Raw genomic sequence first — 72,089 nt, 5'->3', positions numbered from 1 at the left:
TACATTCTGGAGTGACTGTCTGGGAAGGAAATAGAAATCAGGAGATCAGCAATACTGCCACAATACAGGATCAGACTTGTTTAAGACACTTTTGGCTCTTTTTTATGCTTAAAAAAAATCTGCCTGTGCTACCTCTACTAAGCAATTGCAATTTTGTAAGTGCTAGCGTAGACAGGATTCAGATGTTTTTGGAAAGCCGCCTTTGAGCAAGTTTTCCTGACATGATCAGGGCCGGCTCCAGGCACCAGCTAAGAAAGCAGATGCTTGGGGCAGCCAATACAAAGGGGCAGCACTCTGTCCGCTATTGGGGTGTCACGTCCGGGTCTTCGGGTATGTCTACACTACAAAAGTAGTTTGAATTTACTTAAAGCGAATTTGTGGAACCGATATTACAAAGTCGAACGTGTGTATCCACACTAAGGACAGTAATTCGACTTTGTGAGTCCACACTAACGGGGCAAGCATCGACATTGGAAGCGGTGCACTGTGGGTAGCTATCCCACAGTTCCCGCAGTCCCCGCTGCCCATTGGAATTCTGGGTCGAGCCCCCAATGCCTGCTGGGGCAAAAAATGTGTCGAGGGTGGTTTTGGGTAACTGTCGTCATTCAACCCTCACTCCCGTCCTCTCTCTGTGAAAGCGCCGGCGGGCAATCAGTTCGAGCACTTTTCTGGTGATTGACAGCGCGGACACCACAGCACCGCGAGCATGGAGCCCACTGCGATCATCGCTGCAGTTATGGCCGTTGTTAACACCTCGCGCCTTATCATCCACCTTTTTCAGAGGCAGATGCTGAGAAATTGGGTGAGGAGGCTACGGCAGTGCGGTGAGAACATTAAGTCTGAGAGGGGCACAGACCTCTCACAAAGCACAGGACCCTGCGCCGTGGACATCATGGTGGCAATGGGTCATGTTGATGCTGTGGAACGGCGATTCTGGGCCCGGGAAACAAGCACGGACTGGTGGGACCGCATAGTGCTGCCGGTCTGGGATGAATCACAGTGGCTGCGAAACTTTCGGATGCATAAGGGAACTTTCCTGGAACTTTGTGAGTTGCTGTCCCCTGCCCTGACGCGCAAGGACACCCAGATGCGAGCAGCCCTGACTGTCCAGAAGCGAATGGCCATAGCCCTCTGGAAGCTTGCAACCCCAGACAGCTACCGGTCAGTTGCGAATCAATTTGGAGTGGGCAAATCTACCGTGGGGGTTGCTGTGATGCAAGTAGACAACGCAATCGTTGAGCTACTGCTCTCAAAGGTAGTGACCCTGGGAAACGTGCAGGTGATTATAGATGGCTTCGCTGCACTGGGATTCCCAAACTGTGGTGGGGCTACAGATGGAACTCACATCCCTATCCTGGGACCGGACCACCAGGCCAGCCACTACATTAACTGAAAGGGCTACTTTTCAATGGTGCTGCAAGCACTGGTGGACCATAGGGGACGTTTTACCAACATCAACGTCGGATGGCCGGGCAAGGTTCATGACGCTCGCGTCTTCAGGAACTCTGGTCTGTTTAGACGGCTGCAGGAAGGTATTTACTTCCCAAACCACAAAATAACTGTTGGGGATGTGGAGATGCCTATAGTGATCCTCAGGGACCCAGCCTACCCGCTAATTCCCTGGCTCATGAAGCTCTATACAGGTGCCCTGGACAGTGAAAAAGAACTCTTCAACTACCAGCTGAGCAAGTGCAGAATGGTGGTGGAGTGTGCTTTTGGACGTCTGAAGGGGAGATGGAGAAGCTTACTGACTCGCTCTGATCTCAGCGAAACCAATATCCCCATTGTTATTGCAGCTTGCTGTGTGCTCCACAATCTCTGTGACAGCAAGGGGGAGACGTTTATGGCGGGGTCGGAGGTTGAGGCAAATCGCCTGGCTGCTGATTACGCCCAACCAGAAACCCAGGCGATTAGAAGAGCCCAGCGGGACGCATTGTGCATCCGGGAAGCTTTGAAAGCTAGGTTCCACAGTGAGCAGGGTAATCTGTGACTATTACGTTTTTTTAAACAGAAGCTGAACCTGCCCCCGTTTCTTTACCCAGTTAATGTTGACTATCCTCTCCAGTTACCAACCCCCTTCCCGCCCTTCCAACACACCTTTAAAAATAAAATAAATGAAACTTTGTTCATTAACACCGTTTTCTTTATTAAGGATTTCGCGGTAAAGGGTTGAAACTGGGACGCAGACTGTGGTGGGGAGCGGGTGTAGTGATGGAAAGGACGCTTCTAAACTCGAGGAATGACAGGCTCCTGCTCCTAGAGCGGTCCGCAGTGGTGGACTGGTTGTTTCAACGTAGCCTGCCACCCCTCCTTTTCGGGACTCTGTGTGTGGGGGCTATGTGACTTTTTGGCGGGGGAGGGCGGTTACAGATCCCCTGCTGCGTGGCTCTGTCATCCAGGCTAAGGACCGCTGCATAAGATCTGTAACCGCCCTCCCCTGCCACAAACTCACATTGCCCCTCCACACAGAACATGAAAACCTCCTCCCAGACTGACCAGTGTGCCTAGTGACTGCAATGTGTGTGTGACCTTCTGCTGAACCTGCCCCCGTGTCTGTACCCTGGTAAAGGTGACTGTCCTCTCCAATTACCAACCCCCTTCCCCCCCTTCAAACACACTGTCCTCTAAAAGAACATGATGGAAACAGTAATTAACAGAAATGTATTTTTTATTAAGAACTACACAGTTAGTGGATGAAACTGGGACAGGGGCTTGGGTGAGGTGCATTTGGAGGGAAGGAAAGGATGTATCAAATCTTTGGGAATGAGAGCCTTCTGCAATTTGAGCAGTCTGCAGGGGTGGAGTGACTGTTTTCACGGCCCCTGCCGCCCCTCCTTCTTGGGACTTTGGGTGAGGGGGGGACGGGACTTTGTGGCGGGGGAGGGTGGTTAGAGAATGCAGCGGGGCTCTGTCCTCCTGCCTCCGGTCCTGCAGAACATCTACAAGGTGCCAGAGCATGTCCGTTTGCTCCCTCATTAGTCCAAGCAGCGTTTGAGTCACCTGCTGGTCTTCCTGCCGCCACCTGTCCTCCCGTTCACGGTGTGATCGCTGGTATTGCGACATGTTCTCCCTCCATTGGGTCTGCTGTGCCGCCTCGGCTCGGGAACAGACCATAAGTTCTGAGAACATGTCGTCCCGTGTCCTTTTCTTTCGCCGCCTGATCTGCGCCAGCCTCTGGGAGGGGGATGCCGGGGTATGTCGGGAGACACTCGCAGCTGTGGGATGGGAAAAAGGGAGTGAATTCCTCAAAAAGATACATTTTTGCAAACAATGAATATAGTCTTTCTCTGTGAACAAGACCATGCACAGTACCTATCACATGTGCACTCAGTACAAGGTCGAATTTTCTGTCTTCACATTGAGTGTCTGGGGTCTTGCTGTACAGATCACACAAGCGGGGCCGGACAACAGAATTCGGCTAGCAGGCGGCCATGGTAAGCCGTAGACGTTTGGCTGCTTAAAGCTTAATTTACAGCAGTGCCCTCTCACGTTCCAAGCAATGCTCCTAGCATTGGCCAGTTCCTGCTGCCGGCGATCCGGCCAGCATGAACTCTGCCCCTGCCCCACGCCCGTCGCAGCTGTCCCCAGGAAAGATCCCTGCACGCTGCCAGCGAACCGCTCAGCATGAACGGTTCGCCTCCCCGCCCCCAACCCTGCGTGGCGGTAAACCGCCGGTTACAGTTATTTAAAGGAACAGGCAATCAGTCCCCATACTAAAATTCCCCTATTTCAAAGCAGGCCACCATGAGTGATATCACTCTGATGAGGATTACGGAGACAGAGAAAGACCGCATGCTGCGTGAAAGCCAGCAAACACCAGGGCCGTATGCTGCCATGCTTTGCCAGGCAATGATACCAGAGTACCTGCTGCTAGCCTGGCGCGGAAAAGTTTCCTACCATGGAGGAGGCAATAAGGCCGCTCTCCCCAGGAACCTGATGCAAAGGCTTTCACATTACCTCCAGGAGAGCTTCGTGGAGATGTCCCAGGAGGATTTCTACTCTATCCCCAGACATGTTAACAGACTTTTCCAGTAGCTGCGCTGGCAAGGACTAAAAAGTTAAGCGCCTAGGGCAAACTAATCATTAAAAACCCATTGCTAACATACCATGCCTATTCTATTCAAAATAAATGTTTAAAACACTTACCTACTGAACCTTCCCCTGATTCACGGTCCGGGTTACCTCCTTGGGAGGGTTGGTAGGGGATCTCCATGAGGGTGATGAAGAGATCCTGGCTGTCGGGGAAATCAGCATTGAAAGCGCTGTCGACTGCCTCGTCCTCCTCATATCCTTCCTCATTTTCCCCGTCCGCGAACAGCTCCAAGGAAGTGGCCGTCGACAATACCCCTTCGTCAGAGTCCATGGACAGTGGTGGGGTACTGGTGGCAGCCGCACCTAGAATGGAATGCAGTGCCTCGTAGAAACGGCATGTCTGGGGCTGGGATCCAGAGCGTCCATTTGACTCTTCTGGTACGCTTGTCTCAGCTTCTGATTTTCACGTGGCACTGCGTTGCATCCCGGCTGTATCCTCTCTCCGTCATGGCTTTTGAGATCTTCTCGTAGATATTCACATTCCGTCTTTTTGATCGCAGCTCCGAAAGCACGGACTCATCGCCCCACACAGCGATCAGATCCAAGACTTCCCGATCAGTCCATGCAAGGGCCCTCTTTCTATTCTGCGATTGCATGGTCACCTCTGCTGGAGAGCTCTGCATCGTTGCCAGTGCTGCTGAGCTCGCCACGATGTCCAAACAGGAAATGAGATTCAAACTGGCCAGACAAGAAAAGGAATTCAAATTTTCCCAGGGCTTTTCCTGTGTGGCTGGTCAGAGCATCCGAACTCAGACTGCTGTCCAAAGCGTCAACAGAGTGGTGCACTGTGGGATAGCTCCCGGAGCTATTAGCGTCGAATTCCGTCCACACTAACCCTAATTCAACATGGCCATGTCGAATTTAGCGCTACTCCCCTTGTCGGGGAGGAGTAAAGAAATCGATTTAAAGAGACTTCTATGTTGAAATAAATAGCTTTGTTGTGTGGACGGGTGCAGGGTTAATTTGAATTAACGCTGCTAAATGCGACATAATCTCCTAGTGTAGACCTTTGGCAGCGGGACCCTCAGTGAAGGACCTGCCGCCGAACAATGGAGCTGACGTGCCACCTATCGGCTTCTTTTTTGGGGGGAGGGTGCGCTTGGGGTGGCAGAAATCCTGGAGCCGGCCCTGGACATGATGCTGATAATGAGAGCAAGTTTACAATCTAAAGGCCTGCTCTTGCAATCATCTGCACACAGGAGTAACTTTATACATGTTACTAGTGCCAGTGAAGCCCTATGCTGCTGTCATAACTATAGAGGGAAGGGTAACAGCCCTCCTGTGTACAGTACTATAAAATCCCTTCTGGCCAGAGACTCCAAAATCCTTTTACCTGTAAAGGGTTAAGAAGCTCAGGTAACCTGGCTGACACCTGACCCAAAGGACCAATAAGGGGACAAGATACTTTCAAATCTTGGTTGGGGGAAGGCTTTTGTTTGTGCTCTTTGTTTGGGGGTTGTTCGCTCTTGGGACTGAGAGGGACCAGACATCAATCCAGGCTCTCCAAATCTTTCTGAACAAGTCTCTCATATTTCAAACTTGTAAGTAAACAGCCAGGCGAGGCGTGTTAGTTTTTATCTTTGTTTTTTCAACTTGTAAATGTACCTTTTTGCTAGAGTGTTTATCTCTGTTTACTGTAACCTAAGGCTAGAGGGGATACCTCTGAGCTCTTTAAGTTTGATTACCCTGTAAAGTTAGTTTCCATCCTGATTTTACAGAGATGATTTTTACCTTTCTCTGTAATTAAAAGCCTTCTTTTTAAGAACCTGATCGATTTTTCCTTGTTTTTAGATCCAAGGTGGTTGGATCTTGATCCACCAGGAGTTGGTGGGAGAAAGGAAGGGGGATGGTTAATTTCTCCTTGTTTTAAGATCCAAAGGGTTTGGATCTGTATTCACCAGGGAATTGGTGAAGAGTCTCTCAAGGCTACCCAGGGAAGGGAATTAGCACTTTGGGAGTGGTGGCAGTGGACCAGATCTAAGCTGGTAGTTAAGCTTAGAAGTTTCATGCAGGCCCCCACATTTGTACCCTAAAGTTCAGAGTGGGGAAGCAGCCTTGACATGGTGGCAGAGAGGTGGGATCATTTTAAACCAAAAGCCAGTAAGATTTTTTTTTTCTCCTTTCTAGCTGCTTGGAAAGCAGAGTTGAAGGTAGATGCATATCTTATCTCTCCTTGCCTGAAGGCAGAGTTGTTAAGTTTTTTTAACAAGGGTCTTTGTTAAGAGAAGGATTCAAGCAGTGAGCAAACAGCTGGCAAAAGGAATTTACAAGCTGAATGGTTTTTTTTTTTCTTTCTACCTCTCGGGAATAGCTAGTTAGAAAGTCTCTGTTACCTGAGCAGCCTGAGCTGAGTGCATCCCAGTTTCAGTGAACTGCAGAGGGGGTGTGACCCAGCACAAGAAAACAGGAAAATGAGTACCAGGGATGTAGCTAACAAACTAGAACTGGCCAGACTAGAAGCAGAAGAAAATGAAAGGAAACATCAGAAACTGCTCCAATTAAAAAAAAAAGAGATGGAGCTGAAAGAAAAAGAGATGGAGGAGAGAGAAAGCCAAAGAGGAGGCCCACAAGAGAGCTATGGAGCTAAAGGAAAAAGAGATGGAGGAGAGAGAAAGCGAGAGGAAGCATGAACTGGAATTAGCACAGGCTAGGCTGGATATACCAGCCAATCCTAGCAACACCTCTCCAGGTACCTATTCCCATCCCAGAAAATTCCCCACCTACAAGGCAGGCGATGATACTGAGGCCTTCTTAGAAAATTTTGAAAGGGCCTGCCTTGGGTACAGCATCACTACAGACCAGTACATGGTAGAGCTGAGGCCGCAGCTCAGTGGACCCTTAGCAGAGGTGGCGGCTGAAATGCCTAAGGAACACATGAACAATTATGAACTTTTTAAAAACAAGGCCAGAATCAGAATGGGGCTAACACCTGAGCATGCCCATCGGCGGTTCAGAGCCTTAAGGCAGAAACCCGATGTGTCATTTATCCGACATGCCTACCACATTGGGAAAAATTGGGATGTCTGGATATCAGGAGCAAATGTTAAATCTACGGAAGAGTTGCCCTTCCTAATGCAAATGGAGCAGTTTTTAGCGGGTGTTCCTGAGGAAATAGAAAGGTACATCCTAGATGGGAAGCCCAAAACTGTAACCGAGGCAGGGGAGATTGGAGCCAAATGGGTGGAGGTGGCAGAAAAGAAAAAAACTAGTAGCAGTTGGAGCGAATATCAGAAGGGGCAACCCGAAACAAAACCTTACCACCGGGGACAACCCAAGGCCCCACCTACCTCCCAAGGGAAACCCCAGACACCTTCTCACCCCACCACACCAGTGTCCACCAACCAACATCGCCCCGGTGATACCTTAGCAGGGCGATGTTTTAAATGTAATGAACTGGGACATATAAAGGCCCCCTGCCCCAAGAACCCCAACCGATTACAGTTCATTACACCACAATCACACCAAAGATCCCCAGGCCCAGAGGCCTCTCTCATACCCTCGGAGCGAAGGGAAACCTTGAGAGTGGGCGGAAAGAAGGTTATCGCGTGGAGGGACACTGGGGCACAAGTGTCGACTATCCACCAATCCCTAGTGGACCCCAAACTCATCAACCCGGAGGCTCCCTTGACAATTCAACCCTTCATGTCACAGTCTGTAACCTTGCTTACTGCCAAGTTGCATGTCCAGTACAAGGGCTGGTCAGGACCGTGGACTTTTGCAGTCTATGATGATTATCCCATCCCCATGCTGCTGGGGGAAGACTTGGCCAACCATGTGAAGTTAGCCAAGACGGTGGGAATAGTCACCCGCAGCCAGGCTAAGCAAGCTTCCACCCCCATACCTGTTCCTGAGCCGTCCCCCAGGCCCCCATCTGTGTTACCAGAGACCCAGCCAAAGGTGGTGGAACCGGATCCCCTGCCAACGACTGCAACAGCTGTAGTGGATCCAATCCCAGAGACCCAGCCAAAGCCAGTCCCAGAACTGGAACTGGCAACGCAACCACCACCAGAACCATTGCCAGCACTGAGTCCAGCGCTTGCAAACCCGTCTACAACTCCAACGCCAGAGGGCACTAGCGAGCCTGAACTGGCAGAAGCAGCAGATAACCCTACCCAAGAGGCTCAGCCAGAGCCTGAGATACCACATAGTGCACCAGCGGACAGCGGTTCACAGTCAACGGAAACAGCCCCAGCACCTGCATCGCTTCCAGAGGGACCAAGCCCATGTCCACAGTCCAAGGAGGAACTGATGTCTCCAGCATCAAGGGAACAGTTCCAGGCCGAGCAGGAAGCAGATGACAGCCTTCAGAAAGCTTGGGCGGTGGCACGGAGCACCCCACCGCCTCTCAGCTCTTCTAACCGATCCCGGTTTGTGGTAGAACAAGGACTTTTATACAAGGAGACTCTTTCTGGTGGGCACCAGGAAGACTGGCATCCTCAAAGACAGTTGGTAGTTCCCACTAAGTATCGGGTAAAGCTCTTGAGCTTAGCCCATGATCATCCCAGTGGCCATTCTGGGGTGAACAGAACCAAAGACCGGTTGGGGAAGTCCTTCCACTGGGAGGGAATGGGCAAAGACGTTGCTAATTATGTCTGGTCTTGTGAGGTGTGCCAACGAGTGGGAAAACCCCAAGACCAGGTCAAAGCTCCTCTCCAGCCACTACCCATAATTGAGGTCCCATTTCAGCGAGTAGCTGTGGATATTCTGGGTTCATTCCCAAAGAAGACACCCAGAGGAAAGCAGTACATACTGACTTCCATGGATTTTGCTACCCGATGGCCGGAAGCAGTACCCTTAAGCAACACCAGGGCTAAAAGTGTGTGCCAGGCATTAGCAGACATTTTTGCCAGGGTAGGTTGGCCCTCCAACATCCTTACAGATTCGGGAACTAATTTCCTGGCAGGGACCATGAAAAACCTGTGGGAAGCTCATGAGGTGAATCACTTGGTTGCCACCCCTTACCACCATCAAACCAATGGCCTGGTGGAGAGGTTTAATGGAACTTTGGGTGCCATGATACGTAAATTCGTAAATGAACACTCCAATGATTGGGACCTAGTGTTGCAGCAGTTGCTTTTCGCCTACAGGGCTGTACCACATCCCAGTTTAGGGTTTTCACCATTTGAACTTGTGTATGACTGTGAGTTTAAGGGGCCATTACAGTTGGTGAAGCAGCAATGGGAGGGGTTTACACCTTCTCCAGGAACTAACATTCTAGACTTTGTAAGCAACCTACAAAGCACCCTCCGACACTCTTTAGCCCTTGCTAAAGAAAACCTAAAGGATGCTCAGGAAGAGCAAAAGGCCTGGTATGATAAACATTCCCGAGAACGGTCCTTCAAAGTAGGAGACCAAGTCATGGTCTTAAAGGCGCTCCAGGCCCATAAAATGGAAGCGTCGTGGGAAGGATCATTCACGGTCCAGGAGCCCCTATCTCATAGCATCCCCCACCTCCAACATAAAGCCTAAGGTATACCATGTTAATTCTCTTAAGCCCTTTTATTCCAGAGAATTAAAGGCTTCCCAGTTTACAGCCCAGGAAACAGATGACGCGGAGTGGCCTGAAGGTGTCTTCTACGAAGGAAAAAGTAATGGTGGCGTGGAAGAGGTGAACCTCTCCGCGACCCTTGGATGTCTACAGCGGCAGCAGATCAAGGAGCTGTGCACTAGCTTTGCACCAATGTTCTCAGCCACCCCAGGACGGACCGAACGGGCATACCACTCATTGATACAGGTAATGCTCACCCAATTAGAACCCCACCCTACCGGGAGTCACCTCATGCCGAAACTGCTATAAGAAGGGAGATCCAGGACATGCTACAGATGGGTATAATACGCCCCTCTAAGAGTGCATGGGCATCTCCAGTGGTTCTAGTTCCCAAACCAGATGGGGAAATATGCTTTTGCGTGGACTACCGTAAGCTAAATGCTGTAACTCGTCCTGACAACTATCCAATGCCACGCACAGATGAGCTATTGGAGAAATTGGGACATGCCCAATTCATCTCTACCTTAGACTTAACCAAGGGGTACTGGCAAGTACCACTAGATGAACCCGCCAAGGAAAGGTCAGCCTTTGTCACCCAGGCAAGGGTGTATGAATTTAATGTACTCCCTTTCGGGCTGCGAAATGCACCCGCCACCTTCCAAAGACTTGTAGATAGTCTCCTAGCAGGATTGGGAGAATCTGCAGTTGCCTACCTCGATGATGTGGCCATTTTTTCTGATTCATGGGCAGAACACCTGGAGCACCTGGGAAAAGTCTTCGAGCGCATCAGGCAGGCAGGACTAACTGTTAAGGCTAAAAAGTGTCAAATAGGCCAAATCAGAGTGACTTACCTGGGGCACCAGGTGGGTCAAGGAACTATAAATCCCCTACAGGCCAAAGTGGATGCTATCCAAAAGTGGCCGGTTCCAAAGTCAAAGAAACAGGTCCAATCCTTCTTAGGCTTGGCCGGATATTATAGGCAATTTGTACCACACTACAGCCAAATCGCCGCCCCGCTGACAGACCTAACCAGAAAGAAACAGCCAAATGCAGTTCAGTGAACTGATGAGTGTCAAAAGGCCTTTAACCAGCTTAAGGCGACACTCATGTCTGACCCTGTGCTAAGGGCCCCAGACTTTGACAAACCATTCCTAGTAACCACAGATGCATCCGAGCGGGGCGTGGGAGCAGTTTTAATGCAGGAAGGACCGGATCAAGAATTCCATCCTATTGTGTTTCTCAGCAAGAAACTGTCTGAGTGGGAAAGCCACTGGTCAATCAGTGAAAAGGAATGCTACGCCATTGTGTACGCACTGGAAAAACTACACCCATACGTTTGGGGATGGCGTTTCCAACTACAAACAGACCATGCTGTGCTACAGTGGCTTCATACCGCCAAGGTGAATAACAAAAAAACTTCTTCGGTGGAGTTTAGCTCTCCAAGATTTCGATTTTGAAATACAACACATTTCAGGAGCTTCTAACAAAGTGGCTGATGCACTCTCCCGGGAAAGTTTCCCAGAATCAACTGGTTAAACATTGTTCTTGGAATATGGAACATATTGTTAGTTTTTATATAATCAGTAGTATGTCTAAAGGTGCATGTGTCTTATTAACTCTGTTTTCTCCTAGAGCTCCAGGAAGAAATCACAGCCAGTGTGGAACCAGCTGTCCAACACTATCTGTGATTTGGGGGGCGTTTCATAACTATAAAGGGAAGGGTAACAGCCCTCCTGTGTACAGTACTATAAAATCCCTCTTGGCCAGAGACTCCAAAATCCTTTTACCTGTAAAGGGTTAAGAAGCTCAGGTAACCTGGCTGACACCTGACCCAAAGGACCAATAAGGGGACAAGATACTTTCAAATCTTGGTTGGGGGAAGGCTTTTGTTTGTGCTCTTTGTTTTTGGAGGTTGTTCGCTCTTGGGACTGAGAGGGATCAGACATCAATCCAGGCTCTCCAAATCTTTCTGAACAAGTCTCTCATATTTCAAACTTGTAAGTAAACAGCCAAGCAAGGCGTGTTAGTTTTTATCTTTGTTTTCTCAACTTGTAAATGTACCTTTTTGCTAGAGTGTTTATCTCTGTTTGCTGTAACTTTGAACCTAAGGCTAGAGGGGATTCCTCTGAGCTCTTTAAGTTTGATTACCCTGTAAAGTTAGTTTCCATCCTGATTTTACAGAGATGATTTTTACCTTTCTCTGTAATTAAAAGCCTTCTTTTTAAGAACCTGATTGATTTTTCCTTGTTTTTAGATCCAAGGTGGTTGGATCTTGATCCACCAGGAGTTGGTGGAAGAAAGGAGGGGGATGGTTAATTTCTCCTTGTTTTAAGATCCAAGAGGTTTGGATCTGTATTCACCAGGGAATTGGTGAAGAGTCTCTCAAGGCTACCCAGGGAAGGGAATTAGCACTTTGGGAGTGGTGGCAGTGGACCAGATCTAAGCTGGTAGTTAAGCTTAGAAGTTTCATGCAGGCCCCCACATTTGTACCCTAAAGTTCAGAGTGGGGAAGCAGCCTTGACAGCTGCAGTAATGCTTTGCTTCTGAATTCTGCAGCATTGCCCTGAAGACTACTCATGTAAAGTTTCATTCATGAGCAAGTGTATGCAGGCTCAGGGATTAATTTAAAACCGGGCATGGCATGAGCATAGCAAATAGAAAAGAATGGGGGAGAAAGAAAGCAATAGTAACAATAACATGCATAGCATCCTGTTCAGTAGCTAGATCTTTAGAGGATCTCCTGTCATTGCACAGAGCAGAGAATATGCTCTACTATAACATGATAATTTGTGATAAGCAAACCTGTATTTTATGAATACACCATTGGTTTTTATAATATGCTTTACAACTTTACAGAACCTTACTAGCTTCCAAAGTACAAAACGAATACCAATTATTTATTCTTAAACGTAGAGAGCCAAATTTTGATTACCTTGTTGGCCCCCAATTGGCACTGGTAGGAGCGCTCCTATGTTCCAAATCACTCTGAAACCACATGTGCTCTTCATTTGAGGCCAGATCCTCAGCTGACACAAATTGGCATAGTTCCACTGAAATCAATGGCGTTGCACCAATTTACACCTGCTGAAGACGTGGGTCTTTATTTGTAATTAAAATAGGGAGAATACACCTATTTTGGGTACAAAACAATAGTTCTTGCATGAATTTGTCTTACACTGAATTTCCATTACTTCTGTTCTCTTCAGCATAACGAGCTGAGGCCTTTCAAGGCAATATTTCCTATGAAAAAATCTGCAGCCTTGTCAATTATATTTGATTGTTTTCCCTCTTTCGTCAACTGCCACAATTACTCATTATAGTTATGCACATATCAGCATTTTTCTTAAGAACATTTTCTCCACAGTTGAATAACTACAAAATAACCCAGCTCTCTACCACATGCACCCATCTCCGCTCCCTCTCCATTAAGAGAGCAAACATACATTTTTCAAAACAGGACATGAGACGTTCATCAGCTATCTCCTAGCAGCCGCACTTGATGAAATACCAAATCATACAGTCCTCAGTTCAGTATCTGTTTGCTTTGCCAAAGGTAGTTTATTTTAACATTAGAGAACAAAAGAAAACTCTTATTAAATAAATTCAATCTGGAACTGAAACAGAAAAGGTAAGAGGCAGCTGTATTTCAAAATAGAAAAGCAAAAGTTCAGATCATTTTTATTGCTAATGACACAGTCTGACATCACTGTAAGTGGGGAAAAGATTTTGGGTTCAGAAAACAAAAATATAGGAAACAGCTGCCATGACCCACATGGAAAAACTAATTTCCCCTCTGTAATAGTATCTGATTATCATAACGTCCTTCAGATTTGAGGAAAGAGAAAACAACATACTGCATATGATCAAAACATGCTAGTCACTTTGGAGAATAAAAATATGAGAGCTACTGAAGAACAGATGCCCATAATGTTCCAGTAGATTGTACAATGAAGAAAGCTTTCAGCATTATTTATAACCAGTCGCTTTCAATCTATATCTTCCCTTCTGTCCCAACCCTGACCTCCCACACAAGGGGTCACCACAGATCAGACTGAGTTATAGAAAAATGAAAAAATCATTGGAGAATTATATTCATAAATAAAATAATTTCTGTGGCTAGAGTTTAGGATAGGGAGATTGAAATTACAGTTTGTTTATGCAAGTCACTGAAATGGAGAGGTGGTTTTCCTCTTAATTTGGAAACATAGGACTTGATTGAAAGCCTACCAAAGTCAAAGAGAGTTTATTGACTTCAATGAGCACTGGATCAGGCCCATGCCAACAACATAGGATAGCTGCCAAAGGTCACTGTCCTGGATCACTTACTTTCAGGTTTGAAATGCATCCTATGTTTGTGCGGCTGTATATGAAGGGCACAGTTTCCAGACATCTTCTGGAAGTAAAATCGAAATGCACTGGCTAGCATAGTAGCATACATGAGAACAGTTTATGCATCATTTCACAAAACAGAGGGTACAATGAGGCAATGTTCTCATTGTGTACTTTGTGATTACCCTTTGGGGGAAATCAAAGCTAAAACCAGCAAACTAAATCTAGTTACTGTGGATATAGACAAGGACAAGAAAATGCAATAAATGCTGGCCTTTCCCTCAAGGTGCTACTGTTGAAAGTTGATGGTCAAACAGCCACAGCATGCTATGTTATCTGCCTTCAGGAAACCCCATGTGAATGCCCCTATCGCCAGTTGTCTTATAATCTCTGGTTTCAACCTCAAATTACAGTTTGCATGAAAAATATGTAATATCCAATATAGTTGATGTGGAGAGTCTACCATCTACATCTGACTACTGTGGCATCATAAGAATTGGTCAGTTTAAAGTGGCTAATGTCTACAACATCCATAATTAATTATGGCCTGCTTCAGCTCTACCATCACTCCAGCATCCTGCCATCTCTATTCTGGAGATGTCAATAGCCACCTCACCGCATGGGGCTACAGAGAATCTGATCAAAGTGGGATAGACCTTGCAAACTGGGTTGCCCTCAATGAACTCCACCTTCTTCATGACCATAAGCAACCAGCAACTTTTCACTCTGCCTACTGGAACCCAGGATCCTCCCCTGACCTCTGGTGGATCATATCTGCTGGAAATCACCCTCTACCAACCACCTGCAGGGTCCTGGAAAATCACACACACACACACACAACCAAATTTGCCCCATCCTCATCCAAATAGGGGTTACCATACCTAACCTGACCACTACCACCAGGCTACATTGGAACTACAGAAAGGCAAATGGGGACAATTACACTAAGATCATTGACCAATATATAGTCTGTGTCCCTCATAACATCTCAATAGATGAAGCACATTCAGAGTTTACCAAAACATATCTCCTTAGCTTTCTGCCATAGCTTTACCAAAGACAGATCAAATCACTCTTTAGCAGCTAGCTATTGCCTAATATCACTCCTGAGTTGTAGCTACAAACTCCTGGAGTGAATGATCCTATAGAGAATTAAGCCCATGACAGAACAACTTTTGATCAGCGATCAGGCCAGTTTCCAACCAAATCGAAGTATGTGTGATCAAGTGTTAGCATTTATTACATATACTGAGAATGGATTTCAAAAGAAGAAGAAAATTGGAGCTGTCTTTTTTAGACTTATTGCAGCCTATAATACCTCTGGCACATTGGTCTGCTGTACAAGATGTCAAGAGTTTTTCCGAGATAGGTTGTCATGGCAACTGGGCTGATGCTCAGAGGTAAACTTTTCAGGTGGCTCTGAGCCACAAAACCAGCAACTGGAAATTCCAGAAGAATGGACTCCCACAAGGTTCAGTGCTGGCACCAACTTTATTTAATGTATTCACAATCTACCAAACATCATCTCCAAGCAGTTTCGGCTCCTGCCGCATCTGCTGGAACTAACCTCATCCTTTGTTGGGGCCATCAGAGACCCCTCCTCCCTCTGCTGGATTTTCAGATCCCACCCTGGGTTTGCAGAGCTGCAAAAGTCAGAAAAAACAGCTCAAAATGGCAAGCCTTTCAAGTGAAGATACAAGGTATCTGGCCGTGGAGAAATCAGGCCTCAGCAGCTTAGCTGAATGGAGTTTTGCTGGAATTTGAGAGTACCTTGTAGAGATTTTGTGTTGTTGTAAGCAGAAAGCTGGAGATGGAGATGCTGGTTTGCAGTATCCTAGTCCAATTTCTTATTGATCGTCTTCATCCCTTTTTCAAGGATGCATCCATGGCAAGCGAGAATCCTTCCTTCTGCCAAATTCTTTTAAGAGAGTTAAATACTGTAACAAGGGGGAGATGTCAGTCAAGACAGAGAATAATCCATTCAGTCATCAGCAAATGTATTTGGGAATGATTAGAGGATGCAAGTTGGATTTCTACTGCTTGGGGTAGAACCATCACAAATGTCATGGGAAGGGGGAGAAAGGGATAAACAGATGAAAGGTTACTAGAGAAGGGTCAGTATTGGAGCACTTGTTCTGAACTACTCTGGAGTTTTTCAGCAGTCCAAATCTAAATAGGAATCTCATGACTAGGACCTTGAGTCCTTAGAATAATTAGTCCCTGCACTGACACCTCCTGGCACCGGACTGTCAGAACAGCAGAGTAACCTTCTGCCTTGCTTTCTGCAGTTCATCATTCTCACCTGCCTGTTAAATGTATATGAACATGATGGTGGGTAATGATAATAGTTAAGAGTAAAAAAGAATAAGTAGATTTGGAGGGCTCAGCACTCAAACCTCCACCTGCAACCCCACAAACAAACACACCTCAAAAGTTTAGTTTCTGAGTCATTATCTTTCGCTTTTAAATACATTGTATGATTAGAGTGTGTTCAGCTATGGAAAGGATATCATTCACCAGGAGCCTTTCATCACAGTCACTTTTACTGATTTGATTTGCTCTCCCTTGTTATCTGTTAATAAAAGGAAGATTTAAATTAATACTTGGCCAGGTCACTGTAAGCATTTCCTCAGCCCAGCGCTGAGAAGCCTATTTTAGAAGCATACCCAGGGTATGAGGAAAAAATGCCATGCATATCAAAAAACATGCCAAGCAGGTTATCATCTGGCAGCTCTGGTCTGTAGATCTAAAAACCTTAAGAGGTTTTCTTGTGAGGTTTTCATAAAGTACCAGTGGCCAGCGTCATTAATCTTCATCTTCTGTTCTCGACCTTGAGGAGCTTTCATAAAAGCTTAAAAGCAAATGAAAAGTGTTTCGTTCTACAACAAGAGACAGCGTCTTGGTTGTCTGCTAAGCACTTAGATAACAAACCAATAGGAAGCACTGCACACTTAATTTACCCTGCCTTTTAAAAGTGAAATGTTAACCCTTCAACAATTTTTAAATGCATGACCTTAAGCACTCAGTAAACAACATTGGCCTACAGTTATAAAATGCTGTCTTCAGACAGTACTATTCTGCAATCTATTTGTTTTGATCAATGAAAGTGATCTGTGCAGGTACTTCTGTTTTTGACACCACATTTAGCACTTTAAAGCTATGTGCCTCCATTCAGCATGTTCACTGTGGCACAGAAAAAGGTGACTATAAAGACAAACCGATGCATCTTTTTTCTTTCAATAGCTATTGATGAACTTGATGAAATAAAGTGTTTCAGTGAGCATGAGACTCCTTTGGCACTGACTGTCTCAACACAATGGCAAATGGCAACAAGATAAAATGGAAGGACTAAGGGGCAAACATGTGGTGCAGTGGACTATTGCACTCACTTTTCCAGAACAGAGAGAAATCCTAGTCTGCAGGTGAATATAAATTTTGCTGCTATTAGGGCGTGTCTACACTATAGTGGCGCAGCTTCGGCGTTACAGCTATGCCATTATAGCACAATAGTGTAGGCACACCCTACAATGAGGAGAAGGGTTTTTCCCGTCACTGTAGGCAATCCACCTCTGAGTGAAAGTACTAGTCTGATAGAATAATTGTTCCATCAAGCTAGCCCTGTCTACACGGGGGGTTAGGATGGTGTAGCTACGGTGCTCTGGGATGTGAATTTTTCATATCCTGAATGTCATAGCTATGTCAACCTAACTTTTAAGTGTAGACCAGGTCTTAGACGCCTATTTAACAACATCATAACTGCCATGCTAAGGACCTGGGTTCTATTCCCATCTCTGCCAGTTGTGATGTGCATCCTCTCAATTAACTTATTTGTAAAATGGGAGCAGGGGGAAGCAGAGACTAGAGCTGACTTCCAGGATAAGGTATGAGGCCTTATTCAGAAATAAAGGATGTGAAGTGCACAGGCAGAACAACAGTCAGTGAAAGGGATACCAAAATTCCTGGTATCCTGGTTGCCACCTCAGTGCATGTTCCTTAGATTTACATGGTATTGGTGGAAAGAAAATATTTTCTGGCAAGAGGTGTGTGAATACTCAGGTTTGCAAAATTGATCTTCCGTGAGCATTTGTATGGTGAAACTCAAATATCTGAACATTCATGGAGAACACACAAGGGGCACAACCCTGATTTGATCATGAATCTCACAATATTTGGGTTAAAAAAAAAAGTGTTTTCTACATATTCTGATTTCTGCCTTCAATCATGTGAAGTTTTGCCATTATCCAAAATGGCGACTATTTCCAATGATTACACTACTCTACAGCCAAAATACTTCTGAAATAAATGTAGTCAAACTTTACTAATTCTGGGTCACTGAGAATGAAAATGATGCTTAAAATTGTTGATTGGCTCTAGTTTTCAAGATATGCTATTGGGTCAGTATGTACGACCCTTCACTTGGGAATGGCGGAGGATAAGTGAGTTATAAAGGGAAGGGATCTCAATTTAAACCAGAAATGACTAAAATACATCTTTGATTGGATCTATGAATAAATCTATGACTGGGTTTGGACAGTACTTGCTTTTTAGGCAAAACAATGAATGATGCAATCTGAAGCTGGTATTGCGTCATACATGATATGAATTGCATCATGTTATTCCTAGAAGTCATGGATGATGCAATCATAACGAAGCTTACATCACTCTGCTGAACAAATTGTCCTATATCAGCTCTAGAAATCATACAGTGTCGGTCTCCTATTTGTCAGTGTTTGATTTTGCAAAGGGACACATTTCTGTTTAGCCAAAGTGAGCAGAGATGCCTCGTACTTGTGTGAACAGTGCAGATAACTTCTGCTATGTTTGTGGTGAAGTGACTTTTGCATCACAAAAGCGCAGTATAACTACTATGGTTAAGAAAGCCAATCACCTTTATTTTGGCTGCAAAATTGGAGATCAGGACAAGAGGTGGGCCCCACACATATGCTGCAACACTTGTGCAACAAATCTTCGCCAGTGGTTGAACAGGAAAAGGAAATCTATGCCTTTTGCAGTGCCAATGATTTGGAGAGAGCCAACAGATTATACCAGCAATTGTTACTTCTGCATGGTGCCTCCAATTGGGAAAGGTGTGTCAAAGAAGAAAAAGTGGACTGTGCATTATCCAAACAGTCCACCAGCTATACGCCCAGTACACCATGGAGAAGGACTGCCAGTTCATGATGCACCAGAATCATTCTCACTTGAGTCAGACGAGGAAGAGGAAGAGAATGAAACTTCTGGTCCTGAACCATCAATGTCACAGGACCCACATTTTCTCCCATCCTCCTCCTCTGAACCACACCTCATAACACAAGGTGAACTGAATGACCTTGTCAGGGATTTGGAACTACCCAAGAGTAAGGCAGAGCTGTTGGGCTCCAGACTACAGCAGTGGAATCTCCTGGCAGGTGATGTTAGGGTTTCCATGTTCCGTGACCGTCAAAAGGATCTTGTCCCATTCTTCTTCATGCAAGGTGATCTTGTAGCCTGCAACAATATCAACGGTGTGATGGCAGCCCTCAACATCGTTCACGATCCAGATGTGTGGAGACTGTTCATCGATTCATCGAAGACGAATCTTAAAGCTGTTTTACTGCATAATGGTAATGTTTTGCCATCAATTCCAGTTGGTCATGCAGTCCATATGAAGGAAACCTATGACAACATGAAACAACTTTTGAGGTGCATAAACTATGACCAACATCAGTGGCAGCTTTGTGGCGATTTGAAGGTTGTTGCTCTCTTGCTTGGGCTGCAGACTGGATACACAAAGTACTGCTGTTTTCTCTGCAAATGGGATAGTCGTGCAAGAGATTCCCACTACACCAAGAAAGATTGGCCACTCTGACAGTCATTGGAGCCTGGGAGGAAAAGTGTTCAGCATCCACCACTTGTTGAATCAAGGAAGATTTTGTTACCACCCTTACACATCAAGCTGGGTCTGATGAAGAACTTTGTCAAGGCCATTGACAAAACACAAGCAGCTTTCAAGTACCTCCATGGAAAATTTCCAAGGTTAAGTGAAGCTAAGATAAAGGAAAGTGTCTTTGTTGGTCTTCAGATTCCTGAACTTCTTCGAGATGATGCATTTGACCATGCACTGCGTGGCAAGGAAAAGACAGCATGGAAAGCCTTCCAGTTAGTGGCAACAAACTTTCTCGGAAACAAGGCAGACAACTACAGGTTGTTGGTGGAAAACCTCCTCAAGGCATACAAAAGCCTTGGTTGCAACATGTCACTAAAGATACATTTTTTGCACTCTCATCTAGATTTTTTTCCACCGAACTGCGGAGCAGTGAGCGACGAGCACGGCGAGCGATTTCACCAGGACATTGCAACAATGGAGAAACGCTATCAGGGCAAATGGAGCACATCAATGCTTGCAGACGATTGCTGGACAGTGACAAGAGATGCTCCATTTAATGAATACAAGAGACAAGCCAAGAAGTGCCGAGTAGACCCTGAATAAGATGATAGTTTTTTGCCTTTTGTTTCAGAATAAATTTTATTTATATAACCCTTTTGCTGATTTTTAAAGTGTTACATAAACAGGACAGGTGAAATATTATCATGTAAAGCAACCATAAACACATGAAAAGACCTAGGTTTACAATTTATGATTAAAACTCTACTATCTACACAATATACATAGACATAAAATGTAAAAACTTAAATATCTTAGAAACAGTAGCCGATCAGTTGTTTTAATTGTCATATCTGAACGCAGCACATCAAAATACATAATAAATAGCACATTTTATCTCTGAAGCAGATGACTTCTCAAAAATTGTAGACCAGTGTTATCAATAGAACTGAAGCCACAACCAGCAATGTCTCTTCAACAGTTGTAGATGAAAGCAAGGCTGTGCCCAGCAAGGACTTATGCCATCTCCCATTGTTTCTGAAGCCAGACTGCCTGCAGGGAAGATGTTAGCCTCTGAGTCACCATGTATGGGATAAGGATGGGACAGGAGAATGTGGAGGTTCTGGAAATGAGACTCCAGGTGCATCACGCAGATAGTATGTTAGGGAACAGGACATAAAAAGAGGTGTTAGGGGACAAGGGGTGCAGGAGGCAGACTGAGGTTGTGCAAGGAATAGGTGTTGCAAAGCAGGAGAATGTGATAAAGAGTAAACTGAGAGGAGGAGGAGGAGGAGGAGGAGGAGAGAAAGAAAGAAATGTGGGAGGGCTGAGTGAATGTAGGGGTGGGTAGTGAACAGGAGGTTATGGGGTGAGGGGAATTTAGAGGGAGGGTCCAGGAAAGGAGAAGCATCCCTGCAGTTAGTGAATAAGGAGGCCAGGGTGTGTGTGTATGTATATTTAAGACTGAATTTGGATGACCCCACACAAACTGGCAGTGGGCAGATTCTCCCCACAGGTGAAACAAATAAAACAAAACCAGAAATATAGAGTTTTGAGGGGTTCTTTATTCTCATAATTTTGGGGGATCAGACCGGATTTTTGAACAGCTAGAGGGTGGCAATATTATGTGCTTAACTGCTCTGCTGGATCCTTGTCGCAGCAAAACCCCATCAGCTTGCTAGATGGTCTAATGCTCCTTTAATGCAGTCTTGTTAAATTCTACTTACCTAGTGTATTTTTAGCTAAGGCAGTGAAATATCCATTTTCTTCAAACCACAGTCATCCTGATCTTAGCAGGCAAATAGGTTTTGTGCCTGGGCTGGTAAATTTTCTGCATAATTGTGCAATGGTTTCTTAATGCCTTAGAGGAAAGGAGAATTGTCCCATTCAGCCAGGAGGATGCAGCTGCTGCTCAGCGAATGACACACAGATGTCACTCAGATGTCAACAGAGACTCCGCTAGAGCTTTAACACAGAACTTGTCAGGCAGCTTCTTACTGTCTGAGTGCAAAAGCCAAGCATTTTGCTGACTCACAGGGCATCAGTAACTTTTCTGCCAAGGCGGCATGTCACTGTGAGCTGAAAACATCTAGGACTCCCTGCAACGGGAAACTCTGGGATCTCCCTCCACTGCTGGAATTTAAACTGGCTGGCAATCACATTTAATTTCCTTTTATGGACAGCCTTGTCAAAACTACCTCTCTGCAGTGCAGTCTCAGCTGAGAATCTGTGACTCGTTTTTTATAATGAACTTTGGTATGCTTAAAAATAAGTGAGAACTTTAATAGGTGCATCACATCAAGACTTTTTAAGGGTGAATAAAGCTCTGTGCTAGGTCTGCCTCCCCCCGAGAAGATTTAATACAAGCCATCTTCCCATCTTCTCTAGCATCAGCATTGCACCTATGGTCTGGCTCTGTGCTGGGTCTCCAGGAAGCACGAAAGAGAATGTGCCTCAAAGAGAAAGGGGGTGGGGAAAGGGCAAAAGTTGCCTGGGCTACAACAGCTTACACGAGGGAACAGGCAGACCACTGAGCAATCCCAGGATGTGGAGAGTCCAAAGATGGCTTTCCCCTTCTCTCCTACTCCATCTTTGCCCTTAATTCAGGAACAGAGCACTGAGGGTGAAAACCTGGCTCCACTGAAGTCAATGGGAGTTTGCCATTCACTTTAATGGGGCCAGGATTTTACATTAAGAATCAGTCTGATATGCTCACTATGCAGAGATGTAATTGACTCTTCTAGGCACAAGGCAGCAGACTAAATTCTAAATACTCAGCAGCCTTTAATTTTTTAGCAAGCTGTCAGGAGTCAGTTTTGTCAGGAGAGAGAGGGCAGCCATTTGGTGGTGGTAGTTTAAACACACAACCTGCAAGGGCACCCAGCTCATTTTGAGTCTGTTCTGGCTTTTAGAAATACCTAGTTCAGAGCAGATGTGCTCCGACATTTATATACAGGTGTGACAAAGCACACTTCCCATACTCTTGTATGGCTGCGAAACACGGACACTACGCCACGCAGACTGGATAACGTTGGAGGCTTTCCACACAAAATGTCAACGTCGTATATTGGATATAAAGTGGAATGACTTCATCTGTAATGCAGATGTTTATGGTCATTTGGGTCTATAGACTACTGGGGCCATTGTCCGCAGGTGGTGCCTTATGCTTTTCGGCCATGTCGCAAGGATGCCACAAGACATTCCAGCGAACGCCGGTCTCCGGGTGGCTTGTAACATCCGGTATAAAATTCCACCAACTGAGGTGTAGAGGCGGCCCAGAGGCAGACCTCCCCCCGCATTAAATGGGTTCATCAAGCGTGTTCCGATGTTGGACGCTCAGGCTGTCAACCCCTTGTGGCTGCGCAGGAACGGAACAAATGGCAAACGATCGCTATGGCCAACTGTCTGGCTACGTGTTGAAGAGAGAGACAGAGTGACAAACCAGGAATTTTCTGTAATATTTTTATGACTTCTATGCACTGTGGTGATTTACTTGACTAGGGATTGCTACCTGGTGGGTGCAGAAGGGTTAAAATGCTCTTTGGGCAAAGCAGGAGTCATGAGGAATCTGTTGTGAAGTTGCACTCCATACATTTTATGGAAATATGCTTATGAGTGTAAATATGATGTAACTGGAATATGCTTCATGCAAAAGGTCTCTTGTAAAGTATCACTATAAAGCTTATAATCTACTGAGTGTGTCCATCCTATTTGTATGAATGTATCATTCTCATATCTGAAGCTAGAAATATGAAGTATTACTCTGAAGTCCTATTGTAATTATGCAAAGTGTGGGCCATTAATCATGGTTTAGAATCTTGATGGCTCCCATTGACCAGGACAATTGGTTGTAAATGGCTCTGTTTAATTGTAAGCCTTCCCGTGTTCCTGTGAGTCAGGCCGGAAAGAATGGAGGCTTGGGGTCTCACAGGACATGTGACCATGTCACCTGGTACTGGAATCCATCTTAAACCTGATGCTTTTCAATTTAGAAGGAGGGGCGAGGACCCAGAGAGACAAAAGATTCCCGCCTTGTGCCAAAGTCATAAAAGGGGGTGGAACAGAACAAAGGGGCTGCAGTCATGAGAAATTCCCTAGTTACGACCTGAGCTGGAACTAACAAGAACTGTACCAGAGGAAAGGATTGGTCCCAGACTAACAAGGAGTCTAGTCTGTGAAAGAAGCTTATTGGAACATCTCTGAGGGTGTGATTTACCTGTATTCAGTTTCTTAAATGTATTAGGCTTAGACTTGCGTGTTTTGTTTTATTTTGCTTGGTAGCTTACTTTGTTCTGTCTGTTATTACTTGAAACCACTTAAATCCTACTTTTTATACTTAATAAAATCACTTTTGTTTATTAGTAAACACCTAGTAAGTGATTAATACCTGGGGGAGCAAACAGCTGTGCATATCTCTGTTATAGAGGGCGGACAATTCATGAGTTTACCCTGTATAAGCTTTATACAGAGTAAAACGGATTCGGAGTTTGGATCCCATTGGGAGCTGGGTGTCTAGGTGCTGGAGACAGGAATACCTGCTGAGTGGTTTTCAGTTAAAGCCAGCAGCTTTGGTGGCATGGTTTAGACCCTGGGTCTGTGTTGCAGTGGAGTAGCATGTATGGCTCAACAAGACAGGGTTCTCGGGTCCCAAGCTGGCAGGGAAAACAGACTGAGAGGTAGTTTCAGCACATCAGGTGACAATCCCAAAGGGATCTCTGTGACCAAACTCATCACATCTGTAGTGATTTGGAGTGGTATGAAAGGGTCATTAAGGAATGGATGAAACCAACCCATATCAATGGAAGATCTGGAAAGACAATGGGGAATTCTACTGACTGGGACAGTCACACCCTAGTAACCAACAGCCAAGAGGAAGGAGATTCTCTCACACACACCTCCCTGCAGGGAAGCAGAGCCAAGGCCTGAGCTGGAGAACAAAGGTGACTATGTTAAGAACTGGTCTTTGTGGGGAGACAGCAGCTCATACCTGGGACTGAGAGACAAAGAGACAGAAAAGAAACCAAGATGGGTCCTAGAGCAGCATGGCTCAATGGAGCCCTGGCTTTAGGCAGTATGGAGTATGTCTTAACTTTTGCTTATCTATGCTAATCCAAGAGCGCTGGAACCTCAGTAGAAGCGGGGACCTATGAGGCCCCACCCCTGCTTCTCCTCTTCCCTGAGGCCCCGCCCCCCTCTGAGGGGTGGGGACACTGGCCGGGGGCCGCTCTCGGGCACCCTGGCCCATCGGACCAAGACAGATGGCGGGTCTGGGACTCCCCACAGTGGCCTGGGGTCCCTGGAGAGTTCTTACCATGGCCCAGCTCCAGCTTCTGGCCTGATTGGGGGGTGGGGCCTCAGGGAGAAGAGGAGGAGCCAGGGGTGCAGCCTCATGGAAAGCGGGGGCTAAGGCCCACAACAGCTTCCCCTCCCCCTCCCGATCATCAGCTTCCCCACTGCAGAGTGCAGCCCTTGCCTGCACTGCTCCATGCCTGCCCAAAGCTTGCAGTTTGGGGCCAACAAAAGGTGGGAACATGGCCCCCTTGGCCTCCGCCCAGTTCCAGTGTTCCTGTGCTAACCTAAGGACTTTCAGATTCTGTAGGCCAGGTGACTAATAAATTGTGACCTTATTTTGAAAAGTCTGCCTGGTGTCACTACAAATACTTGCTGAGGCATGTTGATCCTTGATAAGGGTGAAAGCCTCTGAACTGGAGTCTATCTCGGTTGGACCCGCTGAGCAGAACTCACAGCGAGAAGCAGGAGTTCAGAGGTTCAGTTTCGGAGGTGTTGAGACCACCTGGCTTACCCTTAAGGAGAACTGGGACCCCTGAGAGGTGGTCTGGCACACTAAAGAGTTACCTCCAATCCAAGGGACTGTTTAAAAGCTGTGGCGTAGCACAGCAGCTGTGGATCTGTGCTAGGTATTAACATAATCACACCGTAACAGGGTACAGACTCACCCCTGCGGCACCTCCTGACGGTCATCCTGGGAATTAGCTCTTCGACCCAGGAGCACCCTCTGCAGGCCAATGTCCCACTTCCCGCTGGGTCCTGAGTCCCTCTAGGACCCCAGTGCCCCTTTCAGACTGCAGGTGCTGACCCCTGCAGTATCCCACAGTCTCCCTGGGTCTACCCTTGCCAGGGAACCCCCAACCCTCTATCCCCACCTCACCTCAGTATAAGGCTACTGCCAGTCACCAACTAGCCCCCACTCCCTGGGGCAGACTGCAGTATAAGCCACTCATCACAGGCAAGGAGGGGTTTGGGCCCGCTGCCTCAGCCTAGCCTTGGGCTGTCCCCTGAAACCCCAGTACCTATTTGGCCCTGTACTAGGCCACAGCCTGGGAGTTTCCAGGCCGGAGCTCCCCGGCTCCCCTGGCCTTCTCCCAGCCCTGCTCCACTCCAGGTACCTTATCTAGCAGCCAGACCCATCTCCCTCCACAGTTAGAGGAGACTGTCAACTCCTGGCTTCACTGGCCTTTATAGGGCCAGCTGGACCCTGACTGGGGCATGGCCCCCAGATGAGGCTGCTTCCCCCAATCAGCCCAGCTTTTCCCCTGCCACAGCCCTCTCCCAGGGCTGTTTTTAACCCTTTCAGGCCAGGAGCGGGTAACCACCCAGCTACACAAACACATACTACTAACATCTATTTTAAAGGCAAATCCTACTATACAATGGTCTTTACTACCTAATGCTGTAAATTGAATCTGAACACCAATTTACATCTTATTTTTGCCAACCCACTTTCAGACATCACCAATTTCATTCCCACTCCTATTCTGTTCCATTAAGAGAATATTAAAGCATGTGTCTATGCTTATAGAAACATACATAAATCACATGGTTTTACAATGCATCATAGGAATAATGCCACTGCAGCCCTAATGCTTCAGGGGGACTTTGAAAAGAGGCGACCACACTGCAGTCAGCCATGTATTTGTAATGTGAAATTCATGGCTCATACAGAATGTGGTAATGGTAAGAAAAATCCATTTTGCAAGAACTTCAAAAGTTATGGGAAGAAGAGATGCAAGTGAGCTCTGAGAATATTTTCTGATGGATGAAAATGATACCAGCACAATAAGCTGTGGTGAATATGAGAACATGTTAAAAGAAACCAGCAGCCATTTCTCTCAGCCCAGCGCTGTAAGAGTTTGCAAGACAGGAGGCAATTCTCACCCTAAATTGTGAAGTGTATTTTTTTCTCTCCTTATTTTTTTCAAAAATGCTTATAACTCGAGCCTATGACAGGCAGCCATGTTAATGAAAAGTGATTTAACTGGTGGCTGGAAATCGTAATTAATGCCCCTTTAAAATCTATTCTTGATCACAATTGATGACCACTAGTGTTTCTTGTTCTTACAGTACCTTGTAATTTTCTAGGGCCAAATTCTACTCACTGCTACCAGTATAAACCAATGCAGTCAGTCAATCTGCAGTCAATTACACCCACATCATAAAGAGCAGAATCTGGCCTTTCGGCCTTTTGGTGGTAGCACTGAATTAGCTTGCTTTTGGAGGTGACAATAGACATGTCTGTTTGCAGTGGAAATTTAATCCTGTAATATTTGCAGGGCAAAGCAGCTGGAAAGATGCCCTCAAAGATGCCATTGGGCACCTTAGTGTAGGGGAACCCCAGATGGCAGAAAATGAGAATACCCAGCTCTACATCACCTACTCCTTCCTTCCTAGCAATAGGGAATGTTTTACAGAGATGGGGCAGGGATGTCAGGTAGTGTTGCTATGCGGGACCAGAGAACAACAGGTTGCAGCTGATTCTTGTCAGAGTATTGGCCCAGCAACCAATATAAGTCAATCAGGAAAGCCAATCTGTGAATACCTGGAGGATGAAGGGGTAATCACTAGCAGCCAGCACAGATTTACCATGAACAAAACATGCCAAAACAGCTTGATTTCCTTCTTCGACAGGGTAACTGGTTTGATGGATAGGTGGAATGTGGTGGATATAATATACCTGGACTTCAGCAAAGCTTTTAACAAAGTCCCATATGACATTCTGATAAGTAAGCTGGAGAAATGTGGGCTTGGCAGAACTACCATTAAGTGGATACATTATTGGTTAAACAACCACAAACAAAGAGTAATGGGGTTCTACAGGGATCTGTTCGGGATCTGTGGTTTACCATCAATACTATGACCTAGATATAGGAATAGAGAACCTACGGATCAAATCTGCAGCTGACATAAAGCTGGGAGAGGTTGCCAACACTTTGGAGGATAGAGCTAAAATTCAGAGGGATCTTGATAAATTGGAGAACTGGGATATAAACAACAAAATGAAATTCAAGAAAGACAACTGTAAGGTGCTACGCTTAGGGAAGGAGCAAATGCACAAATACAGATTGGGAGATGACTGACTTGGCGGCAGAACTGCTGAGAAGGATTTGGGACTTGTGGTGGATCACAACCTCAACATGAGTCAGCAATGTGATGCCGTTGCAAAAAAAAAGTCAATGCAATTTTAGGTTGCATTAACAGAGTCATAGCATGCAAGTCATGGGAGGTGATAGTATCGCTCTGCTTGGAATTGGTTAGGCCTCAGCTGGAGTACGGTGTCCAATTTTGGTCACTAATGTATAGAAAGGATGTAGAGAGACTGAAAAGGATCCAGAAGTGAGTGACAAAGATAATCAAAGTGATGGAATGGAAGCCATATGAGTAAAGGCTGAAGGAACTGGGGGGAGGGATAGCTCAATGGTTTGAGCATTGGCCTGCTAAACCCCCAGGGTTGTGAATTCAACCCTTGAGGGGGCCATTTAGGGAACTGGGGTAAAAATGTGTCTGGGGATTGGTCCTGCTTTGAGCAGGGGGTTGGACTAGATGATCTCCTGACGTCCCTTCCAACCCTCATAGTCTATGAAATCTATGAACTGAGTATGTTTAGTTTAGAAAAGAGGAGATTAAGGGGGGACATGATAGCTGTCTTCAAATAATTGAAAGGCTGCCATTAAAAAGATGGAAAAAAGTTGTTCTCTCTTGACACAGAGGGCAGGACAAGAGGCAATAAGTTCAAACTACAGCAAAGCAGATTTAGGTTAAGTCTCAGGAAAAACTTCTTAACTGTAAGAACAGCAGGACAATGGAACAGATGCCTAGGGAGGTTGTGGACGTTCCTTCACTGGAGGTTTTCAAAAGGAGGCTGGATAGCCAACTGTCTTGCATGATTTAGCCACCACAAATCCTGTATCTTGGCAAGTTGTTAGACTAGATCGGGGCTTCTCAACCTTTTTCTTTCTGAGGCCCCACACGACATGTTATAAAAACTCCACGGCCCGCCAGTGCCACAACACTGTTTTTCTGCATATAAAAGCCAGGGCCAGCATTAGGAGGTAGTAAGCAGGACAATTGTCCAGGACCCCACGCCACATGGGGCCCCAAAAAGCTATGTTGCTCAGGTTTCAACTTCAGCCCCAGGTGGCAGGCCTCAGAGCCCCAGGGCTTCAACCCCTCACAGCAGGGCTTGAACTTCCTGCTGTGAGCCCCAGCAAGTCTAAAACTGGCCCTGCTCACGGCCCCCCAGGAGGCCCTGGACCTTTGGTTGAGAACCACTGGACTAGACGACCCTTGTGGTCCCGTCTAACCCTATGATTCTATGAAAGTTAAAGCTGTTAAAGGATTCAGACCCATCTTCCCCCATGATCAAGGAAGGCAAAACAACGACTTAGCATCACCTTTGTCTCTTTCCTACCCTGCAAATCAGTGCCAGGCATGAGCTTGGCCCATCTCAGGATTAAGCCCTTATAAGCTATATATAGCTGGCAACATCCTTGTCTTTCACTGGTATAAATAAGCAGTAACTCCACTCAAAGGAACCACACTGGCATAAAACTGGTAAATGAGATCAGAACTGGGTCCGCTGTATATCACATATTCTCACCGTGCATACACCAGTCAATGTTACATTATCTCTCAGCTCCTGAATAACCACAGTCGGAAAAAATCTCCCTACTGCTTATCTCATGTGATGAATATTATGTGCAGTGCATAATTTCTTTCACATTTGATGTATATAGTGTCCACTGGCACACTGTTAAGAGTGGCTCAGTTGTAGATTGTCATTCATGGGTGGCAAAAGCAAAGAGGAGCTAGCAGTCAGTGAGGTGAGAATAAAGTGCTCTTTTCCTTGACTTCAACAGGGACCAAACTGGGCCTTCATGGCTAAATGCTGTTCCTGGGAATCCATATGGGCCAGTGAGAGCCCCATGATCAGTTTCAAAGCCTAAGGTCGGAAGTGAAGGCACATTATCTCTGACCTTGTACAAGGGGATTTAGCAACCTCTCTGTATGCCACAGGGAATCTCAGCTCTCCACAACAGCATCTGCAATGTGCAGAAACACAAAGGCACAGAAGCCTGCACAGAGTACAACAGCCCATGCCTGGCACTCTTCCCCATGACCTGTACTACTAGCTGTAGCCATTTGCACAGGCCCAGTGGGGTGGATTCCATCCCTCAGCTATTTTGCACGGCGTCTAAGCCCTTTTACAGGGACTTGACTCTATATCCAGGATTTAGCCCTTGTTTGATGTTGCTGTGCTACATTTCAGTCCACAAATTAAACCTAACACCAAGACAGATTATAAAGATTACTCAGATCTCATTTAGGCACTTAAATGATACAGCCAGACTTTCAGAGAAGCTCAACATTCAGCAGTTCCAACAAGGTGCCTAAATGGGAGCTGAGCTCTATTGAAAAGGTGGACAGTATTGCAAGGAAGTCTTTTTGTTTCTTTGTCCTTTTACCAAGCTAAGCCACAAACAACTGCATTACAACATGGTTATAACTTTAAAGAATGAAAGGTAATTCAGAGTTCAAACTGAAATGTACAACCAATGTTCTCCAACACGTAGGCACAGCACATCACCTACTTCACTTGCCCAAAGTGCCTTGGCATTGGGAGAACAAACAGGACATATCTCCCTCCATACCATATGTCAGCGTCAGTTTGTGACTGCACTTCATCAGTTGACAGAACTGAATACCAACCTAAATTAAAACTTTGTATGCATAGGGACAGTACCATATTCATGTGTACTTTACAAGGCTATGTAGGATAATGAGTTGCCATGGTAAAGTTGTGGTGATGACAGGTTACATGACGTCAAACTCAACAATAAGGTTTCAGCAGAATGAAAAAATGTATCGGAAAAAATATTAAGCAGATTCTTGGAACGAATTAAGCTCTTTATATGTAATGAATAGAAAAATTGTACCACCTGCCTTACTTTTCCTTGGTCAATGTATCCAGACCAGATTGGGCTCTTCTAAACATCTGGCCATTTGTTCTGATTTATGTGCTCAGAAAACTGAAACTAATTGAGCAAGTCATTTTCATTTCATGCAGGTAATTTATAAAATTTCCTATAATCAAAGCCCTACTTGAATCGTGGGATGATTGTCAAATAATTGTGGCTGAGTTGCAGACAAGACATGGAAAATCATGGAAAAGTAATAATGAAACTTTATTAATTACTGTAATTTGGAAAAGCCAGAGAAGACCTATTTGTTCAAGAAAAATTTGCTGGAACAATATAAGCACTCAAGTATTATGTTATGCCCATTAAATTTTTTGATAACCAAACATTTTGCTGTAAACATATTATGGTCATTAATGTTCAGGGCTGACAAGCAGGCAACCCAGCTACCAGGGCCTTACCTATAATGGATTTGTGAATAAGTTTTTCCCTGATAAAAAGAAGAGCTGTTTGTTGTAAGTAAAATGTTTCAGCCATGCTGCCAATAAGACTTACTGATCATCAGCTCTCAGTTTTTGTCATCCAACAAACAAAAATCTTCCTATCACTTTACAACACTTCACATGTCTTTTAAGGCTTCCTGCAAAACCCATTTATCTTCCTGGGCTTTTAGGGCCTGATGCAAAGTTAGTGAAGTCAATGGAAAGACTCACCTTGACTTCAATGGACTTTAGATCAGTCTGTAAGGGAAGAACCAATGAAGAGGGCTGGAGTTTGGTGGTAAAATGGGCTATCGTATGGCTCCGGTTATTATTTTCCAGATAGCAATTTTTAGTGCTTGGGAGTATAAGGCTACTGGTTGCAGTGTTTTAGATTGTTTTTTAAATAGGTCATATCTACCTAGTGCTCTGAATAGGCATTGTTCTGTACATATAGCTGTTATGTATATAAATGATAGTAAATAAATATTCATGAATTCTTATTTTTGCATTATTTGCCTAGCTCTAGTCATGACTATATTAATGGCATACAAGACATTTCAGGAAATGAAAATGTTCACTGTTCCAAATATTAAGGAAGGCAGACATTGCTGAAATGTTGTAAGTCATTTAAACCACAATATAAAAATTGCTTGAAAATACATTTAGGATTTAACAACACTTTTGAAGAGGGAGCAACATGACATCTATGTTAGATCTAGGTTTGCAGATGTTAGATTAGTTTATTTAACGAGGCCTCTAATATGTTCTCAGCATCATGGCAATGGTTAATTTATATAAGTAATAAATTAACAAGGATGTGTGGGCTATAAAGTGTTAGCATTTAAACTTGCCAATTGTCTTAGGTAACTAAGTAAGTATTTGCAGCATTCAGGGTATTTCCTATAGTAAATATAGAGGAGTTCAAGAAATATTGCAGATACTGAGATTACCCTATATGTTTATTTTAGGTTAAACTGGCATGGTTTTGAGGGTTGTGGCTGTATGTTCTCCTTACATGTGATAAGCTACACTGAATGCTTGTAGACCAAGTACCTTGAAATTTGGAGCATTTTGTCCTAATTTTTCAGAAGTGACCAGAACTGAATTTTCAGAAAATCTTAAATACCCAAACACTGTAAATCAGGCCCTTTTAAGATGTTTCATTGGTGCACCTAAAATCATTAGTCAGTAAGGGCCAAATCCTCAAAGATATTTAGGTGCATAACTCCCTTAGGCCTTGGCTACACTCGTGAATTCACAGCACTGCCACAGCTCTGATCACACTGGCGCTTTACAGCGCAGCACTCGCTGCACTCGGGGGGGGCGTTTTCACACCCCTGAGCGCAGCAAGTTGCAGCGCTGTACAGCGCCAGCGTAGCCAAGGCCTTAGAAATCCATGGGAGTGAGTTAAATACCTAAATACCTCTGGGAATCTGGGCTTAGAGCTAGTTGAAAAATTTCCCATGGAACAGTTTTCCATCAGAAAATGTAGTTCAGTCGGAATTGAAATATTTTTGCAGGAGTGTGTTGATTTCAATGAAATTTTCAATGGGGAAAAAATCAGAATGAATCATTTTGACTCTGTTTAGGTTTAGTGTTTCTTTTTGGTAAAGTTTAGCATTTCTTTTTGATAAAGTAAAAATGTTTTGTTCCAACTTTATAGTTTAGATTCTATTTGGCTTATATTACATTTAAACATTTATTGCATGTTTTGACAGTTTAAAAACAAGACATTTTATCAAAACATTTTATTTCAATAGTTCAGAATTGAATTTTTGGATAATTTTCATTTTGGGGGAAAATTTTAGACATTATTGGGTTTTGTTGCAATTCAGAATGAAAACAAATATGAAGTACTACATTTTTCAACAGAACAGAAATTCCAGTTTCCAGTGAGCTCTACTAGTCAATTTTGAAAATGTTAAGCCATAGAAAACAATTTCTGCACAAGGAGCAGTTTGCATCATAACTCTCACTGCCCCTCATGACAAATAATATTCCTCACTTTGAACCAAAATTCACCTTTATTCCATATTTGGAATAAACATTCCATGTTGTTAAGGTCAAGACTATAATAGAGTTTTTAAAAGACCTAGATAAATTCATGGAGGGTAGGTCCATCAATGGTTATTAGCCAGGATGGGCAGGGATGGTGTCCCCTAGCCTCTGTTTGCCAGAAGCTGGGAATGGGTGACAGGGGATGGATCACTTGATGGTTACCTGTTCTGTTCATTCCCTCTGGGGCACCTGGCACTGGCCACTGTTGGAAGACAGAATACTGGGCTAGATGGACTTCTGGTCTGACCCAGTATGGCCATTCTTATGTTCTTATATTTACCTGCTTTTATCCTGCACTAGTTATTAGGCTAAAGTGAGCATATGTCTCAGTTTTAATGGGGGCATCCTTATTTTTTCATATGATGTCCCAGGAACTCCCTTGTGGACACTCAGTTTTTCATTTCATCACAGAGTTTGGATTGTTTTTCAGCTCCAAAATATTTACACAGTATCACTGCCTGGAGTAGAACTTGCTCTCCATTTCCCAGGAACAAACAGTCCAAGTGAATGAGTATTCAGTGTGATGAACAGTGTTTGGAATGAACAGAAAAATCAGATGAATGTAGACACAACCAAAGCTCTTCTATGGTTTAAAGAAAGTCCTAGCAACACTTGTTCCATGGTAAACTCATTCAGAACTCCAATCCAAGAAATATATTTCGGTTGCTGCTGAGTCAAAAGCTGGCAATAGCAAGACCAAAAAAAGGAGCTTTACCAAACCAAGGAAATTACCATCATGTTCAGTAAACAACTTATCCGACAGGTCCCAGAAAGCCAAATTATTCTTTGCAAGGAAGAGGGTAATTGAGATCAGAAACTTGAGCACGTTCCTCCAGTGCCGGGTTTCTACATTAATTATGTGCTCGCTTTCTACATCCATGCATTTATTCAGCTTGAGCCTGGACTCTACCACCATCCATTTGGAGTAGGCCATAACATGGCTGGGTGACTTTTCATGTGGCTTCAGAGCATTAGCTAAGTTATGCCAGTAATTGTACCCGGAAAGTGCAAGCAACCATTTGGCATTCTTGTCAAATATTTTGCAACAAAAATATAACATTTTGTCAGTTGATTTCGAGTAAACTATCCAACGCCGATTCAGTTTTTCACCATTCTTGGGCACTCTTTCGCAGTGTGACTTTGAAAAGTGTGGCTTCTGCTCTTTTACTGGAAATGTCATATCCTCGATTTTGCCCAGCCCATTCAAAATTGTGCAATCAATATTGGCAGAGTATAGGATCGCTGGCCATAAATCAGAATTTAATGTATCAATTTGTGGTGTGCAATTTTTCTCACTGCTGTTTCTGTCATCCTGCAAGGCTGATTCTTCTTTATCATTTCTCTCCTTTTCATATAAACCAGATTTTTCTTTGTCATTATTTTCCTTTTCGTGTGAGCCACATTCTTCTTTATCATCTCTCTCGTTCTCACCACCAGGAAAACTGGATGATTCTCCATCACTCCATACAAATCGTGCATCAAAGTCATGAAATGGGCTACAAATACAATAAAAATAAGGTATTCAAAAGTTTAACAATAGAGGGGGGGCGCCGAAGATGCTCCTCGCCTGAGGCACCAATTGGTCTAGGGACGGTCCTGATGCTACACAAGAGCTCTAGTTTCATGGGGCTCCACTGAGCTGTTTGACCTTGAGTAAACCAGACAGTTCTCTATAATCAGCTTTCCCAGATGGCTTTTAAAGTCAGCATCAGAATCTCAGAGTTCAAATACTAGGATATCTCTCTTTGTTACTGGAAATTAATAGGTTATATAGCCCCTATTCCTGTAGTTTCCAAGCACCTCTGAATCTTTAATACAAAATCCCCATGAGATAAAGAGGTGCTATGATCTTCATTGTACAGATGGAGATCTGAGGAACAGAGGCCTAGATTCACAAAGGTACTTAAGCACCTAGAAAATCACAAGAACAAACTGAAATTCAAATAGCCTGAGTGAGGCACCGAGGCTCCCTATACAATCAATGGGGAAAGATGAGCACAGACTGTGATTCACAAAAGCCGGCTTGCTAAATGGAGAGCTGCCTAAACTAGCCAACAGGAGATGCTGACAGGATGTTAAGCCCTGCCTCTCCCATGGAGATAGGTGCCTAAGTCTGGGCTATAGGGAGGCATTTATCTCTGCTTGCAATTTATAGCTGGGAACCCCCTTTAGAGTTAAGCACCTACAATGTTTTCTGTAAGAAGCCTGGATTGGGGGGCGGGGCACGGAGAAGGACCACCTCCTTTATAACTTTTAGCTCAGTGGTTAGGGTACTCATGTGGGATGTGGGAGACACTCAGTTCAAGTCCCCCATCCATCTGGTTAGGAGAAGGGATTTGCCACCTCTCAGGTGAGTGCCCTAACCATTGGGGTATGGAATATTCTGATATGGAGTTCCCGCTGTCTTTCCTGTTGAAGCTGTTGCACTGTTGAAGCATGGCTTTCTGGGACAAATTCCCCCTTTCTGTAGGTATGGCTGCATTCTTTGTACCTACATTTTTTACCTTGTTTTTGGCTGTATTAAAACAAATTTTGTTTGAATGGGCCTACCTTACAAGCAACCCAAATCACTCTGTATGACAGCCATGTCTTGGTCACTATTTACCATTCTACCAATCTCTGTGTCATCCACAACTTTTATCAGTAATGATTTTATATTTGCTTCCAGATCATTGATTAAATGTTAATATGCATTGGGCTTAGAACAGATCTCTGCAGAACCCCACAATTTACACTCCCATTCAATGATGATTTCCCCATTGACAACTGCTTTTTGTGATTTGTCAGTTAGCCAATTCTTAATCCATTTAACCTGTCCTTTATTAATAATGTACAGTCCTAATTTATTGTGAGAATATCATGCAATACTAAGTCCAATGCCTTACAAAAGTCTAAGTATATTACATCTGTATAGCTACCATGATCATGCAAATTTGTAATCCCTACAAAGAATGAAATCAGGTTTGTTTGGCAAGACCTATTTTTCCATAAAACCATGTTGAATGGCTTTAATTATATTTACACCCTTTAATTCTTTATCAGTTGAATCCTATATCAGCTTTTCCATTTTTTTGCTCAGGATTGATGTCAGGGTAACCAATTTAGAATTAACCAGTCATTACATTTGCCCTTTTTAAATATTGGCACAACATTAGCACTCTTTCAGTCTTCAGGAATTTTACCAATATTCCAAGAGTTCTTTTAAAAATTGTTGTCAGCAGGCCAGAGATCTCCTCAGACAACTCTTTTAGGTCTCTTGAGTGCAAGTTATCCTGGGCTGCTGATTTTAAAAATGCTTATAACTAGTAGATGTTTAATATTCTCCTTAGTTACTAATACACTGGAAAGTACTTCATCATCCTCATGTGATACAAGTACATCATTCTGCTTCTTTCCAAATACAGAATAGAAATATTTATTTAACACTTCTGCTTTCTCACCATCATAAAACTCTTTATTGTCCTTAGTCCTTGTAACAGTGTGGACTCACCCCTGCGGCACCCCCTGCTGGTCATCTCAGGGAATTAGCATTTCCAGCCTCCAGAGCACCCTCTGAAGGCCAGTGTCCTGCTACCGCTTGGCCCCTATGTCCCTCCCGGACCCAGTTCCCTGTTGTCTGGGGTGTTGCCCCCTGGCAGTAACCCCTCACAGCTCTGGGTCTCCCCCTCCTAGGGGAAACCCCACCCACTATCCCCACTTCGCCTCAGTGTTAGACTACTGCCCAGTCTCTATCTAGCCCCCGTTCACTGGGGCAGACTACAGTATAAGCCACTCATCACAGGCAAAGGGTTTGGACCTGCTGCCTCTGCCTACCCATGGGCTGCCTCCTGCAACTCAAGTGCCCCCTTTGGCCTTACCCTAGACCTGCAGCCTGGGGCTTTCCTAGGCCAGAGCTCCCCAGCTCCCTTGGCCTTTCCCCAGCCCTGCTCCACTCTAGGCACTTGGGTAAGCTCCCTACAGCCAAGCCCTTCTCTCTCTGAACACAGAGAGAGACTGCTAAGCTCCTGGCTCCCAGCCTTTTTATACAGGCCAGCTGTGGCCTGATTGGGGTGTGGCCCAGCTGCGGCCACTTCCCCAATCAGCCCAGCTTTTAGAGCTGCAGCCCTCTCAAGGGCTGCTTTCAAGCCCTTCCAGGCAGGAGCGGGTGTCCACCCCGCTACAGTCCTGCTCGGTGTGGATATTTCCCTGTTGTCTTTAGTTTCCCTTATCAATGTTCTACACTTCATAATTTTGAATATACAGTGATTGCTATCTACTTCCTCTTTTCCCCTCTATTTGTTTTATTTGTATCTGTATTATAATTTCTACTAGCTGCCTTCACTTCTCCACTGAACCAGAATGGACAGCTTTGGGTAAAAGCCCTCTTTTTTGATGGTGGAATTGTGGCTTTTGGATCATCTAATACACTCTTTTTAAAGAATTCTTAATTTTCTTTTTTTTTCTGTCTGAATTTTTACTCCCAGCCAATGTAATGCATAATTTTCCTCAGCTTTGAGCAATTAGCCCTTTTGAAGCACAAATACAATTATATTTCTGGTTGGGACGGTCCTCTGTTTGCCCATATTGAATGTAATCAGGTCATGAACATTGCTCCCTTGGCAACCACCAACTTCCAGTCCAGCAATTAATTTATTTCTATCAGTCATAATGAGGTTCAAATAGAGTTACTTGCTGGGTACAATATCTTTTGTGTTAGAAAATCATCATCTATCATTTTTAGAAACTCTAATGTTGTTTTACTACTGGCTGAATGAGACCTCCAGCATGTCTCTCTCACCTTGAAGTCCCCCATAACACTACAATTTTTCTTTCCACTCATGACAAACAGATGCTTAAAGAAGCAACTTGTCCCCTCCTGTTCTCTGGTTTGATTCAGTGGTATGTAACAGATCCCCACCAATACCCCTTCTAGGGCTTTGTTATTTAGCACATTGATCCATATGCACTCAAGATCCTGTGGTTCTGACTGATCAATAGAATCATAGAATAGAACCAGAGAATATCAGGGTTGGAAGGGACCTTAGGAGGTCATCTAATCTAAACCCCTGCTCAAATCAGGACCAATCCCCAACTAAATCATCCCAGCCACGGCTTTGTCAAGCCTGACCTTAAAAACCTCTAAGGAAGGAGATTCCACCACCTCCCTAGGTAACCCATTCCAGTGCTTCACCACCCTCCTAGTGAAAAAGTTTTTCCTAATATCCAGCCTAGACCTCCCCCACCCCACTGCAACTTGAGACCATCACTCCTCATTCTGTCATCTGGTACCACTGAGAACAGTCTAGATCCATCCTCTTTGGAACCCCCTTTCAGGTAATTGAAAGCAGCTGTCAAATCCCCCCTCACTCTTCTCTTCTGCAGACTAAACAATCCCAGTTCCCTCAGCCTCTCCTCATAAGTCATGTGCTCCAGCCCCCTAATCATTTTTGTTGCCCTCCGCTGGATTCCTTCCAATTTTTCCACATTCTACTTGTAGTGTGGGGCCCAAAACTGGACTTTAAAACAGATAACTCTAAAACAGATAATAGTGTCTTTAATGTACAGTGCTATACCCATCTCTTTTACCCACTCTCCTAGGCTGCTCGGAGCCTGAAGTCTGGGTGTGCTATTTACTTGTGTTTGCTCAGCCCCTGCCTGAGAGTCTGAGCCTTTCAGACTCACTGCTGCTATACCTATATAAACTGCTGCTCAGCCCCTGCCTGAGGGCCTGAGCTGTGACTCTTTACTGCCCCGACCTGACCCAGGGCCTGGGCCTGTTAACTGCTAACTGTTACCTGTGTTTGCTCAGCCCTGCCGGACGGCTTGACCCAGGACTCCTGTGGCCCGACTGATTCCCCAGGGACCAGTGCAGGGACTAAGGGAGGTGGTGTGGTTCCCCGCCGTCCCGAAGAGGGACGAGCCCCGACGAACCCTCTCTTCATCCTCCAATCCTGAAATCCATGTAACCTTAAAACACAGTCTCTTTCTCGGAAGCACAAAGCTCTCTTATGAAATTTTCATTTTATCAGAACAGTCTGCCCATGTCCCTGAGCAAAGTATTGTTGGCAGTGAAGCTTAAGTTGATCTTCACTATTCAGAGTACTGAATGTCATTATACCCTCTTTTAAATTATCCCTGAGGTGATGAATAAATTGGGCTTTGCTCTTTTATTGGTTTTCAGGTGTGCATCGAATGCACAGCATCTCAATAGCACATAATCCAGCATCCTGGCTAGCCCTGCTTACAGGGGTGACAGTGGGGATGGGCGAATGTGATAGTGGGGATTCAATGAATGTCTGAATTGTACCTGGAAAACAGACTGTTAGCTCTGACTAATGGTGACACTTCTCTCTTGAAGTAGCAAAGACAGGCCTATTAGCTCTTTTAAAGTATCACACATTGCCACAAGATTTAATAAGGAGTCAGATCAAAGTGCCCTAAAATAAGCCTCTGAATTTCAACACTCCTAAGAGCTCTGAAGAGAGTGTGAGGCAACACCTGTACAATGTATAATGCAAAGCTGGGACACTGCTAGACTGCCTGCACTGTACGATAATTTGATGACACCCAGAGGGTATTTCACATTGTGCCGATTTGTCACATCTGAGTTGTGAGGGAGAGAGAAAGAGAGAGATTAAAAACATCAAACAGCAGCCAATTTTTGAAAGTGATTATGTAGTCTGTTCAGGGATCACATGGCAAACTGAACTTGATTTCTACTGGACCACAGTTTTATGCATTAATAACTCAAGGCAACTGAAACAAGACTAAATCCCTATGTATGGCACATCCATCTTGCAAATGAATGTAAATGTCACAATTTTATATAAGAACTCAAGATACCTCATTAACAAAAATTTCATCTCATCTCTTGTCCATCCAGATTCTATCATTCTGGACACAAGCTACTGTTGGACTAGACAGATAGTTCTTCTATATGTTTCTAGATCGATGACTTCATCTAAACCTTGCTGTGGCAGGACCCACTCGCTCTTGCCTCTGCGAAAGTCCATAAACTACTCAGAGACCTTTATGCTGGTAAAACACCAGGTGCAATAGATTTACATTGGTTCGCACCACCTTTGTACAATATACAGCCATACTCCTACAGTCTTAGGGAGCCCTCAGCTCCTGAGACAAGCAGGGAACAGCAATCTCTTTTTCCCCCTCACTGCCTGCTTTCCCTACTTCCTTCTTGTGTCTTTTTGTATCCTCTGCCTAATGGCTTAATTAGCCTTACAGCTCTCCTCCATCCACCAATTAGGCACAGCTCTTCTTAACAAAGTCTATTCTGCAGTGTTTAATTGGAGCTGCAGTGACCAGAGTGCTGGCTCAGCCGTTTTTGCCCAGCATTCTGTCACACACCTCTCCCCTTTCCCCCACTTGGTCATAGCCATAGCCATGACCAAGCCTGGCTTATGTTATCCTCTGCTGTACAAGAATAGGTGCCCCCTCTTTTTCACCCCATTCATATGCCTTCAGTGCTAGAACTGCATGATTTTTTTCAAACAAATAGTTTATTCACTGAAAACATGCAGCTTCAGATTAACCGTAACAATTCACAAATTTGACAAATAGTTTTGGTCAAAAAAATGTTGGGGCATGATTGTCCTGGTGCCCCCTTATACCTAATAGCCCAGTAGTTCAGGCTGTCCCGTGGGATTCTGGAGACAGGTGGAACCCTAACCACTGGGCTATAGGGTATTTGTTAGGGAGGTTCTCTGAATCTCTCCTGTTGTATCATGAATTAAATATTCATTGGGACAGACAAAGAGTGACTCTGTAATCGAGTGGTTTGAGCACTCAGCTGGGAGGAGGGACACCCAAGTTCCTGCCCCAACAGATATTAAATAGATATTAAATGGTTTATACAAAGTGGAACAGCTTCAATGGGGGGAGGGAGAGAGAGAGATAGACTCCTACCCCAGCATATACCATAACCTAATAGGTTAGGTTATTCATCATAGATAGTTACGTCCCAGGCAGACTGCGAAGAGCTACAAAAGGATCTCTCAGAACTGGGTGACTGAGCAACAAAATGGCAGATGAAATTCAATGTTGATAAATGCAAAGTAATGCACATTGGAAAACATAATCCCAACTATACATATAAAATGATGGGGTCTAAATTAGATGTTACCACTCAAGAAAGAGATCTTGGAGTCATTGAGGATAGTTCTCTGAAAACATCCACTCAGTGTGCAGTGGCAGTCAAAAAAGTGAACAGAGAGTTGGGAATCATTAAGAAAGGGACAGATAATAAGACAGAAAATACCATATTGCCTGTATATAAATCCATGGTATGCCCACATCTTGAACACTGCGTGCAGATGTGGTCACCCCATCTCAAAAAAGATATACTAGACTTGGAAAAGGTTCAGAAAAGGGCAACAAAAATGATTAGGGGTATGGAATGGCTTCTGTATGATGAGAGATTAATAAGACTGGCACTTTTCAGCTTGGAAAAGAGACGACAAAGGGAGGATATGACAGAGATCTATAAAATCATGATTGTTGTGAAGAAAGTAACTAAGGAAGTGTTATTTACTCCTTCTCATCACACAAGAACTAGGGGGCCACCAAATGAAATTAATAGGCAGCAGTTTTAAAACAAACAAAAGGAAGCATTTTTTCACACAATGCATAGTCAACCTGTGGAACTCTTTGCCAGAGGATGTTGTGAAGGCCAAGACTATAACAGGGTTCAAAAAAGAACTAGATAAATTCATGGAGGATAGGTCCATCAATGGCTGTTAGCCGGGATGGGCAGGGGTGGTGTCCCTAGCCTCTGTTTGCTGGAAGCTGGAAACAGATCACTTGATGATTACCTGTTCTGTTCATTCCCTCTGAGGCACCTGGCATTGGTCACTGTCTGAAGACAGGATACTGGGCTAGATATACCTTTGGTCTGACCCAGTATGCCTGTTCTCATGTTCTTATGTAATGTGGGAGACCTGAGTTCAATTCCCTCCTCATGGAATGGGGATTCAAACTTGGATCTCCTACATCCCAGGTGAGCACCATAATCACTGTGCTATTGGTTATAAATGGCCACTGGCACCACCACCAGCAGTTTTGTGAATATAACTCTTTATGTCCTTTCCTTTTATTTAAAAAATGCCTCATTTTGGGCCCAATGGAATGTTTTGTTTGACCCAAAATGAAGTTTTGCCAACTTTGAATCACCGGAGGAAAAAAAATCAGTTCCTGTTTGACTCAAACTAATTTTTTTTCAATTTTTTGGCACTGCCACTGAACTGAAAAAAATTAATTATTTGCCCAGCTGTAGCATGGATCCCATTTGTTATGAGAAAATATACCAGTCAAAAAACTAAATTCTTTGTGAATTATTTCCCAATCCCTCCTTAAAAGTAAAGAACAAAAATGAAAAGGGACTGTGGTCTGGAAATCTTTAAATGGAGAACAAAACTGGCAGAGGAGGAGAATCCTTCAGTTAATAGTCATCTTAAGATACTGGTAATTTCTTGGTATCCCAATTCATGGGCAACATTCTGCCCCAATTTACATCTCATGAAATGCCTTTGAAATCAGCACTGTAAAAGGGGTGGAAATCAGGACGTATTTGACCGTGGGAAAAGGTTCAAAACTGTATGCTCTAAAATATATTTGTCAAAGTCATGTTCAATGGTGTTAGTTTTTTTTATTTAAAAATTATAACTTGGTCTATGTAACATTTAGTTTCCAAGAAACAGAGCAAAACAACAGCACAGCATGGTTTCATTAACAGGTCAAAAGCATGTATATAAATACAGTTGCCATGTGTAATACTTGATGCAAAATATTTAATTAGCTGATCTTCATAAATGTAAAAAGTTCGCATGACAAGGAGTTTCAGTTTATGATTAATAAGAAATATATAAGAAATTGATTAATTAGATTAATACACCTTTTTCCCAAGCAGGGGTTGCATAAAACTTGGATGAAGCATGAATAATTAGACAGGTAGTACTGGGCCCCTTGCCACCACTACCTTCATGTGCTCCTGCCGCCTCCTCCATCCCTGTTTAGATCCAGCAGAGGAAGGAGTGGAAGTGGAGGTGGCCCCTTCTCTTCCAAATACCTACTCAGCCAGGATGCCTCTGGTGGCCAACAGCAATTACTGGCCATTTCTACAGCCCCACCATACGCATGACATCATGCCTAGGTATCAGACAGATTGGCCAAATGCATAAGTATTATGTGAGATGCACAACACTTGGCCTGCCCTATACAACCATTCAGTTGCTAACCTCATTAATAATAAAGAAACTCTGAAAGCCCAAGAATAAGGATTCTGGGTAAGGGAAGTGATCTTGGTGTGGATTGGACCTTGTTCTTCCAAAATGACAACTCCATTTCAGCACTGTCAGCTGGCTCTTTAGGTTGGGGACTACTTAGCTCCCTCTTTGTCTCCTGGCAATCTGAAAGTTGGGGAGAGCTTGCCCCAATGCAGGGCCATCAGGGGAGCACCAACTGCCTTTCACTCTCCCCATCATTTCCCAATTGTAATAAGGTCACTTCTTCTATTTGTTCTTCCTTGATTGTTATTTGGGTTTTTGGCAAGGTATTAGACTGCATAAATTTAGTTTTGGAGCGGTTAATTTTCAGTCCAACTTGGCTGCTTTTTGTGTTGACTTTTCACAGCATTTTCTGTCGTTTGACAGTATTTTCGGCGATCAACACAATATCATCTGCGAATATGAGATGGTTTAACTGCTCTCCGTTGATGTTGATTCCACCCTTCCAATTCATTTGCCTGGTTACCATTTCGAGGCAGGCTTTCTATATGAGCCATATGTCTATTTGGGCCAAGAAATCAACATGCACCACTATCAGGAAGGTGAACTCTCGCCAAGAAAGAAAGCAGGTTGGTATGCATACAGTTCTATCAAGGATGTCCTCCAAGGAAAAATCAACAAGGCAACAAGCCAGCCTCTTTAACTCAACAGTACTGCCAGCAATGTTGTACGGCAGTGAAACATGGGCGCTGACAAAGACAGAGGAGCAGCAACTGTCTGTCACGCAGAGGGCGATGGAAAGAAGAATTCTGAGAATTTCAATCTGCTACCGAGTCCCCAATGAAGTGATCAGACAGCAGAGTGGAGTGCAGGACGTTGTTGAGAGCAGGCATAGTAAAATGCGATGGGCCAGCCATATAGCGAGGCTCATTGACAATCGATGGACTGCAGCTGTCGCTGAGTGGTACTGACGTGAACTGAAATGACCACTCGGCCGACCTCCAAGGCGATGGGAAGATTTTATCGTGAAAAGACATGGCTGCACATGGAGAAGGAAGGCCCGGATATTAGAAGAATGGAAGATGTGTTTTGATCGGCGCAATCTATACAAGGGCTGAAGGACCGATCAATCAAGATATCAAGGTAATAAGGTCACAGACTCTGCTGCCATGGGAAGGAGCTGAGTACAGGTCACTGCAGAGGAATGCCAATCACTGAAAAGTGGGGCCTTTAGCTCAGTGTTCAAATAGTGCTTCATGGGCATGGAGCTTATCCAGGTCATGGAGCTCTGACTGGGATCTGCATTTACAGAGTTCCACCATCGGGATCTAGCCTTATGTAATGTCTCCTGGCTGTGTGTAATTGCATCTGTTCATTCTGGTTCACTGTGAAAGTTCAATTTCAGAGTGTATCAGCCTGAGGCAGAGTTATTGTGCCTGGGTGTAGGCTCTAGTGCACCTATTTAAGATTTATAGGTGACAGCAGAGAAAGTATGGAAATTAGTACATCAGCTTCCGCCGCATGTACCAAATGCCCTCGCTAACCCGAGCAAGAAAGGCATTCATCATGTAAACAAGTAAAAACTAACCTCCTGCCCTCACACCCTTTTATCTTTCATAACGTCCACCGCAGTATCTCAGTTGTGATTATTTCCAATGGAATTCAGCACATCAGTGTGAATTATAGCCACTTTCCTTACAAGTCTAGGTGCAGAAACTTTCATTATTTCTGACATTACATAATACTCATGCATTTTTCCAAGACTACAATTACTTTCCATAGACTAGAATGCTCAGTCTTTGGGGACTGATTGTCAGATTCTTGCAGAGATTTTAGTTTAATCTAAAAATCTTTTCATTTCACTTCATTTAAATATTTTACAAAACTAGGGCTAAATGAATAATCAAAGACAGATCATTCATATCATCTAGGCTTTGCCCTATTGTTAATCATGCTAAGAGAGGAAGAACAGTTACATACTATACTGATGATTTTAAGAAGGTCTGGTATATTGAAGCAACTCTTCTTACATAACCAAGAACTTGATTTTACCACCAGATTTTTAAATGTCATTGGGACTATTTATGTGAGTAATAGCTACCAGATTTGGTCCTCCATCATGCTTCATATCTATCACTATTAATTGAACATTGTGGAACACAGACCATGTCTGTCCCTTTCAAGGTCTGTGGCAACATGGGAGCTGCATTCCTTAAGATCTGCAAAATGCTTGTCTTGCTTGCCCCGCATAACTGGCCACTGGTGGTCTATATAGCACTCGCTGGGATCACATGGTGCTTTTGATGAAACAAGCTATATACAGTGAGTGCTAATTATTATCTATTTATTTTTTATGACTGTCAGGGACCAAGGAAGTTGTAGATGGCTGTTGTGTCCTATTGAAATCCTCAGCAGTACAATTGACTCAAATCTGAACGACTATTGTGTTATTTGCAGAGATGGACCCAAATTAAAATCCTGCATCTAGGGTGACTGCCTACATTTTAAGGCAATAAAGAACAACTGTTTGGGGGTGAGGGAAGACCACAGGACAAAGCTTATTCTAAGGGGCGGGACCTCATGCTGCATAAAATCTCATATTGTAACCCAATGTGTCATCTTTTACACAATTATTGGTTGAAAACGTAGAGCCAAATCCTCAGCTGGTGTAAGTCAGCAGAACTCCATTGATTTCAATTGGACTAGGGTGATTTACATCAGCTGAGGATTTAGCCCTTACTTTTTATCTGATTAAATCCTTCTCAGTAGCTCCTTATTGGGCACAGGATAATAGAAACCAAATAAATGATGTCCCTTCAAATACAGGATGGGTGGTCACTCTCCGTGGATCCAAGCATTCCCCAACTTCAGACCTGTGCCACCTCTCCATTTGAAAACAAAACACTTCATTCAATTACAGGTTATATTTCTAGGTGCAGTTCAAGAGAAGACAACTGGAGGAAGTGCACGCTGAAATTGATATTCGGATCTGAACTTCATAGTTCAGGCCCATCACTAGTTATTTAACTTTTTTTTAAAAGAAATCTTTTCCCCATATCGAACTAAACTTGTTGCTGATTCTGGAGAGTCAGTTTCATACATTTTTGTGGCATGACTCATTTAATGAAAGTAGGCACTACAGTGCACAAAAACATTTTGTCTCCATCTCTGAAACACTTTCTTACCCACTGGCTGCTTGTATGACTCATTTAACATCAAGTACAAATATAATAAGAACTCCTATTCACCAGAATGACTTATGGTCCTTGGCTACCTTTAATACCGGCAGAAAAGGGAAAATGTGGAATAGGAAATGGGTTATTCAAAGAGTTATACAGGACTTGTGCCTGGCATCCATGCCTGTGATATTTGTAACAGACTGAGCTGTAAAGGCAAGCTGAACCTAAGTATGGTAAAAGAGGAGTCCATGTTTTATTTATTGAGAGGCAACCAATGTTCCTGTTCTATTTTGGCTCAGCCCAGTAGACGGATAAACATCAGCTTCAAAGTTCAGTCAATAGTTAGTGCTTCATATGTATCTGGTCCAAATCTAGTTTCTGGATCTGAGAGCTTGGTTTGGGCCCATCTCTAGTTTTTACATTTCATCGCTAGATCGTTCAGTGAATGGCATCTGTGTGCACTGGGATGCCTGCTAAGCTAATCCTCACACTATGCACACAGAAAACTACTTTTGTGTCCTTGTGGAAATACAAAAGAAACCCATAGGAATTGCCACTCTGGAACTGGCCCATCTCAGTTGCTCAGAGTGGTCAATGTCAGATGCTTTTGAGGAAGTTATAAGCCCCGTACAGGCACCTAATTCATACCCTCTTGAGGGAAATGCTAAACTGGAGGAGTCCCCCTTGTAACTTATCCTAGCTGATGAAGATTGTTTGTGCAAGTCTTACATTAGCCAATCTGCTGAGAATATTGCAGAGGCAAAGATTTTACAGTTGCAGAGTGTCTTAGGGAAGCATCTGAGAAATGCATATGGAAATCTAGATCCTTGGTCCCTTTGTGCCACCCCAGCAGTGCGAAGGCAACTTAAAGCTTTCCTACAGGTACCACTGGGTTCCCCTGATGTAGATGAATCCCTGTGTAAAGCTGTTGTGGCCAGCTTTATTCCACCTGCTCCCACCCTCATTCTGCAGCAAGGCAGAGATACGGTATGGTGGAGGCCTAAGAAGGTATCACACTGCCCTCAGACAAACCTGAACTGACAGAACAGTGTCTGCGAGGGGGGACTGTTCCAGGAACGTTCAGGCAGCCCTGTAGCTGCTTCAATTTAAGCAAAGGGTCATTTTAACTCCTTGCCAGCCCCCAGGATTGAGGAAGGTGACTAAGTCACTTTTGCCTTCAACCACCTCAGCTGCACTGAACTAGAGCTCTGCACTAGAGCTGGCAGGAATTTTCAGGCAAAATGGGTTGTCGTTGGCAAATGCCAATTTGTTGAAATCAAAAATTTTCATGGGAAGAGATTAATAACACTTCTGTCCAGAAATGTTGCCAGGTCCAGGATGGAACTTCTAATCAAAATGAAAGTGACCTACTCTAGACTAGCCAAGAGGGCACCCCCTTAGGATGTGAGAGACCAGAGTTCACATGCCTGTTCTACCTGATTCAGAGCAGGGACTTGAACTTCAGTATCCTCAGCTATTGACTATCCTGCTCTCTATTACTCTGTCATTTTTCTCAGAAAACTTTGAAAAGTCTCAGTTTCATCCCAAAGCAGAAGAGGAATGGGATGGAAAAAACTGTTTCCTGCCCAGTTCATCTCGGCACACTTGAGGATCAAGCCCATAAGACCAACTGAGACCTAGACACACTAAAAACAAGAGAATAAAAAAAATGGCACAACAGCCCAAAACATATCAAGCAGAATGCAGATAAATGCTTTTAGACAACTGTATTTCATCTTCATTTAAACCCTGAGAAGCCAACCACAGCACAAAACCAGGGACAAATGGGTTTTCCTGATAGACAAATAGAAGCCTACTCATGGTCAGGCGATTGGTATATTTTTTCTAGCCTGCCACCTACTGAATACTTCTATAGTAATTGATCATTCACTATTTCCTTTGCTTCCTGCAGTGTCTACATAGTCCTTGGAGGTTTTCTATCCAAATATTAACCCAATGCTGCCATATTTACCTTGGGAGAACTGAAAGAATCCCAACTCAAAGCAGTAGAGGGCTGAAATCATGGCTAACTTAGTGACAGGCCATGGTGCAAATAAAAATGGCTTCCAAGAAATGTCTCTTAGAGTCTGCTGTGCTGGGCAGTTCGTTTCTCTGGCTATACAAATATTCTTCATCTTTGCTGCAGCAAAGTATCTTGTTTGCTTGAGCCACTAGAAGTGGGAACCAGAGTAACAGGGTTAACATTTGCTCGAATACTTTTTCATGCATACTCTGCCAGGCTGTCTCTGTTATTCTGTTCCCTTTACTTTCCAAATTTCATTCTCCAGAATGATCAATGTCATTTGTAATATTTGAACAAGTAAGAAAAAGTGCTTTGATGTTTGCCATGTCTGTTTGCACTTCAATGCAACTCCAATGGAAAGTCTACAAGCTGGCTTTTGTTGGCTAATTTTAATTTGCTGCATGAAGAGAAGAGTTAGCAAACAGCTAATAAGCTTTACTCTAGACATGAAAGGAATCACATGGCAAAGCATTCAGGCCCTAAATGAATGGTTTCTATACTCTTTTCGAAATAGAGAACAGTTTCATCCATAAATTATGTTTCTCAACAACAAGATCATTTATGTGTCCTGGCCTCTATCTCTAGTAGAGAACATGCAAGTACAGATCAATTTACACACCCCGAATCCCTGACTTGCTTCAAAAATAAAGTCTACACAGGAAATATTTAAAAAAAAAACAAAAAATAAGAATCCCATTGTCAAGACCATCCCTTGCGGTAGCTAGAGCACTCTGTGTTACATGCTGGATATTTGATTTCCTTATTTTGTTATCCTGGTAGCCGTGGGTTATAAGAATAAAAAGATATTAAGACCTGCCAGATCCTGAATGGCCTCAAACCAGCCATTGTGAAACAGTCATGAGCCAGCAATCACATGCTTACAGTAGTTTTAGCCAATTAATGGAATCCCTGAATGGAGTGAGCTGGATTTTTTTATTGATACTAGGAAGGAAATGACTGGGCTGTATTCTTGCCATGATAACAAGCTTTCTGCTGATCTCATGCTAAATTCTATTCCGCTGGGAAGTTAAATCTTCACTGATCTTCTAAAGGGGTTCATTTTAAGGTTAGGATGTAGTTTTAAACTTGGCTTGGGGGCACACATCCAGAATGTCCCATCAGCTGATTTGTGTTCAGGATAGGACTAGAGGCTATGGGGCAAGGGGCTTCAGGCTGCTCTAAGTTCTGCCTAACTTCCATACCCTCATGAGGCTATTCTGACAGCCAGGGCAAGCTTTTGTTTTGTGTATCAGCAAGGATAAGTTGTTTAGTTTCTTAATTACTGCACAAGGTCCACTCCAAAGAGTACATATTTGGGACTTTTTCCAGGCTGCTTTTTCCAGTTGCATAGGCTCTCCTTCCAGGATGGACATATAATTCTCCTTTTTCCTGGCATCTTGTGCCTGGCATACTCACTTCTGGCCCATCTGATGTTCTACCTTCTCGAATGCTGTCCTCAGGTCACTGATATAAGACTCCACAATATCATCCACCTGTATGAGTACAGAGGGCCTTTCTGGTCCTTGCTGCTTGAACATCAAGTCACGAGGAAGTATGGGTTTGTGGAGCCCCAAAAAAAATCTCAGGAGAGTAATGGATAGTTGAGTGCCAGCTGGTGTTGTAGGCAAAGATGACAAAAGGTGTTTTGTATCCCTGGCTTGTTGATCTTTGATTACTAAGATTCTAAGCATGGAACCAACTGGGCTGTTAACTCTCTCCATTCCCCCATTATGGGCATTATTTACGCAGATAAAAAAAACACTATTAGATACCCAGTTTGGTGTCTTTTCATACTCCAGGTGGCCTGCTGCTTTATCATGAAAACATTCAGAACTGTTCTCTGTGAGCTAGCTGGCAAGACAATCCTGTTTACGTCATACACCCACTAGTTGGTAGACGGATCAATGGATAATCAATTCTGAACTGCATTGAACCTCCCCAGTCTAGGTCTCCTTTGGTAAATCTGTTGCCCACTGAACATGACTCAGGGTCCTTAGATTGTTCTTGCCAGATGTCCTCACAAGACCAGGCTGAGTCTACTCTCACGGTCCTCACCTGGCTGAGGGCATCTGCACCTCAGTTTGCTTTCCAGGTTTACAATGAACTATGAATGTATATCCAGACAGTTTGTGAATCCATCTCCACAAGAAGCCTTTTGGTTCTGTACCTAGTAAACAGGGGCAATAGGCCTTGAAGACCTCCACAGTAGCCAGACAGTTGTGTACCGGAATACTTGGTTTCCCTCATTTAAATATATGGCTTTCAAAAGCCACTGGTCTACACCTACTAAGCTCATGGATTTGTTCAAGTGCAAGTCCAAAAGGAACTCTGAAGGCATCACAGATTACCATAAATGGGTAGGATGGATCCGGGAATAAAAGCACAGCATGGTTTAGAAGTCCTTCCCTCAGTAACTCAAATCCTTTTTGGTGTTGCTATGTCCAGACACTGTTGCTGTTAGTGAACTGGGATATTGGCACTGCCTGCTGTGCAAATTCTTTTACAAATCCTGTGTATAATCCACAGGGCCTACAAACGTCTGTACCTCCTTTAGGTTAGTAGGAACCTTCTAGTCCTTTATAACATTCAGTTTCTGAGGTTGGGACTCCAACCCATCCTCACTGATTATACATTCTGCGAAGGTGACGCAACTCCTTGCATACTGACATTTGTTTCTCCCAAGTTTAAACCCTAAAATGCTTTAGAAACTTTTCCACTCCTACCAATGTTCCTCCCATGTTTTATGGAAACAAATTAAGTCAGCTAAGTACGTGAGGATGTCTTCAGTTCTCAAAACTTGGATTACATCATTTGCTACTCTCTGAAACATCCCTGGGGCATTCATGAGTCTGAAAAGCATTCTGCAGTATTGAAAAAGTCCATAGGGTGTCAAAAAAGCTGTTTTTTCTCTTGATCCTCAAGTGACATTTTAATCTGATGGTATCCAGATACCAAATCAAAACTACTGAAATATTTTGCTCCTGACATTTTTTTATGTAGGGTATCGGCTATGTGGGGAAGTGGGTAGCTGTCTTGAACTGTCTGTGAGTTAAATCTCCTTAAGTAGTCAACACATATCCTTAAGTCTTCATTGGGCTTTTTTGTAATATCATTTGGATGTCCAAGGTGGTGTAGATTGCTCAATCAAGCCATCCCCCAGAATGCAATTTAGCTTCTCTTTCACTGCAATCTGATATGCTAGGGCAGTGGTTCTCAAACTTTTGTACTGGAGACCCCTTTCACATTGCAAGCCTCTGAGTGTGACCCCCCCTTAGAAATTAAAAACATTTTTTAATATATTTAACACCATTATAAATGCTGGAGTCGAAGCGGGGTTTGGGATGGAGTCTGGCAGCTCGTGACCCCCCATGTAATAACCCTGCAACCCCCTGAGGGGTCCCGACCCCCAGTTTGAGAACCCCTGTGCTAGGAGAATCCAACATGGGGGCTGCCTCACTCCCTGGCATAAGCACAATCCAATATTGCTCCTGATAGTATCTCCAAAGCTCTTTATTATACTTGAAGAACATACTGGCACTATCATAAGAGTAGCTGTTCTAATCACTTCCTTTCATTTCCTTCTACAGCTATTTTCTGTCTAGTCAACCCCTAGCTCTTTTACTGACTGGGCTTCTTTACAGCTCTTGATCTCTGCCTCTGTGAGAGGCTTTGTGACACCAACTACACTGACACTTTACCCTGGTCTGATTTTTCACTAGCTCCATTTCCTGGCCAGTCACATTAGTTGTTCTTACCCAGAACTCCCACTTTGGTCCATCTTGAAATCGAGTTCTCCTAACCAGCAATCATGACTGGATACTGGTCATTTCAAACATTCCTACGGGTTCACTGCAGTAGTCTTTTATCCTTATGGGTATTATTGCATGATTACCTGGCTTCACCACAACTTTATTCCAACTCACCCAGGGAGTAGTTCTTCTGTCAGTCTGTAGGCATGGTTAGAGGCATCTCTAATATGTTAAGAGCTTCACCCCAGGAGCTATGCTTTCTCCTACCCACATCCAGCAAGAGTAGCTGAATAATATCCAGGGACAAATGTCTTCTCGTAACTCTCCAGAAGTTCCTGCGATGCCCTCAGATAAAACCCACTCCCAGTATAACAGCACTAGAAATGTTGGTTATCACAAATATTGGTTATCTCACCATTTAGTATCCAGAGACCCCAAGTTCAGTGGGAACTAGATTCTCCTGTTGTCTGCAGTGGCTGATGATTAAGTCACCAATTTAATTCTTCATCCCCTTCAGCACTGGGATGGATCAGACTTATTTCAGATCCTGAATCAAACAGCAGCATGCTTTTTCCAGCCATCTATGTCTCCAGACACATAGTAACAGGTATCTGGGTAACTTTAAACCTGGTATATGCTAATAGTTGCTGATGGGGTGGTCCTATTGCATCAGCAGCTTCTCGTTTCCCTGGGGGTGGCTTCCCTCTGCCTGAACAATTCTGTCTCAATTAACTTTGCTCCACATCACCTAGAAATGTTATCTGGCCTGGGACCCACTTGGGAAATAATCTCATCTGACCCTTGGGGAGCCTGAAAAGAGCTTGCAGCAAGGCCTCCTCCAATATTTTAGCAAATTCCCTAACAATCATTTCTTGAAATGCTGCGGCTGGTACAAAGATGTCACACTGGGGCTAGGAATTAACAGCTAATACCCTTAAGGAAACCCCAGTTTCTACTTCCATGTTTGTAACTCAGCTTATAAACTGGTCCATTGTTTTAGCCAGTATGTTGTCCTCCTTCACCAGTTATGACATTCCCCTGTTAAACCATTTATAACCTGACTTTTCACACAGGAATCTCTCATGGCTCGTCAGTGTACATAGCCCTCTTTCTCCATCACCAGTGCCAGATTCAGCACAGCACAATTCTGCTTCACTTAAGCCATCTCTTGGCCAGAGTGGTACAGGGGAAGACCTATTGATCAGTCTCTGCAACGTACACAGATAGCTATGTAGGGAGGTGCTGTCTGCCCTGATCATTACACCATACTGTGAAATTTACATCAGGTCCCCTTCCCTGGCCTCAGGGGAAAAGGGACCATGTCTCTCTGTTGGGGAAGGGAAGGGCCTGCTGCAGTTAGCTGCTGAGGCATGGGCTAGAAGAGGACACTTTAAGATTGTCACTATCTAACGACTGTTCTGATTGGCTGTTTTTCTAAGTTGTATTCCTGAAGCGCACAAAATAACTGTCACATTTAGAGCAAGGTGTAGGAGGAATGAGTAACTCAGAGGAGTATGGGGGTGGGGGGACACCTTTATATGATGTAGATCCAGACTGCAGCATGAGTGGCAGGAAGAGTGGAATACTTTATTTATTTAAAAGAAAATAACAGGAATCACATTTATTTAGCATACATGACACTAAAGAAAGGAAAATAACCAAATAGTCATAAGTTTAAAAAAAATGTAAAAGAAGGAAAATAGGGAAGCGTTGATGAACTATCTGAAAGGTACATTGATAAGGGCCAAAAAGCAAAAGGGGAAGGAGGCAGTAGTTTTTTAAAAGCCTTTAAAGACAATACACCACATTTAGACACAGAAATGCCCTCTTTCTCAACTTGTGCTATCTACACATTGGGCCTTCTTGTGACTGCACTGTAGTCAGTCTGGTTACATCAGGGATGAATTTAACCCACAATTTCCTTCCACCCCGCCACCCCCCAATTATTGTGAAATCCATTAGATGTTGCTAGTGAAGAGTTATGGGGTATTTGTTGTATCTCATCTGAGGCACGTTTCGCTGTTCAGTAATTATTGCTGGGAGGATTGTTTCAAACACATCTTAGTACACTACAACAGGATGTATTCCTCTCTGCCATCCAGGGGTCCTTCGGCAGTACTGCACACAGTCTAGGTCATGATTCCTCATCAGATTGAGTTAGGCAAAGTAAATACATTCTAGCACTTTGCAGCAGCCCTGCTCCAGGACAGAAATAAGGAGTCTACAGCTTGGTAAACATGAAAATGTTACATCCTTAGTATGCGCCTGTTTAAACAAATAAAACACTCCCCTCCTCCTCCTCCCCAAAGAAGGAAAACTCTGCTTTTTAGGATTGCATTAAGCTTTTCCTATCTGACTCTAAATAGGGGGTGTCATATGTGAGCCCCCATGAGATATCACATTCAGATTGTGGTTTATGTGCTGCTGTAGGATGATTTATTTGTAGGCAGTCTGTCTGCAGTGGTGGGCCATGTTTCCATTTATTTTAAAGATCTGTCATTCATGTACTGGGGTTTTGGTGGTTTGGGCATTGCTGTAAGTCACAGCCCAGACATGTGCTAGGGACAGGAACAAAACTACTAATTGGTATGGGACCAAGCTGCAAAATTCAGATGTGGATCTTATTTTTCAGTGCCTCAAAGCTTGGGGGTAAACCTTACCTAGAGAGAAGCTACTGTCGCTCCACCATCATTTTTGGGGAACCAATCTTGAGATTGAATAGTTACTCTTGATTTCCCCATCCATCACCAGCGCTACTAAATCCTTGGCCCCACTGCTATCTACCCACCAGCCAATGTAGAAAACACTTATTACCCTAAGAAATAGGCCCCATTACAATCACTGCCATTCACCAACACTCCCTGGAATTCCTCTCCATACAAACCACATCTCGTGCACCTCTTACACCTTTTTTCCCCTAGTGATTTTAACAGAACTAACAACATGGTGCTGTGTTAAAATGCTACTGTAGACAAGGCAATTTTAACACATCAGCTGGTCACAGTAAAACCCTACTGGAGATGCTAGGGTTTACCTCAGTCCCCCAAGCTAACATGTATTACAACTGCAACTGCCTTGACTACACTAGGGGTGAAATTCTGGCCAAGTTTGTCAATTTTGCCATTGAGTGTAATGGGGCCAGGATTTTTACCCGAGCAATTTCGGATGTGTCAGCGATCATGTGTTAAAAATACACACGTATTTTCTTTCCACTAGTAAAGACATGGCCACTGACAACCCCCCATTGCTACTACATCAACATCACACTCACCCACCTCCAGTTCCTTCAGTGTCAGTCCTGGAAGCACCATTTTTTAGAATCAGAGCCTCTGGGGATGAAATAAGAGACATAGATATGCCCATCAGGCTTGTTATAATAACTGGAGAATACAGGGTATCTCCCATTCCTTCCCTCTCTTGTCGTTTTTATACTTAATACTTTATTTGCAGAAGTGTAACCTGGGCTGGTTATTGCTGTTCATTTTACCTGCAACCACTCCAGAATTCAACTGGGTTGTTAGAGTCTCTTTCCAACTCCTCCTCTTTCCACAGTAAAACTGCACCTATGGGCATAAAACTTAGACATTTGGCAGGTTAAGAAAGGAAGCATTCAGGGCATCTGCTGCAGGAGAGCAGCGAATATCAGCAGTTCTCCAAACACAATGGGCAGGTCTACACTACCGCTTAAGTTGATCTACCTTACATCGCTCAGGGATGTGAAAAAGCTCAACCCCTCCCCGAACGACACACTTTTTATGCTGTCCACACCGGCGCAACGTCAGTGGGAGATACTCTCCCGCCGACATGGCTTCCGCTTCTCGCTGAGGTGGAGTAATTATGCCGATGGAACAGCGCTCTCCCATCGGCATAGCGCGTCTTCACCAGACGCACTACAGCGGCACAGCTGCATTGGTACACTTGCGCTGATGTAGCTCTGTAGGGTAGACTTGACTTGCCCAATGGCAACAATACTCAGGGGATTGGCTGGTGGCATTGTAAATTTAGAGTGAGTTCTTTGATAGCAGGGTTCACAGAGAGTCTTCACTTCCAGCTTGTGCCACAAGATCAGATTCATTAGGTTTTGTCCAAAATGCCAGATAATGGGAACCACTTTTTTATTGTGAGAAATAGAGGCGCACACACCACCAGGGAATGTTTCTTTAACAAAACACAACATTTTATATTCAAGATAATTAACAGTGTTAAGATTTTTAGTAAATAAACCCTTCTACTTCTCAATTGCCCCTGTTTCCAAAGCACTGAGCCCAATTGATCAGCCCCTCCTAAGGTTCTTTGTGCCGGTGGACTGGCACAATAGGACCTTAAATCAGCCCTAGAGGGGCTGAGGAGAATATCCCCAGTTCATAAAGAGACAGAATGTGAGCCCATTCTATAGTACTCTTGGAGCGGTGGTCACGTCAGCATCAACTGGGAGCAAGCTGGGACTGCACCAGGGAAAGTTGGGACCAGTGAGAATAGGGCCAGAGCACAACATGCTGCAATATGGCCTAGCCAGTGGATGGTTCCCAGGGGCGGCTCTAGGCACCAGCAAAGCAAGCAGGTGCTTGGGGCAGCCCATTTGCAGGGGCGGCAGAGATCCAGCATGGGAGCTGAGAACCAACAGGGGGCCCTGGGAGCTGTAGTTCCTTGGTTAGCTCCCTGCCTATAGAGTCAGCCCTGGAGCAGGGAAAGAACTACATTTCCCAGCATTCCCTTGGCCACTATCAACAGGAAAGGGAGGTGGAGGGAGTGAGGAAGCTGAAACCTCATGCTGCAGCTTGCTGTGAACGGAGAGCTCACTGCTAGAGTGGGGTGGCCCTGGGAATGGGGAACAAGTGTGCCCAAGGAGTAGAAGCCTTTGGCCCAGATATCCCCTTCAGAAGACATCCCCAGACTGGATTAGGGATACTGGTGTGACCTCACCTTGCAGCCCCCAAAGAAAGAATTGGGTGGACTAAATGGACAGTGCCCCTCTCTATCTGAAGCCTAGCAAAGGAGGTACGTGGATCCCACTAGAATTTAAAATGAAAAGTAAGGGAGGGGAGGCTCTGGACCTGGGCAGCTTTAGATACAGAACCAGGCACGTACGAGGATTTCCACGTCTGAGCCATGGAAGCAGAAAATGATTTTTCCTTTCCAGATTTAGCTAATATTCAGAAAGGGAATCTAGCACCTGCCCTCCAGATTTGAACACCTCAACATTCAGGAGTGCTCAAGCTCAATTCGGACAGCTGTTACTTCATTTCTCCCAAATCAAATATTACTGATCCACTGTAACTTGCTGTAGAAAAAGTAGGATAAAATTGAGCAAGAAATGCTTCTCAGTGGTTATTAGGACTGGAATTGCTATTTTCAACAGCCATTGCCATTTTTTTTTTAGTTTTATTTGTTTAAAAGGAAGACAGTGATATTGCATTGGCAAATTCCCCACAGAAACAAAGAGTGGAACAAAAGAATAATAAAGGCACCTCAACTTTTCCTCATTTATGGAGGACAGTCTTATAATATGCATCCAGATATCCTCCAATCACACAAGCTGAAAATTGTTCCACTTTACTGCAGTTCTGTACAGGGGCGGCTCTAGGCACCAGCAAAGCAAGCAGGTGCTTGGGGCAGCCCATTTGCAGGGGTGGCAGGGATCCAGCATGGGAGCTGAGAACTAACAGGGGCCCCTGGGAGCTGTAGTTCGTTGGATAGCTCCCTGCCTATAGAGCCAGCCCCGGAGCAGGGAAAGAACTACATTTCCCAGCATTCCCTTGGCCACTACCAACAGGAAAGAGGGGGAGGGAGTGAGGAAGCTGAGACCTCATGCTGTAGCCAGCTGTGAATGGAGAGCTGCACTGTGAGTAGGGATTCCATATTTTAACATTCAAAAAATAGGACACTCCATGGGGAGGGAGGGTAGCCACACCCTGCCCCCATCCCTTCCCTCCGACTGCCCCCCACAGAAACCCCAAACCATCCAACCCCCCCTGCTCCCTGTCCCCTGATCACCCCCTCCTGGGACCACTGCCCCAACTGCCCCGCAGGACTCCACCCCCTATCTAAGCTCCACTGGTCCTTGTACCCAACTTCCCCCTTCCTGAGACACCCCCCAACTTCCCCTCTAGGACCCCACCCCCTACCTGTCCCCTGACAACCCCCTGGGACTCCCATGACTATCCACCTGCTGCTTGTCCCCTAACTGCCCCCCAAAACCCCTGACCCATCTAACCCCCCCTTCTCCCTGCCCCTGACTGCCCCCTCGAACCTCTGCCCCATCCAACGCCCCCTGCTCCCTGTCCCTTTACTGCCCCCCCCCCGCCCCCGGAACCCCCTACCCCTTCTCCAACCCCCCAACCCCCTTACCGTGCCACTCAGACCAGCGTGTCTGGCTTTGTGCAGCGCCAGACACGCTGCTGCATACATGCTGCCGTGCTCCCCTGCGGAGCCACAGGCTCCCCCTCCCGCCCAGCACCTGCCTTTCAGATTTGAACACCTCAAAATTCAGGAGTGCTCAAGCTCAGTTTGGGCAGCTGTTACTTCATTTCTCCCAAATCAAATATACTGATCCACTGTAACTTGCTGTAGAAAAAGTAGGATAAAATTGAGCAAGAAATGCTTCTCAGTGGTTATTAGGACTGGAATTGCAGAGGGCCTGGTGCACAGCAGGTAGGGAACAGCCAAGCTGCTAGGGATGGGAGCTGGGCTTCCTGGCAGAGTCCAGCATCTGCAAGGAAGGGATTCCTTACAGAGGGGCAACATAATCTCCCGCAGAGCGGGAGTCTGCCCCGACACTTGATTAAATCCTATGGCCTGTTCCCACCTCTGCCCACCCCACCCCCAAATCAGAGCAGCTCCAGCTACCAAAGAGAGCAAAAACCAGAGGCCTTCCTGGCCCTTGGGACAGAGGAGTAGGTTGATGATCTACCTGGATGTGAATTTTGGTCTTCTCCATGCCTATGTTCTATACTCCCTTCAGGACAGTGCACAGGAACCCACCACGGACTGCTCCACCCTTGTGTTTGTCCCTACTTCAGTCTGCTTCATCTCTCTGCCAACCGTTTCCTCCTTCACCTCCGTGCAGCACCCGACAGGGTGTGTTTGTGGAGGGTCAGCATGGTCCCCTTAAAAGCCCAGTCACCACTTAACCAGGACAAGAAGAACTTGACTCCAGCCAAGCTCATTCTCTGCTCTGCCTCTGCCTCCCCAAGAGGAACACTCCTAACCCACAGCCCCTGCAGCAGCAGATCCTACAGCCAGTTGGAGCCAGCCCGCCTCACCCCTCCTGGTATTGGGAGAGGAACAGAAGAAAGGACAAAAGAAGGAAGAGATGAAGAGAAAGGAAGGAGGGATGGAGGAAAAGGTAAAACGAAAAGGACAAACCCTAATGTCCCCAGTGATTGTATGGGACAAAATCCCAGGTGCGGAATAAAATTCTGCCACCTTAAACTAGTGCTTTCCATGCCTAGAATTCGGCTGGCACCAGATGGATCAGACTGAACAGGTTCCAGACCTCTCAGAGGCTCTTACCTTGTACACAGGGACGTCTGTTTTCTAGTAAAATCAGTAAAGGGAAAGGAGAAAACTCGAAAGAGGCTCCTCCTCGCATGCACGTACGTGAACCCTAATACTCTCCCAGTCCTCAAAAAGAGACCTCGAGAAGGGAACTTGCTGAAGCAAAGCCACAGGGGTCTCTGAGGTTTCCCTGGCCCTGCGCCCCTAACCTGCCTGGCTGATGTCAGCATCTCTCTGTGAGGTCACCACCTCCCCACCATCTTTGACCAATAGGCTGAGGTCCTGCAAAAGGCCTTTGTGATGTCACTGCCACACACACCCCTCCCCTGAAGTGCTAATGTCCTGCTCCTGGCCAGACACTTTGAAGGTTTGAGCTTGTTATAATTATAAAGGGAAGGGTAACAGCCCTCCTGGTACAGTACTATAAAATCCCTCCTGGCCAGAGACTCCAAAATCCTTTTACCTGTAAAGGGTTAAGAAGGTCAGGTAACCTGGCTGACACCTGACCCAAAGGACCAATAAGTGGACAAGATACTTTCAAATCTTGGTGGGGGAAGGCTTTTGTTTGTGCTCTTTGTTTTTGGGGGTTGTTCGCTCTTGGGACTGAGAGGGACCAGACATCAATCCAGGTTCTCCAAATCTTTCTGAACAAGTCTCTCATATTTCCAACTTCTAAGTAAACAGCCAGGCAAGGCATGTTAGTTTTTATCTTTGTTTTCTCAACTTGTAAATGTACCTTTTTGCTAGAGTGTTTATCTCTGTTTGCTATAACTTTGAACCTAAGGCTAGAGCGGATTCCTCTGGACTCTTTACGTTTGATTACCCTGTAAAGTTATTTTCCACCCTGATTTTACAGAGATGATTTTTACCTTTTTCTTTAATTAAAAGCCTTCTTTTTAAGAACCTGATTGATTTTTCCTTGTTTTTAGATCCAAGGGGGTTGGATCTTGATCCACCAGGAGTTGGTGGGAGAAAGGAGGGGGATGGTTAATTTCTCCTTGTTTTAAGATCCAAGGGGTTTGGATCTGTAATCACCAGGGAATTGGTGAAGAGTCTCTCAAGGCTACCCAGGGAAGGGAATTAGCATCTTGGGAGTGGTGGCAGCGGACCAGATCTAAGCTGGTAGTTAAGCTTAGAAGTTTTCATGCAGGCCCCCACATTTGTACCCTAAAGTTCAGAGTGGGGAAGCAGCCTTGACAGAGCTACTCTCTGTGGATCACCCCACTCAATGCGTGTTCATTCTAGGAAGCAAGCCGGCTAGATAGTAAAACATAAGAGGCTGCTCCCAATGCTACACTCAGTTTTTCCAAAACTAGTAGACTTGATGGTCAGAAGAGACCTTTAGAGCATCTAATCTAACCCCCTGCATGATCATGGACTTCCTGTATAGTACAATAGTTACTTTTTGGGAACACACATTCCAGAAAGGCATCTAGTCTTCATTCAATGACAGCAAGAGATGGAGAATCCACCACTTTCCCTTTTAGTGAGTGCCAGGGGGCTCCATATCCCCTTCCACTAGCTCCCCATTTACAGTGAGCCAGAGCAGTACCTGCAGCAGGGAGCAGGAGTTGCTGATGGCCTCAGAGGCACAGCCCCTGCAGTGCCTCAGTCACCTGGCGCAAGTGCCGGATGATGCGGAGCTGGTGCATCATTTTGGCCGTGACGTCCTCCTGCTGCATGGGAACGAGAACCTGTCAGAGACTCAAACGCCCCGAGGAATCAGGGGGAATTAAGAGCACCTGGAACCAGCAGCATTTCCACACAGCACCTGCCCACCACTGAGGGATGGATTCACCTCCTGACCCCCAGAATGGAGTCTTGTTGTCCTTCCTAGTAACCTCCAGTGCCAAACCCCCTCCTTGAAGGGTTAGCTCCTGCCACCTCCCCCTCAGCGCCCTTGGCAGCTGATCCACCTCCAAACCACAGCTCAAGTTCTCAGAACCCTCTCCTCCCACCCCCACCCAGGTTGGGCAGGAAGGGGCCTCTAGCAGGGCGGACAGGAGGGATTCTGGCAGCAGTGAAGTGGGTTGCGGGGAGGTCGAGATCTTGCCCCAAGTCATCTCAGACACTAATGCTGAAGCCACAGGATGGCAGCCCTGGTGAATGGGGCAGATCAGCAGCCCCTGCTGACTGAATCCTCCCGTTCTCTCTAGGTGGTGGCTCGGGTGACACGGACACTAGGCCACTGGCAACTGGGTGAGGCCCTCTGGGAGAGAAGAGGCTCGCAGAGGGCACTTAGGGTACGTCTACACTACGAAATTAGTTCGAATTTATAGAAGCCGGTTTTATTGAAATCGGTTGTATACAGCCGATTGTGTGTGTCCACACAATAAAATGCTCTAGGTGCTCTAGTCGGCGGACCGCGTCCACAGTACAAGGCTAGCGTCGACTTCCAGAGCATTGCACTATGGGTAGCTATCCCACAGCTATCCCACAGTTCCCGCAGTCTCCGCCGCCCCTTTGAATTCTGGGTTGAGATCCCAATGCCCGGATGATGCAAAACAGTGTCGCGGGCGGTTCTGGGTACATGTCGTCAGGCCCCTCCCTCCCCCGTCACAGCAACGGCAGACAATAGATTCGCGCCTCTTTACCTGGGTTACCTGAGTTACCTGTGCAGACAACATGGAGCCCGCTCAGCTGAGCTCACCGTCACCATATGTCCTCTGGGTGTCGGCAGACGTGGGACTGCATTGCTGCACAGCAGCAGCTGCTAACTGCCTTTTGGCGGTAGACGGTGCAGTAGACTGGTAGCCTTCATCGGCGATCTGGGTGCTGGCAGCCGTGGGGCTTGCCTTTTGGCAGTAAATGGTGTATTACGACTATTAGCCGTCCTATTACAAGTCGGGTCATCGCACATTAGCAGAGTCTTCCCCGAGCAGCCGATTGTGCAATAGGCCTGAAGACCATCGTCATACGCCGCCCCGTATTTGCTGCCAAGCACCCAGAAAGATGCCGAGGGCTATCAGTCACGCTGCACCGTCGTCTTAAGATGTAAAAAATAGATTTGCTCTGTATTCATTTGCTTCCCCCTCCCTCCGTCAAATCAACGGCCTGCTAAGCCCAGGGTTTTCAGTTTAATCTTTGGGGGGAACATTCTGTGTGACAGTTGTTTGTGTTTCTCCCTGATGCACAGCCACCGTTCTTGATTTTAATTCCCTGTGCCTGTACGCCATGTCGTCACTCGGCCCCCCTCCCTCCTTCCCCTAGTCCGTCAGATACTACGTTTGCGCCACAGCTCAGAGAGCCGAGAAGCGGTTCGCGCCTTTTCTTTGAATTCTGGGTTGAGATCCCAATGCCCGGATGATGCAAAACAGTGTCGCGGGCGGTTCTGGGTACATGTCGTCAGGCCCCTCCCCCCTCGTCACAGCAACGCAGACAATAGATTCGCGCCTTTTTACCTGGGTTACCTGTGCAGACAACATATCACGGCAAGCATGGAGCCCGCTCAGCTCAGCTGAGCTCACCGTCACCATATGTCCTCTGGGTGCTGGCAGACGTGGGACTGCATTGCTACACAGCAGCAGCTGCTAACTGCCTTTTGGCGGTAGACGGTGTAGCATGAGTGATAGCCATGGGGCTGGCAGCCGTAGGGCTGCATTGCACCAGCCCCTTGCCAGGCGATGGTATATTATGACTGGTATCCGTCGTCATCGTATTGGTGTGGCTGTCAATCATGGCCACCTGGGCAGACATGCTACTGTTTCGATGATGATGGCTACCAGTCGTAATATACTATTTTCTGCCAATTGCCCAGTATTGTCTGCTAAGCACCCAGAAGAGGCCGAGGGCGATGCTGGGTGCTGGCGGACGTGGGGCTGGCAGACGTGGGGCTGCATTGCTACACAGCAGCAGCCCCTTGCCTTTTGGCAGATGATGGTATTTTATGATTGGTATCCGTCATCGTCGTACTGGTATGGCTGTCACTCATGCTGCACCGTCGGCTGCCACCTTAAGATGTAAAAAATAGATTTGTTCTGTATTCATATGCTTCCCCTTCCTCCGTGAAATCAATGGCCTGCTAAGCCCAGGGTTTTCATTTTAATCTTTGGGGGGACCATTCTGTGTGACAGTTGTTTGTGTTTCTCCCTGTTCCTGTACCTGTACGCCATGTCGTCACTCGGCCCTCCCTCCCTCCCGCCCTCCCTCCTTCTCCTGGTCCATCAGATACTACTTTCGCGCCTTTTTTCTGACCAGGCGCCATAGCTAGCACTGGGATCATGGAGCCCGCTCAGATCACCGCGGCAATTATGAGCACTATGAACACCACGCGCATTGTCCTGGAGTATATGCAGAGCCAGGACATGCCAAGGCGAAACCCGGACCAGGCGAGGAGGCGATTGCAGCGCGGCGACGAGAGTGATGAGGAAATTGACATGGACATAGACCTCTCACAAGGCACAGGCACCAGCAATGTGGAAATCATGGTGTCACTGGGGCAGGTTGATGCCGTGGAACGCCGATTCTGGGCCCGGGAAACAAGCACAGACTGGTGGGACCGCATCGTGCTGCAGGTATGGGACGATTCCCAGTGGCTGCGAAACTTTCGCATGCGTAAGGGCACTTTCATGGAACTTTGTGACTTGCTGTCCCCTGCCCTGAAACGCCAGGATACCAAGATGAGAGCAGCCCTCACAGTTGAGAAGCGAGTGGCGATAGCCCTGTGGAAGCTTGCAACGCCAGACAGCTACCGGTCAGTCGGGAATCAATTTGGAGTGGGCAAATCTACAGTGGGGGCTGCTGTGATCCAATTTGCCAGGGCAATGAAAGACCTGGTGATAGCAAGGGTAGTGACTCTGGGCAACGTGCAGTCAATAGTGGATGGTTTTGCTGAAATGGGATTCCCAAACTGTGGCGGGGCCATAGACGGAACCCATATCCCTATCTTGTCACCGGAGCACCAAGCCACCGACTACATAAACCGCAAGGGGTACTTTTCAATGCTGCTGCAAGCCCTGGTGGATCACAAGGGACGTTTCACCAACATCAACGTGGGATGGCCGGGAAAGGTACATGATGCTCGCGTCTTCAGGAACTCTGCTCTGTTTCGAAAGCTGGAGGAAGGGACTTTCTTCCCGGACCAGAAAGTGACCATTGGGGATGTTGAAATGCCTATCGTGATCCTTGGGGACCCAGCCTACCCCTTAATGCCATGGCTCATGAAGCCGTACACAGGCAGCCTGGACAGGAGTCAGGACCTGTTCAACTACAGGCTGAGCAAGTGCCGAATGGTGGTGGAATGTGCATTTGGACGTTTAAAAGCGCGCTGGCGCAGCTTACTGACTCGCTCAGACCTCAGCGAAAAGAATATCCCCATTGTTATTGCTACTTGCTGTGCGCTCCACAATATCTGTGAGAGTAAGGGGGAGACCTTTATGGCGGGGTGGGAGGTTGAGGCAACTCGCCTGGCCGCTGATTACGCGCAGCCAGACACCAGGGCGGTTAGAGGAGCACAGCAGGGCGCGGTGCGCATCAGAGAAGCTTTGAAAACGAGTTTTGTGACTGGCCAGGCTACTGTGTGAAACTTCTGTTTGTTTCTCCTTGATGAACCCTCCAAACCCCCCCCACCGACCCGGTTCACTCTACTTCCCTGTAAACCAACCACCCCACCCCACCCTCCCCTCCCGCTTGCAGAGGCAATAAAGTCATTTTTTTTTAACATTCATGCATTCTTTATTAGTTCCTTACAGAGGTAGGGGGATAATTGCCAAGGTAGCCTGGGATGGGTGGGGGAGGAGGGATGGAAAAGGACACACTGCATTTTAAAACTTTAACTCTTATTGAAGGCCAGCCTTCTGATGCTTGGGCGATCATCTGGGGTGGAGTGACTGGGTGGACGGAGGCCCCCCCACCGTGTTCTTGGGCGTCTGGGTGAGGAGGCTATGGAACTTGGGGAGGAGGGCTGTTGGTTACACAGGGGCTGTAGCGGCGGTCTCTGCTCCTGCTGCCTTTCCTGCAACTCAACCATACGCTCGAGCATATCAGTTTGATGCTCCAGCAGACGGAGCATTGCCTCTTGCCGTCTGTCTGCAAGCTGACGCCACCTATCGTCTTCAGCCCGCCACTTGCTCTGTTCTTCCCGCGATTCAGCCCGCCACCTCTCCTCTCGTTCATATTGGGCTTTTCTCATCTCCGTCATTGACTGCCTCCACGCATTCTGCTGTGCTCTATCAGCCTGGGCGGACATCTGCAGCTCCGTGAACATCTCGTCCCTCGTCCTACGTTTTCTCTTTCTAATGTTCACGAGCCTCTGCGAAGGAGAAACATTTGCAGCTGGCGGAGGAGAAGGGAGAGGTGGTTAAAAAAGACACATTTTAGAGAACAATGGGTACACTCTTTCATTACAAGGTCGCATATTTCGGCTTGCAGGCAGCCATCGTAGGCCACAGTGTTTTGGCTTTTTTAACCTTCTTAACATGCGGGAAAGGTTGCAAACAGCAGCGCATTTCCCATATCAAGGATGAATTGGGTTGTCCATTTAAAATGGGGTTTCAATGTAAAAGGAGTGGCTGCGGTTTCCCGGTTAACATGCGGCACAAACACAAGTAAACCCCCCCGCCCCACACACACACACGATTCTCTGGGATGATCACTTCACCCCTCCCCCCACCGCGTGGTTAACAGCGGGGAACATTTCTGGTCAGAAGAGCAGGAACGGGCGCCTCTGAATGTCCCCTTAATAAAATCACCCCATTTCAACCAGGAGAGCTTTCTGGAGATGTCCCTGGAGGATTTCCGCTCCATCCCCATACACGTTAACAGACTTTTCCAGTAGATGTACTGGCCGCGATTGCCAGGGCAAAGTAATCATTAAACACGCTTGCTTTTTTTTTGTAATGTTTACAAATAGTTACAAAGTTACACTCACCAGAGGTCTCCTGTGTGCCCTGAGGGTCTTGGGTGAGTTCGGGGGTTACTGGTTCCAGGTCCAGGGTCACAAACATATCCTGGCTGTTGGGGAAACCGGTTTCTCCGCTTCCTTGCTGCTGTGAGCTACCTACAGTACCTCCATCGTCATCATCCTCCTCGTTCCCCGAACCGTCTTCCCTGTGTGTTTCTCCAGTGAGAGAGTCATAGCACACGGTTGGGGTAGTGGTGGCTGCACCCCCTAGGATCGCATGCAGCTCCGCGTAGTAGCGGCAAGTTTGCGGCTCTGCCCCGGACCTTCCGTTTGCTTCTCTGGCTTTGTGGTAAGCTTGCCGTAGCTCCTTAATTTTCACGCGGCACTGCTGTGTGTCCCTGTTATGGCCTCGGTCCTTCATGGCCTTGGAGATCTTTTCTAATACTTTTCCATTTCTTTTACTGCTACGGAGTTCAGCTATCACTGCTTCATCTCCCCATATGGCGAGCAGATCTCGTACCTCCCGTTCGGTCCATGCTGGAGCTCTTTTGCGATCCTGGGAGGACTCCATCACGGTTACCTGTGCTGATGAGCTCTGCGGGGTCACCTGTGCTCTCCACGCTGGGCAAACAGGAAATGAAATTCAAACCTTCGCGGGTCTTTTCCTGTCTACCTGGTCAGTGCATCTGAGTTGAGAGTGCTGTCCAGAGCGGTCACAATGAAGCACTGTGGGATAGCTCCCGGAGGCCAATAACGTCGAATTCCGTCCACACTACCCCAATTCCGACCCGCAAAGACCGGTTTTATCGCTAATCCCCTCGTCAGAGGTGGTGTAAAGAAACCGGTTTAAAGGACCCTTTAAGTCGAAAGAAAGGGCTTCGTTGTGTGGACGTGTCCAGGCTTAATTCGGTTTAACGCCGCTAAAGTCGACCTAAACCCGTAGTGTAGACCAGGCCTTAGGGGACTCCTCTGCTCTTCCCAAGAGCAAAAGCACCGTACCCTGAGAACATAAGTCCGTCATGAGGTAACGCTTGTCATTAATTAGCCTTGCTAAAGAGCTGTGTTGGAGCTGGTCCGGGGACAAGCTGGTTCCCTCCTGTTCATGGAGATGAATTCATCTCCCTTCCCAGTAGCACCTGCTCTCGCTCTCATTCCCCACCAGGCTCCTTGCTGCCAGGCCAGCGAATGGCGATAGGATGGGAATGAGGCCTGGGCCCCGCCCCAATCTCCTGAGTCTAATGCAGCTGCTTACCTTGTCCCCCATCAGCTCTTGGGCTTCCCCCAGGAGGGAGTAGGCCAGGACCAGCCCAGCCTGGCTGACACGCACAGGGCCAGCTCCAGAGTATTTGCCGCCCCAAGCGGCAAAAAAAAAAAAAAAGCTGCGATCCCGATCCCGATCTGCGGTCAGGGCCGGCTCTAGGTTTTTTGCTGCCCCAAGCAAAAAAATGTTTGGCTGCCCCCCGTCCCAGCCCTGGGCTCCTCGCTGCACCCCCCTGCAGCCCCATCCCTGGGCTCTCACCCCTTGACCTGCACCCCCCTGCCTCACGAGCCCTGGGCTGTCACCTCCCCCACCCGCATCCCCCTGCTGCCCCAGCCCTCGGCTCTCCCACACACACACCCTACTGCCCCAGCTCTGGGTTCCCCCTACCCCCCACCATTGCCCCCCCCACACACACACCACCTGCCGCCCCAGCCCTGGGCTCACCCCCACCACCTGCACCGTCCTTCCGCCGCAGACCTGGGTCACTGGTAACTCGCTCCCACGGCAGGTCATTCAGCAGGAATTTTAGATGTGCACAGAACACAGACAGGATTAGTTCCCATATGGTTACAGAACTGCAGTAAAGAGGATCAATTTTCAGCTTGTGTGATTGGAGGATATCTGGATGCATATTATAAGACTGTCCTACATATATGAGGAAAAGTTGAGGTGCCTTTATTATTCTTTTCTTCCACTCTTTCTTTCTATGGGGAATTTGCCAGTGCAATATTACTGTCTTCCTTTTAAACAAACAAACAAACAAAAGGCAATGGCTGTTGAAAATAGCAATTCCAGTCCTAATAACCACTGAGAAGCATTTCTAGCTCAATTTCATCCTACTTTTTCTACAGCAAGTTACAGTAGATCAGTATATTTGATTTGGGAGAAATGAAGTAACCGCTGCCCAAACGGAGCTTGAGCATGCCTGAATTTTGAGGTGTTCAAATCTGGAAGGCAGGTGCTGGGCGGGAGGCGGAGCCTGTGGCTCCGCAGGGGAGCAGGGCAGCATGTATGCAGCAGCGTGTCTGGCGCTGCACGAAGCCAGACACGCTGGTCTGAGTGGCACGGTAAGGGGGTTGGGGGGTTGGAGAAGGGGTAGGGTGTTCCGGGGGGAGCAGTAAAGGGACAGGGAGCAGGGGGCGTTGGATGGGGCGGAGGTGCGGGGGGGCAGTCAGGGGCAGGGAGAAGGGGGGGTTAGATGGGTCAGGGGTTTGGCGGAGCAGTTAGGGGTCAGGCAGCAGTTGGATAGTCATGGGAGTCCCAGGGGTTTGTCAGGGGACAGGTAGGGGGTGGGGTCCTAGAGGGGAAGTTGGGGGGGTCTCAGGAAGGGGGAAGTTGGGTACAAGGACCAGTGGAGCTTAGATAGGGGGTGGAGTCCTGCGGGGCAGTTGGGGCAGGGGTCCCGGGAGGGGGTGATCAGGGGACAGAGAGCAGGGGGGTTGGATGGGTTGGGGTTTCTGGGGGGGCAGTCAGAGGGAGCGGATGGGGGCAGGGTGTGGCTACCCTCCCTCCCCGTGGAGTGTCCTATTTTTTGAATGTTAAAATATGGAATCCCTACTCACAGCGCAGCTCTCCATTCACAGCTGGCTACAGCATGAGGTCTCAGCTTCCTCACTACCTCCCCCCCTTTCCTGTTGGTAGTGGCCAAGGGAATGCTGGGAAATGTAGTTCTTTCCCTGCTCCAGGGCTGGCTCTATAGGCAGGGAGCTAACCAACGAACTACAGCTCCCAGGGGCCACTGTTGGTTCTCAGCTGCCATGCTGGATCCCTGCCGCCCCTGCAAATGGGCTGCCCCAAGCACGTGCTTGTTTTGCTGGTGCCTAGAGCCGCCCCGGCCACCACCCCACCCATCTGGCTGACAGCGTCTATGGCCTTGGGACCCAGCAAGGGGGCTAGATACCGGGGCTTTTCTGCAGGGTCCCCCTGGTTCAAATCGCCAGCCTGCTCGAAGGCCGTGTGGTGGGCATCCACATCCCCCCCGTCCTTAACCAGGGGTAGCAATTTAGTGTCGAGGCTCCCTGCGGAACTGGCACCCCGGGGACTATCCCCACTCACCCCTGGGGAGCCCCCTATGCCTCTCCGCTCCACCATCGCCAGTCCTTGCTGCTGTTGCTTTTCCTGCAGCTTTTCCTCGGGCTCTTGATCTCTCTCACGGTCCTCTCGCTCTCTCGGACTCAGCTCCAGTCCCATCCGTCTCCGATCCCCTCATGGGGAACCCGATCGTGAAGACCCCCATCTGGTTGGGGAGCAGACTCTTGGGGATGCTTGGCTACTGCTCCACCTGCTCCCAAATCCTCTTGTAGCCCCATCTGGGTCAGGAATCTGCTCCTTAGAGCGCTCCTCGTCCTCCAGCTGCACGATTAACTGGGCCTTGGTGAATTTCCCAATGCGTAACCCTCTCTTTTTGCACAGGATTACAATGTCCTTCTTAAGGAGATAGTGATAGGCCATCCCTCTGCTGTTCCCAAGTTGCTTTGGACTCACAGGCCCGTGTGCTCTCAGCTCCCCCATGGTTTCCAGGAAGAACCCCGAGTGTGCCAGCCCTTCTCGTGGTCAGCACCTCTTTGCCAGGGTCGAGCGGCAAGCTCCTTCGCCCCTGAGACTGCTCGCTGCAGTCCTCGGGACCCCGTTACTCCAATAGTCCTTCTCGCTGGTCACACACTCCTAGGGGTTAATCGCCCCCTGAAACCGTCCCCCCTCCGTTTTACTGCTCCCCAGTCACTTACTGCAAGAAACGCCATTCACGGGGTGCCGTACATCCCACCTCTGCCACCAGTTGTCACGGAGTCCCAGGATGATGCTCTGGACCTGCTCTCCACAAAGCCAGTCAGGACTTTGGGGAGCCTCCTCTCCCTTGGAGCAGACTGTCTTCGGGGCAAGAAACTCACACGGCTTCACCTCCTGGGTCTCTCCTGGGAGCATTCAGCATATGCCCCTCCGTGCGCTTCCCACAGTGAGTCCGCCCAGGCGGGGTCCTGGGGAAGCCAAAGGGTTCTGCACCCGCCACTTCGCAGTCAGACGTGACTCTCAGCCAGCCAGTAAAACAGAGATTTATTAGATGACAGGAACACGGTCTAAAACAGAGCTTGTAGGTACAGCGGCGAATGGGACCCCTCGGCTGGGTCCATTATGGGGTTCAGAGAGCCAGATACCCACGTCTGCCCTCACTCCTAGTCCCCCGGTAGCTCCAACTCTGAAACCCCCTCTAGCCCCTCCTTCTCTTGGTTTTGTCCCTTTCCTGGGCCAGGAGGTCACCTGATCTTTTTGTTCACCTTTAGCTATTTCCTTGCAGGGCGGGAAGGGACCCTGGCCATTTGTTGCCAGGGAGAAAGAGTGTCAGTGATTTATGCACACTTGCCTTTCCCCACCACCTAGAGACTTAAGAAATGCATAGGGGAAACTGAGGCACCCACACAGTATTCAGAGGAAACAGTCCCACTTCGTCACAGGCCTAGGCCTCATTCCCATCCTATCGCCATTCGCTGGCCTGGCAGCAAGGAGCCTGGTGGGGAATGAGAGCGAGAGCAGGTGCTACTGGGAAGGGAGATGAATTCACCTCCATGAGCAGGAGGGAACCAGCTTGTCCCCGGAGCAGCTCCAACACAGCTCTTTAGCAAGGCTAATTAATGACAAGCGTTACCTCATGAGGGACTTATGTTCTCAGGGCACGGTGCTTTTGCTCTTGGGAAGAGCAGAGGAATCCCCTAAGTGCCCTCTGCGAGCCTCTCCTCTCCCAGAGGGCCTCACCCAGTTCCCAATGGCCTAGTGTCCGTGTCACCCGAGCCACCACCTAGAGA

At 46.1% G+C, this 72,089-nt stretch overlaps 1 protein-coding gene and 1 long non-coding RNA gene across 2 annotated transcripts; both read right to left on the bottom strand.

Annotated features, from left to right (window-relative positions):
* Positions 1–37,952: 37,952 nt before the first annotated feature.
* On the bottom strand, positions 37,953–58,548 carry LOC103307550 (uncharacterized). The gene is made up of 2 exons (XR_006176089.2): positions 56,181–58,548; positions 37,953–56,022 (listed from the first exon to the last, which is right to left on the bottom strand). It is a non-coding gene; the product is annotated as an uncharacterized LOC103307550 (long non-coding RNA).
* A 7,290-nt stretch (positions 58,549–65,838) lies between these two features.
* On the bottom strand, positions 65,839–67,744 carry LOC135982545 (uncharacterized). Its single transcript, XM_065589669.1, has 2 exons — positions 67,059–67,744; positions 65,839–66,463 (listed from the first exon to the last, which is right to left on the bottom strand). Exons 1-2 carry the CDS (start codon positions 67,600–67,602, stop codon positions 65,961–65,963), a joined length of 1,047 nt encoding a protein of 348 aa, XP_065445741.1. The 5' UTR covers positions 67,603–67,744; the 3' UTR covers positions 65,839–65,960.
* Between the last annotated feature and the right edge of the window lie 4,345 nt (positions 67,745–72,089).

The sequence above is a fragment of the Chrysemys picta genome, chromosome 3 (assembly GCF_011386835.1).
Source record: "Chrysemys picta bellii isolate R12L10 chromosome 3, ASM1138683v2, whole genome shotgun sequence".
Classification (NCBI taxonomy): Eukaryota; Metazoa; Chordata; order Testudines; family Emydidae; genus Chrysemys; species Chrysemys picta.
This window is presented reverse-complemented; position numbering and strand designations above follow the sequence as displayed.

Coding starts and splice junctions, on each gene's coding strand:
- LOC135982545 (XM_065589669.1), bottom strand. CDS start 67,602: ATGGAGTCCTCCCAGGATCGCAAAAGAGCTCCAGCATGGACCGAACGG. Junction 66,464..67,058: donor GGGCACACAGGAGACCTCTG/GTGAGTGTAACT, acceptor CTCCTCCGCCAG/CTGCAAATGTTTCTCCTTCG.